Source organism: Arachis ipaensis, chromosome B10, assembly GCF_059453495.1.
Source record: "Arachis ipaensis isolate K30076 ecotype BB chromosome B10, ASM5945349v1, whole genome shotgun sequence".
Classification (NCBI taxonomy): Eukaryota; Viridiplantae; Streptophyta; class Magnoliopsida; order Fabales; family Fabaceae; genus Arachis; species Arachis ipaensis.
Window position 1 is genome coordinate 132,876,559 of NC_142435.1, and position 60,948 is coordinate 132,937,506.

Here is a 60,948-nt window from a genome sequence, read left to right on the forward strand (position 1 = left end):
AAGACGAAATCCATTCAACCAAGTGTTCCCGGTAGGAAGCACCAGTTATGTCGAAGGGAAAAGAAGATAATAACAGGATGAATTATACGTGAGGGAGTGCGTTAGCAAAACTCGGCGAGTCAACCTACTTTTTCCTTTAGTGACTTACACTGGGAGTCCATCTTAAATTTCTTCTTGAGTAATGAACTTATCAACTTCCCAATCCTATTTTCTTACTTGCGTGAATCTCGTTTCTCCCGAAAGGAGCTTGAGCTTGTCCTGGAATAATAGTGTGAATCCTTGAATCTTGGGAATTTCTGCAAGTGAAATTGCTCTATTTAGCGAACTTACATTCCGTTGACATAAGCTAAGATTTATTTAACTTGATGGACTTCATCCCCTCTCCATCAAGCTTGGACTTCAATCCTCTCTTTAGAGTGCACCTTAACTTCTCCTTGTGCATTTTTACTAATCTCCCAGGCTTGCTGCAACCACCACATAGAACATCCTTTTATCTCCTAAGGAATATCGTTCGAGTAGTTCAATCACTTTTGGGCTTAATATCTTTTAAAATCAACTTAAACTTGGTTTAACATCATGTACGAATCCTAAGCATAACCATCAGGATGTCGATTCCTTGAAAGAAAAGAGTGACTGTACCAAAATTCATGACATATGAACCTAATGGAATTATCCGAAAATCCTACACATGCACTATCCAAGGGCTTAGGAGATGAACGGATATGACATCATGACAGCGTGACAACGCCTTAATGGAAGGATTCTGAAAAATGGTTAAAGGATTTAATATACAATAGGAAATAGTAAGGTGACACGGTACGCTAATTACTTTAGTATTGAGATGACCCCGGAGGACTAGAGAGCCGAAACAACGGAAAGAGTAGATGAATTTGAGTTGAGACTCTAACTGTGCAGATCCAACTAAAGAGTTGTGCGGATAAGAGAAGAGAATACCTAAATCATTCAAGAAGGAGGTTACGCGTACTCAACAGTTACTTCAACAGAATGGGATTAGTAAGCAATTAAGATTAAGGAATTACACCCGAGGTGTTGGACCAATTGTAATAATAAGACGGATTATAATAATAAGGACGGAAGGACACACCTAAGAACTTGGACCCAACAGGAAGAACGACTACTACACCTATTTCAGATAATTGAACTTAAATTTTGGGTGCAAAATTTCTAATTAGGTGGGTAGGATGTAAACCCCATAAAATTAATAAGTAATTAGCCAATAAATTAATAGCTAAATAGAGAAATTAATAATATGTATTTTATAATTTAATAAAATAGAGCTAATTAAAATAATAATTTTGACACTAATTTCAAAGAATTTGACCCAAGATTGGGCCGAACAGGTCGAATCAGGTGAACTGGACCCGTATTGGGCACAAAGCCCAACGCACTCAGCCCAAACACACTTAAGGGAGCTCCCCTTCCTCCCTCATTTAGCATGCACGCTAGAAACAATTGGAAAAAAAAGGTAGAATACTCTCCATAACCAAACCCTCACTCAAATCTTTGATTCCACATAACTTTTGATCCAGAGCTCCGATCGCCGCATCGTTTGTGGCTACGCGTTTGTGGCATCGAGCTCTACAAAGCCTAGAACTTTATAAGGTGAGAAAACCCCATTCTCAGTTTCTAATTTCTCTTCTCAAATTCGAAAAATTTCATGGTTAGGGTGTTGATATTCTTAGTTAATTTGATGTTATAGGATCAAATTGACTTGAGAAATTAGTGGACTTTTGTGAAATTGAGGCACATACGAAGTAAGGATCTTCAACCCTAGTCAAACCCTTGATTATGTGAGTTTGGGTATTGAAATTTGGTATATGAATGTGGTAATGTGAATTAGGTGGTATATGTAAGAGAATTAGAGCGTATTTGTGGAAATTGGAAGCTTGGGTTGTTGAATTTTGGTGTTGGAGGCTTGTGAGCTAGCCTTGTGGGGTAGCCTTAATGGTTACATAGATTTTTTATAATCATGTTCAATAATGATTGTCCTTCAAATAATATTATGCACTATTGTAGTGAGAGATTTCATGTTTTGAGAAAACGTGATATTTGTTATGCACTAGGCGTATTTTATAAAAGGTCAAGCACATATGCTCAAGAGCTAAGGTGTTTAAGGTCAAAAGAGTTTTGATAAACACAAATGTACATTGAAAAATTATACACATGATCTTTTGGCTCTAGTGCAAGTGGGAGATTATTGAGATAATAGTATGCCCAAGATCCAATCTATCATGATTGACTCTCGTGCAAGTGGGAGATTGTTGGGAATAAGTAGTATGACCACAATCCAATCAATTATGTGTCAAATAATTTGGTATTGTTATTACATTAAAATGTTAATATAATAAGGTCCTTGATTAAATTTAGAGATTTATTATTGTGATAGTGATCATAATAATGAGAGATAAATCTTTTATAATTTAATCTAAATTATTCTTGGTCATAGGATTATTAAAAAGGACATTAATAATCCGGAAAGATTAATATATATATATATATATATATATATATATATATATATATATATATTGTTCTTCATTGGATGAAGATTAATAGATCTCATTTATTAAATTATATATATAGATGGTGCATATAGAGATATGACAATTGAACTGACTTATTCTGAGAATTCCTAATGGTTATAATTACCGCATATTTGTCAATAGGATATTCTCAAGATGAATATAGAAATAGAGTTTCCTTTGACCTGCGACTGTCATAGTAATTTACAATGTATTTATTATACTTTGATTCCGGACACCTAATACCATAGGGTGCTAATTGAATAGATGTTGGGTATAATTTAAATACTTGTAGAATTAATTATTAGTCAATAAGGAATCCATCAACTCTCGGTAAAGAGTTTGAGCTCTATGATTATAATGATTTAGATAAATAAAGCCTTGACCAAGGGGATTGAATGAATGAAGAAATGAGTTTTAAGTCATTCATAGTTCATTATAATAATGGTAACAAGTTAGAGTTTGAAAATTAAACCATACTTTAAGGGTTAACCAAGAACTGGAAAGATGGAAGGAATTATACTTTGTTCTTCTAAGATTCTTAGTAAAATTATATTACTTCATACTATCGGGTCGTTGAGGAGTATTGCTAGACGCCAACCTTGATTAGTAAATTTAGTATGACTAATTTACTATGCGCTTAGTATTGAACCTATGGGGTCACACAGTAACGAGTATTCTAATCTTTGCTATAGAATTATTTAATTATTATTTTGATTTGATCAAATAAATAATTATATTAATTCAAAATAGAATATTATTATATTCTTTGCTAGAACCAAGAATATAATAATAGTATGATAATTAAAATATTAAATGAGATTTGAGAATAATTAGTTATTCTATTTCTAAATTTGGAAGAGATCATAACTGATTCTGTTTCAAATTGAGTTATGATATGATTCATAAATTTGAAGGATTCATATTTAGAATTTCAAGATATGATTTAAATTTGAATTGAGATTCAAATTTAAAATCAGTAACAAATCTCATACTATATATATATGTATGCCAAGAGTACAGGAAAGGGAAGAGAATAAAACACAAGAGTTTTATTCCTTTACCTCTACAAACATAAACGTATGTGAGCCTAATTCTTGGAGAAGAATTTTATGGCGTGCAAAGAGTTGTAAGAGGTTTTTCAATTTAGATCAGATGTCCATTGGTCAAGGAGTTGACAGCAAAGGTTGATCTTGGTGTGGATACGCATAGCGCCTTCGTACCATCGAAGGAGAAAGTGATTTTCACTAGGGTACACAGGTATTTAGATCTGATCTATATATTATTATTGGAATAAAGTTTAAGCACAAAATAGATCTTTAGGATTACTTTCTTTTCTTCTGCTGCATGTTATGAACACATGGTAATCTTTCATCATCAATGTTTTTCCACCGACTTTTTTTGTCGTTACCATCGTGCATTGAGGCATTCAAGTATTGTAAGTTATTGGTCAGTATTGATGGAACCCATTTGTAAGGCAAATACGGGAGAACTTTGTTGGTTGCGATTGCTCAAGATGAGAATTCTAATATCATTCCCATTGCTTTTGTCCTAGTTGAGGGTGAAAATGCGGAGTCATGGTCGTTCTTCCTGTCTCATTTACGGTAATACGTGACTCCTCAACCTGGTATTCTCGTGATATCAGATAGGTACAACGGGATCAAGGCCGCCTTAGAGGCACCTGATGGAGGATGGGCTCCGTGAGCTGCTTATCGTGCATTCTGTATTAGGCATGTCGTTGCAAATTTCGTGTTGAGTTTCAAGGAAAAGGATGCAAGGATGTTTCTAGTCAACGCTGCTTATGTGAAAACTGAGGTCTAGTTTGACTATTGGTTTGACATCCTTCAGACCGAAGACCTGGCAATATGTGACTGGGCCAACAGGATGGAGTATAACAAATAGACTCAGCACCGAGACAAGGGTCGAAGATTCGGCCATATAACTACAAATATTTCCGAGTGTGTTAATTCGGTGCTAAAGGGTGTCAAGAACCTTCTAGTTTGTTCCTTGGTGAAGTCCACCCATGGAAGATTGGCGGAGCTCTTTGTTCGCAAGGAAAGAGAGGCTGAGACACAGTTGGGGACAAGTCAACAATTTGATCAGTCACTTGTGAAGGCAATGGAGGCAAATCTAAAGGCATCGAGATGTTTCATGGTGACACTATATGATATGGACAATTCGGAGTTTAATGTGGCCGAGACTACTCCAACAGGTAACTTCTCACTTGGTACTTACACAGTCTCGTTGAGAGATCGGACTTGCAATTGCGGGTACTTTCAGGTACTTCACTACCCATGTTACCATGCAGTCGCCTGTTGTGCATATTTTTGCCTGAGTTGGGAAACCTATGTCCACGAGGTATATTAGCTCAGCACGGTATTTCATGTATACCGAATGGAATTCAATCCTCCAATTCTAAAAGGCTTCTGGCCATTATACCATGGTCTAACAGTCATTCCTGATCCCAGTAAGAGACGTGCATCTGAAGGTCGTCCGAGGAGCACTAGAATTTGCACTAGTATGGATGAGGTCGATCCGAATAGACCTAAACAGTGTGGGCTATGCAGACAGCCTGGTCATACCCGGCGGAGTTGTCCACAGGGAGGACATGCCGGGGGTCTGGAGCGGCTAGTGGAATTTAGTGTTTTCTTTATTATGTTGCCTTTTTATGATATATTACGCTTTATTGTTCTTTAGCAATGTATGTGGCATTCAATCACTATCTTTTCCGTGTTTGTAGTTGTCTTTTTCGTCTTCATTAGCAATATTATTGCGTTTTCTTTTTCATCTTGGTGTTACCTTAACTTTTTTTTAAGAACATCTTTAATATATAGTTTCCAACCTCTTTCAAGTATTATATAAACATGATAACCTAATACTGAATACCACAACACAACGATAGAGACATAGCGTGATAAAATAATAATATATAACATAATAGATGTAACAACCCAGTTTTCAGGTACACAAGATCTTTTCTGAAGATACGGAGTTCTCCAGAAGATCAGTAAAGGAAACACCTCTGCTGTATCATCAAGTATCTCAATCCTAAATGTCATTATTTCATATTTAAGCTAGAACCTCTTTTGGGTCAAGCTCGACAACGCAATCGCGAAGAACCTTGTTTTTGAACCGTATCAGTTAGGAGTTTTGATTCTAGTTTTCATAAATAGTCTCTGTTTGACGAACCGGACTCGATTCATGAGAGAAGAGAGATAATAGTATATTATTATCATTATATTAGTATTAGAAGCTGCTTGAATGATATTATAAGGTTACCTGGTCTGTTTTAGTTAAAAACAAGAGATTGGTTTAACCGGGTTCACAATTTACTGGTGCAGCTTAGCACCAGCACTCTCTGATGACTTAAGCAATGCTAATGCATCATCATACATATTATACTCTCATATTAAATATGTTATTAGTGTCATTTATGCTAGTAGCTCATAAAATTATTTTTAGAGATGTTTTTACGAGTATTCCGATACATCTAGTTTTAGTAGTTATACATCTGAGATATTTTAATATTATTTTAATCTACCTCCAAGCCAACCAATCACAACTCTCCCTACACTCCTAAGACACTCCAAGGCTAGTCATTTACTCCCTTTGGCCAAAATTGAAAAGAGAGAAAAGAGAGAAAACTTCATGAACACTTAATCTTCAAAGCTTGATTTCTTCTGAACTAAAACTCAAATCAAAATTCCAATCCAACCAAAATGATCCTCTCTTCTTCCTCTACATAACCATATAACTTATCAAGGCTAGAAATAAGGGTAGATGGCTGTCCCTTTCCCGTTTGAATTCAGTTTTCAAGGAAGCATGCTTAAAACATGTGTTTTCTTAATGTTCTTCTTTAGATCTCTTGCTTAGCTTGACTTGTGAGCCAAGAATCTTCAATTCCCAGCATGTTTAAGGTGAGGAATCCCTTCCTAACATGTTGATTAAGGTTTGGTCAGTTGAGGTTTTATGGATTCAAAGTTGTTCTTGATGTGTTTAAGAAGGAAAAAGTGCAAAAAGAACACCTAAAAGCATAACCAGATTTGAGGCAGCAAATCAAGGTAGGGTTTGGTAAAATTAATCTTGATTAATTGTGTTTGAGTTGTGTGATTATGATATGATTTGGTTATGCTTGAAATTGATTGTTTATATGAATGATTCTTGTTGAAATTTTGGTGAAAATTTGATGAAATTTGATGATATTCAAGCTATGAATGCATGTTCTTGTGGATGCTGAAATTTTGAACCCTAGGACTCAAATTGGGGTTGAATTTGTGTTGAAATCCAGTAGGAAATAAGGGGCTTTGGTGGCTGCAATTTTATTTTGAATTATGGTAAAAAATCGGTTGCTAAAAAAATTGAAAAACAGGTAAAAACAGAGAAAGAATCTGAAAAATTTACGAAGAACACTTTGAGTGTGATGAAGAAAAATGAAGAATAGGCTTTTGATCCATAAAAGGGCAAGGAAGTAATTTTTTTGGTGTTTGGGGGGTTATTTTGTAATTTCTAAAAGTTAGGGTGGTTAAAGTAGAAATATTAAAAGTTACGGGTGGTAAAAAGTGAATTTTAAAGTTAAAAGTAAAAGGTAAGTTAATTTTCAAAAATTTATTGATAAAATAATAAATAATAATATTTAATTAAAAATAATATTTTAATAAAAATAATAAAATAATGCAAAAATGACAGTTTTTCGTAAAAGTTTTAAAAAGACAACTTTAATCTCAGAATCTCATAATTACCTTCATAAAATACTCAGGGAGTGGTAATAACATATTAGTGAGGCAAAGACAAAGGAAAGATAAAAAGTTAAAGAAGAAATAAAAATCGAAGAAAAAGTTTGTAAAATTTTAATGACAGAAAACAACAAAGATTAGTGAACGAACTAGGAGCAACGTAGTTAGTTCTTAAGTTGTGCCTAGGGGTAGGCATAATATGAAAAGTTAAACTATTTCAATATAGACTTAATGAACCTATACTTGGGACAGGCTAACTATTCATACCGAAATTTACCTAAGCTATAAATACATACGTTAAACAAAGAAAGCAGAGCAGAGTAAAGAGATACAAAGAAAAGAATAATATGATAAAGAGAATAGAGAACAAGCAGAGGGCCTGTTAAAAGGTCATTTGTTGTATTAAGGAAACTCCAGAGATATTTGTATACTCATCTGCTGCTTTTCTGTTGGCCCTAGAGGTCCTGTAGGCCCAAGTTCATCTACAGAGCATTATTATTCCTGTAGGCTGAAGTTCACCTACAGTGAATATTAATTGTGTATCTCAGGGTGTTACTCCTGTAGGCCGAAGTTCACCTACAAAGAGTTTTGATTCCTGTAAGCCGAAGTTCACTTACAGGGGCGCCATTTCTGTAAGCCGAAGTTCACTTATAGGGGTGCCATTTTTGTAGGCCGAAGTTCACCTACAGAAAGTTGTTGCCTTATGTTTAGACTATTCCTTAAGCCGAAGTTCACTTACAGGAGTGTTATTTCTGTAGGTCGAAGTTCACCTACAGAGAATAAGCCATATCTAGGACTAGTTCCTAGGTAATGTCGGGCTGCATGGTGTAAACCGACACGTGAGCTCATGGCCTGCATAGGACAGACATGCATCATACTTGGTTGCGCATTTCCTCTGTTATGATTGTTGTATGAATGTATACTTTCCTTGTTTGTATTCTATTCTCTGTGTCTGTGTTTTACTTTCTTGTATTCTTCTGTTTGTGATGTATTTTCTGTTTTCTCTATTTTCTCTATTTATCTGTCTTCTATTTACTGCTTCTCTATATTCTGTTATTCGTCTACCAAACAACATAGAATTAATGAACTTAACTAATAACCCCCAGCCTTACTAAGAACTCCCCAGTTCTTACCCCTTCTCTCCCTTCCCCCTTCAGATGGAATCATGGGTACCTTTCCATAGTTCGCTGACGACCATTCGTAAAGAGGATTCCGCTCTAGGTAGTCTTCTGAGTCTAGGGTGAATTCCATTCTCTGTTTGTATGTATATACTGTGAGACTAGCCAACGTCTGCACCCCATTTGTATGCGCACTTTAACCTAAATCCTGTGTATGAGACTCTTATTATGTGGCTACTTGATGGAGTACCAGTGAGACATCATATGGCAATGTGTGATAGTGCAGAGGAGGAGTAGTAGACGATCTTTCATCTTTTGATGACATCCGACCTGACTCGAGTTTTGAAGACATAGAATATACTTTCCCTCGTTGTAGTAGTCTAGAGGGACTAGGTGAGTATAGAGTCTAGGCTAGCCTGGGTGCCAGCTTAGGGACTTTTTGAACAGGTCAGGGCCTGGGATGTTGTATGTATATATATGTATATAGTTATTATCTAGCTATATATAGGGGTGTTCTAACTAAAGATCTTTACTCTAATAAAGGCTGGATAACTGAATATTGTTAACTTTTTGAGATGTATATAAGTGTGGTTGTTTATAACTGTTGTATCTGTTATTATTTGCGTATTAATTATGAATGATTCCATTTATTAGTTTAAACATTTTCAAAAAAAGTACCTCGCTAAATAACTACGCTCTTAACAACGAATCAGGCTCATATAATAAATAATAGATAATAATTAGGAAGACAAGTTGGTAACGCTCAATTTCCAGTATGATCTAGACATACTGAAAATTGGGTCGTTACAATAGTCATCCGAATAGTTAGAATAGATGTGACCCTGCATGTAAAGCAGCAGCGTGGGCGCCTAATCCTCTGTGCTTTCTAAGCGAGAGGTACCTCATCCTCGTCTCCGGTGGGTCCGGGTGGCCTAGATGACCTGCACGATCAGGGATGCCGCTGTAACTGCCGAGGGAGGAGTGCCTCCCAAGACAAATGTCTCGTCCAAAGGCATTGACAGAGGCTCCTTCAGGTCCACATCAAGGGTCGTCTAGTGTTCGGTGACCTACGTCCATGTCGGGCTGCCTCATCCTCCTGTATAAAGATGCTAATCTCCTCCAAGAAGCGGGATCCTCCGAAGTCACTATCAAGACCATCGTTGCCTAGCAAATCCGAAAGAAGCTCACCGGGATTTATGAATGTCTAACTCTATGCAGGGCCATATCACTGCTAGGCACTCCAACAAAATAATCATCGAACCCCCGTCACCTCCAAACCTTCCACTGTCCCCTAACCTTGAAGCACTACACTGAAACCCACCCTCACCCCTGCCACCTCCACAATCTCCACCTCCACCTCCATATGTACATCCACCATATCCACCTCCACCAACACCAGATCCACTTACTACACCACCTCCACCACCATCACTATCATCTCCACCTCCACCACCTCCAGCTCCACCCTCATCCTCGTCTCCAATGCTATTATCTCCACTGTCATCTCCACCACCTCCGCCGTTATCCCCGCCTCTCCTAATACGTCGTCCTCTACCACGAGTTCCTTCCCTCCCTCCCTCTCAACCACGACCCCTACCTCGTCGACGACCTTGACCCATACCCTCCATGGCATCAATCGCATCATCAAGCCATCTCCACTCTCGATCGCTAGCTTAAAGAATCTCCTCCCAAGCTCATGCCACCACTCCAAGTAGGCCTGTGATAGTCCTGGATTTGCCACCATATCAAATCATAAACCATGGTTGGCCCACCTAGTCCAATGTATGTGCCAGCTTTGTAACGTGTTTAGAAACCATCGGTCTCCACCTAGGCCATCCTTCGATATCAGAAAATCAATGTGGAGTGCAGGAAGTGGGCAATGTTGTACTCCACTAAGCTGTGGTAGCACCCTATCCACCTAATGCCACTCTATCAGAGCAAAGTAGATCAATGCCGTCACAGCCCTCTATAGTGCCGTATGTTGGGGCTCCAGGATCTCGGAATGAACGACCTGAACAACATCTGGTGCGCTATATGGCATCCAAGTAAACTGGTAAAGAGAAACGAATATCGGGGGTCAATTTACATCCAGTAAGTAGTTTTAAAAAACTCAACATTGAATGCTTGAAAGCTAAAACACTCACATCCCTTAGCTGGAGTAAATATATCCTGAGCCTCCACTACGCGACTATCGGCCCCTTCTCGCTCAATGTTGGCTGATAACCGGACTACCTGACACTCAATACATGTTATAAACAAACGCAATAATCTTTAATATAAAACCCAAAATATAACAACTGTAACCATTAAGTACCTCGCCGTCAACAGCCAATGAAAGGCGTCAAACCCATCGGGCTTGAAACCCGGGAACCACCAGAAGATCCATGACTAGAGGAGTTGAAATGAACCGGCCAACTTAACCACGTTCCTATTGGCCACATGGCACAAGCACCAGTATAACCACGATAGAGTTGCGGATCCCCAACTATATCTGCCCATGTCCTCTAATCTCGCTACGTACGATAGCCACCTAATATGCATGCATGTACTGGACTTGTCACCGAAGAGCTGCGTTGATAGTAGCATCATGATGTACGTTCTCGCGTACCTCTTAACTGTCTCCTTGTCTGCATCCTGGGGAAGGTCACTGATTGTCTTCTGCATCCGAGTGCATTTTATAGTGAACTTGTTGATACAGTCCACCGAAGACAACACACCTAACAACTCCACGAGCCAATCCCATGCAGGTCGGCCGTCGTCAATATACCGCTCGAAATCCATCAGACATCCACTGACATAGTCACCGTCAATGGAGAGGCCTAACTGGTACGCAACATCTTGTAGCATAATTGTGCACTCCTCGAATAGCATGTGGAAGGTATGGGTCTCAAGACGCCATCGCTCGATAAGTGCACTAACCAACGGCTCATCCAACCTAAACCAGTGGTTGTGGAGCCTCGCAAGATGGGCTAAGCCAGCCATTTGCAAGTACGACATGATCCTCTCATCTAGGAGCATATCATGCTGCCTCCACATGCTAGTGATTGGTGGGGCTGCATGACAATGAAAAAGTCCCCTAAGAACCATAACAATTTAGAAAACAAAAATAACTTAAAACAGATAATTCTAATAAAAATATACTTTGATGTAGCTGATATTGCAATGGTGAACATAAATAATCCAACATTTAAAAATTAAATTAAATTAAATTCAACCACGAACTTAAATTAAATTAAATTCTAACACAAAGTAGTTTATCTAATATGTAGGACGTAAAACTAAACCCTAAACTATAACTAAACTTGTTGTGCCTTGTTAATCTAACATTTAAGAATTAAATTTTTTTAAGTAAATTAATTAATATTAAATCCTTTCTAATCATCTACTACCTAGTCAATCTAACACTTGAAACCTAAATTAAATTACATTAAATTAAACTCCAACAAAATGTCTAACCTCGTTAAACTCCTAATATTTAAAACTTATAAGTTCTAATAAAACCTCTTATCACTACTCTAACTAACACCTAGTTATCCCTCATCCAACATGCATTTGTAATTTTAATATTCTAACAAACTACTGACCCTAAATCAATACTCTAACAATCTATTTGAAATTTAAAAATTCTAATAACGCGTCTAACCAAGTTCTAAGCGATTTAATATCACTAACTAGTCTTTATTTATTAAAGAAAATAAATTAAATTTCATTCACTGACCTCTTCATAGACGCTACCAGCAATATGGACAACTCTGTCTAACCGATATATTTAATTTGGGTTGTCTTCCATTTTCGCGGTTTGAATCTTATAGTATAGATCTTCTTAGTTCCTTTGGATTTTGCGGTTGGGGGGTGGGGTTGAGTTTGGTGAAATGTAATTTGAATTCTATATATAGGGATATCTATGATAAATCAAACCTATTAGGTAGTGTTTGTTTTGAGATATTGGGACAGAGACTGGGAGATTGAGACTTAGTATCATGTTTGATAGTTCAGAGAGTGGTACTAAAATTTCAGTATCTTTCCCAAAATTTCAGTATTTTAGTACTCCAAAAAGTGGAGACACATGAGACTGAAATTTTTAGGGACCGAGACTGAAACTTTAATAACATTTTAATATTTTATACCTAAAATACTCTCATTTCAATTAATTAATTTTAACTTTATCCTTTGTGCAAATTAAATTAGATCTTCATTCTTATTTCAATCTCTGTCTCTTAGCTTCAGTCTCTCAATCTTTGTCTTTCTTCCAAACGCTACCTTAGAGTCAATTTACTACTATAGCTTGTTACAGTCATAAATTGAATTTAACCTATATGATTTATTATGAATTTGTAATTTGAATTCACTCCATTTGATTCACTAGGAGTGGTAAAATCATTGCCTAAATTGAAGCTATTTGTATCAATTTACTAGGGGCATAAAACTATGGATAATATTTCGAATTTCATTCCTTGATAAATTGAATCTAATAGTTTCGATTTACATGAAACCATACTAATTTGAACTAACCTAATTCAATTTGGTACTAGAAGAGCTAATTCTTATTCAATGAATTCGATTTATATAAAAATGTGAATCAAGACTCTCATGTAATGTTATATGGTTGAGGGGATTTATGTAATATTGCTTAGGGTTTAGTTTCTTTACGTGCTTTGCCCTTAATTCGTTTACACTAAAAACAAGTTATGTAAAAGAACGAAAATTGATAAATATACTACAAAGTACCTATATCTGTAAATAAAATATTTAAATTATTTATTTAAAAAAATCAATTAAAAATATGTTAAAAATATATAAAATTAGAAAAATACTTTATTTATTTTATTGAATAAAATCTAACTCATCTTATATTTAAAGCATCAATAATTAAATAACTTTTTAATTATATCATATATGTTAAAAATTAATAATTTGTATATAACATATATTTAAATACAAAAAATATATTTAAAAATTAGTTTAATTTTAATACACTAACAATATAAAATATTTTATATAATCATTCAATTATATCTATTCTTTTTTAGATTTTTTTAAATAGTCAAAATAAAAAAGTTGTTATTTTTTAATATGATACTACCTGATTCGTTGCATGTATAAAAGAAACTCATGATATATCAAAATTATTTTTATATAATAATTGCTACTTTTTTTTTCTATGAAACTAATTTAACCAATAAAAAATGTACTTGTAAAAAAGTGAAAAAAACATACTAGTTCAAGTGGGATTTTTTTAAATAAATAAAATAAATATTTTATTTATTAAAATATATAATTTATAATATTTTTATCAAAATTCATCATATCTCTTATCTCATTTGCAATGTAAATAAAATAAGATTGTATGTATCTCGTTTACATTATAAACGAAAAAAGACACAATACGACGTAATCATATCATATTTGTACATGTGGTGTTACGTCGTATCACGTTTGTATATGTGGTATGTAATGATCTTTTCTCATTTACACTGAAAACGAAATAAGACTAAACGCGATCTATATATATAATTCATTTAATAATGTTCTTTGGATAGATTTTTCATCCATTTCTTCAACTTTCCTCTAACTTCTACCATCTTCTAATCATATTATCGACTTACTGAGTAAGCATGGCGTGCGCACATGATCCAAATCCAATGTTTGATAGCGACTAGGTACAGCTGATAAGGTCGGAATTGGATGAAGAGAGGACAGAAGATACCGAATTGATGGCTCGATCGGGCGTCTCTGGTACAAACTCTTCCTTCTTATCATCTTCCGCAACGTACTCCTCGTCAGAATCCTCACCATCAACGTCCTTGTCTTCCACTGGACTAGCAACATGTAGCGGTGGTGCGAGAGAAGGGTCATCTTGCACAAAATTCGGCTAGCCAAATCCACCGCCACCGACATCACCTACCTCCGCGGAAAGCTCCATCACTTATTCCGCCATGATTCTCCCATGGATGTCAAACACGAGGCGCACATGCTTGTCATCATGAAGCCAAAACAGATGAAACCGAAAAATTCCATTTCCCATCGGTTCTAGCAACCGATACCCCACCCTTTTCGATCTCTTTTCTCCCGCTACTATCAATATTACCTAATATCAGACTCTTCAACTCCGACAAAAAACTTACTTGTTGGGTACATAACAAAATGAGATTCTCACAATCAAATATCACACCAGTATCACTATTTCTCATATGGCCATTGGAATATATACTTACAATCACATATCTACTACTATTAGACATTTTGCCTTATTTTTCGGAAGAAAAACGGAAGAGAAGAAGTGAATATTTGTGGATAACACAAAAGGTTGCACATTATTTTATAGTTGCTGAAAATTTATCTGAACGTATCTTATTTATACTGTAAATGTCATATATATATTCACCGTAAACGAAATAAAAATACATGTATCTTATTTACGTCTACCCTATTGGACTTTATTTCGTTTACACAGTAAACAAGATAAAAGATATAATGAATTTTAATAAAAATGCTACAAATAATATATTTTGGTAAATAAAATACTTTTTATTTATTTAAAAAAATTTCAGTTCAAGTGTCAGTCATTTTTCACGTTTTTACATTGCAAAATAATAATGATAATAATAATAAAATAATTTAATAATCCAATACTGGTACGGCATGCGAACAAAGAAAGAAGACTTGAATTGCGGGGAAGGCGAAGGAGAGAGAAGAAGAAGAAAAAATAGACCCCCGAAAAAAGAAACAGTACTCATCTCGTCGTCGTCGTCGTCGGCGACCAGAATAACTCTTGAAACTTTCCGATCCCATTTTTTTCTCTCTCTATATTCCCTTCGCCACTCTAACATCCTTCACGATCACTTTCTCATCTTCAATTAATTCCGTTCGTGCATTCCGTAAATTATTAAGGTTCTTCAGGGTAACCAATTAAAGAAAACAAAAATGTCGCTGAATATGAAAACCCTAACCCAAGCGCTGGCGAAGACCGCGGCGGTCATAGAGAAAACGGTTCAGACGACGGTGCAGGAAGTCACTGGGCCCAAGGCCCTCCAGGACTATGAGCTTCTTGATCAGATCGGCTCCGCCGGGCCGGGCCTGGCATGGAGGCTATACTCTGGCCGGTCCAGGGACCCATCGCGGCAGCACCAGTACCCGGTCGTGTGCGTGTGGGTGCTCGACAAGCGGGCCCTCTCAGAGGCCCGAATGCGGGCCGGGCTTACCAAAGCAGCCGAGGATTCGTTCCTGGATTTGATCCGCAAAGACGCTGCGAAGCTCGTGCGGCTGCGGCACCCTGGCGTGGTCCACGTGGTCCAGGCACTTGATGAGAGCAAGAACGCCATGGCAATGGTCACCGAGCCTTTGTTTGCTTCGGTTGCTAATACGCTGGGAAATTTGGAAAATGTTCCCAATGTTCCTAAGGAGCTCCGGGGAATGGTAATTGAAATTGAATTGAACTGAATTGAATTGAATTGAATTTCATCGAATTTTCTCATTGTGTTATGTGATCTAGGCATCTAGCTTGATTTAGTGCATGTATTTCAACGAAATATTTATTTTAGGAATTAATCAAGCTGAATTAAGGTTAAACTATGTTAATGTACCAACTTGGTTGCTTGAAATGGTTGGGTGCTTATGCCCCTTAACCGTGTGTCTATGGGTTCAACTGCGAAAAAAAAAAAAAAAAAAAATCCCCGAAAGCCTTCTTGGGGACTGCCACGTGTTGAGCTAGATTAGTTGGGTTCTTGGTGATAGTGAACTAACCTGGTGGGCTTTGCCCAAAACATTATGTTAATGTAAACACCTAGATGTTAATTGCTGATTATGTCTTCATGTTCAATGTGTTATGTGATATAATGTTTGAATTTGCTAGTTTTTTATGAGAAAGCTTTTGCTTTGCAGGAAATGTCACTGTTGGAGGTGAAGCATGGTTTACTTCAGATGGCAGAAACGTTGGACTTTCTCCACAACCATGCTCATCTCGTTCATCGAGCTATATCACCTGAGGTAATAATTTTCTTTTTGGTGGTTTTCATCTTTTAGTGATCCTTTTTATGTTAGTTTGAAGGAGTTATTTCCTTCCCCATCTTCTGTTTTGTGGGCTGCTGCGAATAAATAATACCAGTGAGTGGCATCTAAGTAACTGCTAATATCATTTAATCTTAGTTTTCTGCTTTTCTCTCATTGGGATGTTTGCCGATGCATCATGCTGCACCCATCGCGGTTGATATGCATCTTTTCTACTTTGCCAGTTGACTTTTGTTTCACTAGTGTCATTATGTGTTCCTCGATCTTGAGGTTTATTGTCTATATTTGTTTATTGATCATAAAAAGATATACTTCGCAGAATATTCTTATTACTTTGAGTGGAGCATGGAAACTCAGTGGATTTGGTTTTGCAATTTCAGCTTCTCAGACACATGGTGACTCGGCTAATCTGCATGCCTTCCATTATGCTGTGAGTGGAATATACCCTAATACTGACATTAAGATTTAGATGCATATGTTGCCTATTTCTTTTAATTAATTGATTAGTGCATATGTTGGTTTCGTTGTGGTTTGCTCCTGTAAGCAGCTTTCTTTTTTTTGCTTCCAATTGGTTTGTATTTGTTTGATTTGTTTCAGTTTAATATTGCCAATTTTATTGCTTTCATAGAGCAACTCTTTTGCATATGGTGTTTGTTTTAATCTTCATATGGAGTTCTTTCCTTTCCTTTTCGGCTTTTCCCCCTTCCTCTGATCCACTACATATCTATACATCTCTGCTATCTATACATCTCTGCTTTATCTATAAAATTCTAGTAACATTATACACTTTCGTCTTGTGATGTTCTTTCTTTTATTATTGTTTTTTACTTTTTACCTGTGTTGATTGTATTTCTCACATAATTGTGTATCCGTCTGAATAAGTGACAGATATGCTTCTTGATGATGTTTTATTATCTAGCGTCTGTACTATGATTTTCAAAATGCCAAAAAAGCTATCATTTTCAGTTGTTTAACAAGAATTTATACTATTGTATCACATCTGTACTTGAGAGCTTAGTAATTTGGGTTAAATGACCTGTATCTTATTGCACTATGACTGCTTACAGGAATATGATGTTGAAGACTCTGTTTTACCACTTCAGCCATCACTTAATTACACGGCTCCTGAGTTGGTGAGGAGCACTGTGCCTTCTGCAGGCTGGTCTTCTGATATTTTCAGTTTTGGATGTGTTGCCTACCATTTAATTGCTCGCAAATCTTTGTTTGACTGCCACAACAATGTGAAGATGGTATTCATTAATCTTTTTATCTACCATTCTCTTAGACTTATGCTTATCCGTTGCTTTAGTTTGTCTCAGAAATTGTTTGAAGTAAATCAAAGGAGAGGGTCTAAAACTTGTGTACTTGTTTGCTGGTTAAAAATATATTGACATTGTCAGTTTTTTTTTTTAGAATTTTATTTTATTTTTTAAATGTATTAGTTGGCTGGAGTGGCCTGGCATCTATCCAACTGCCTTTTCATCAAGGACCCGTGCTGTAAATTTGATGTTGATGTGGTTGTTTGACAACAAAATTATACTTCTCTATTTTGTTTGGATGAAATTCTAGTCTCCAAAATGATGTAACAACTGTTGGGAATAGATTCTGGGTTAGAGCACTGACAGTCTGAATTGATATTTCTTCATGATTAAATTACAATTTATTTGGTTTTTTCGCATGTTACAATGAAAAAGGGCTTTCGGAAGAATCCTGAACTTAATGTAATCATTTATTGGAATAATAATCCTGAGCATAGTGCATATGTTGATATTAGCGTTGGAATTTCTTGGAGTTTGAACTGACGGAAGCATTTAGGTGACTAATAGAGTTGTATCTGAAACCAGGGGCTTGATATCTAGAAAAGAAAACTAAAGCAATATAACTTTGTTCCATCTTTCCCTTTTCCATTGATGGATTTTTCAAGCTCCTGTTACTCAGAATTAGATTGTTACATGTAGTGTAATAAGCTCGCAGCGTAAGTGCTGGTATCATATATTCTAGTTGACATCTATTATTGTGAATTGTGTTCTTAGCACAGATTAGTGTCTGAAGTTATTCTTAGGTGGTTAAGGGATTGAAGGATGCTTAGCTTAATGCACTCTTATATTATTTTGCTTGCTAGAAAATAATAAGAAACTTTGGTGTTTTACTTATGCAGTACACAAACACTTTGACTTACTTATCCAGTGATGCTTTCTCGTCTATCCCATCAGAACTGGTTCATGACCTGCAAAGGATGCTTTCTCCAAATGAGTCTTCGAGGCCAACAGCAATGGATTTTACAGGTAAAGCTGGCTTGGGGAATCAAAACATTTTATCCATTCTTTGAATGAAAAATAAGAGAGACATCGCAAAACCTTGAAAGGATTTTCTTGGGGGAGTTCCTTGCACTTGAATTTTCAATGGGTGTTAGTGTTCACTATCGTCATCATCATCATAATTATTATTTATGCCCCTCATATCAATTTTAGAGCTTCTTAATCTTAGCTCCTTCATAATGTTATTGTTATTTCTTTAAGATTTATTGTTATTATAATTGTGGATTATTGGGTTTTTGACATTTCTAGTGAGGATCGGCCAATAACTTTAGTCAGTTTTTTATGTTTTTGTTTTCAATAATTAAAGAAGAAATAGTATTGATAGGCGTGGAAGACCAGACATCCTCAAAGAACAAAAGGTTAAGATAGGAAGAAAAATGGAGCAGTGATTTCCATTCACTCATTTTTATTTTATTTGTCTGAGCTACATTAAGGGGATATTCTTTGTCTTTAATTTTTTAACTATCTGACATTTGAATTCTAATTTGTGAGCTGCGATATTATCCGTTTTTAATAATGGAAGTATAATTATGTTAATTCTGACTAATTTGCTTTTTTTGTGTTCATATTTGCATGTGCGTATATGGATATTACTGTACATTCTGGTAGGAACTTCCATTCCATGCTATGTTCCTACCCCTGTACTTCCTGCTATTCATAGGAGCTCGCTAGTCGCTCCTGACAACCTTGATGACATGCCACAAATGGCCTTTTAGAGTTTTTCTTTAGTAGTTATGCAGTGCAATTGCCCTGCCTTGTTTAATGGATCAATCTTGTTGACTTCTGTCTTTCCTTTTTCATTCTTCTTTTGGGATATCTTATCTTCTCCCGATTATTCTCCTCTATAAAAAGATTTCTTTCTGGTAGTTTGGTTTTGGTTTTGGTTTTGGTTGTATTGACAGGATATGTGCTCCTCATGTTGCAGGCTCTCCATTTTTTCGGACTGACACCAGATTGCGTGCTTTGCGGTTTCTCGATCACATGCTTGTAAGGGTTTTTAGTTCCGCTTGTTAGCATCATGGCATGCCAGTCAGTTGAAAAATCCCAATAATGTGCTTATCTTCCTTCAGGAAAGAGATAACATGCAGAAGTCAGAGTTCTTAAAAGCATTGTCAGACATGTGGAAAGATTTTGATTCCCGTGTATTGCGTTACAAGGTATGATGTTTGCTTTGTTATGTTAGGTAATTGGGTTTTGTTTTCATCTGGCAGTCAGTTTTATGTCAATTCCCTTTTTCCCTGTACATAAGTTTGATTTCAGAGGGTGTGTTTTGAATAGCTGAAAGAATTTTTAACTTCAAAACTTGCTTATTTGTACAATTGCCTTTTCCCTCAATTTTATTTATTAGTCTTTTATTGTTGTGTCAAATAAAATTTAGACACCTAAAATTCCATGCAGGTCCTTCCGCCACTTTGTGCTGAACTTCGGAATGTTGTGATACAGCCAATGATTCTACCAATGGTTCTGACCATTGCAGAGTCTCAGGTTAGTTCTCACTTTTTCTTTCATTGCTTAGTTAGAGTTGCCTAAAACACTCCTTATCATGGTGGTGAATGTAGAAAATTAGTCATACTTCTGAAGTGCTGATATTGGCTGCAATTATTATTTTATTTTATTTTATCTTCTGTTGTTTTTCTTGTCAATTGCCTATCAATGTCAACATTGTGTATACCTGTTAGCTTTGACATCGCTGTAGCTCCACTAGCCCATCCATTGTTCTTCTTGGTTCTTCTGGATCTCATTTCAACCACAATTGTAACATTTACAATGCTCCATACTTGACTTCTTTGTGCAAATTTAAAGGGCTTTACTTTATATCTTGACATTCAGGATATGGTTGGAGTTCATCTATTTGAGAGATGATAGAAATTTGTCTTAAGTGGTTTGTAATATTAACAATGGAGACTGAAATGATAAAAGTGGATAAAAAAGATAGGTGGATTAGAAGGCAGGAAGACTGCAAACTTGTGTTGAAAATTCAAAAAAAAAAAAAAAGACCCCACCCTAAGCAGTTTCCAAAAATTGTGTTTTTGATAGAGCCTAATGACATGGTTTGATCCATGTAGCTAGCCTTGACTAGTGAATTGTTTGTAATTTTGTACCCTTCTCTCTTGCTCTTCTATATATTTTAAGTGAGATCCTTTTCTAATTCTTGCTGTCGTAATATAGAAGTTTATGATTCCCTTGCTTGCCGTAATAGTTGTAATAATGAAATCTCTGATCTGCTTGAATAGATTATAAATACATATTTGTCTAAGCATTAGTACACAGTGATGTGGATATTTTAAGGGATTTTTTGTAAAAAAAAAAAAAAATGACAGTGAATAGATTCATCAAGATAGAAAGGAAACTAGTTGATATTTTAAGTTTTTGTTTAGGACAAGAATGATTTTGAGAACTCAACACTTCCAGCCCTTGTACCTGTCCTGAGTAGTGCTTCTGGTGAGACATTGTTACTCTTGGTGAAGCATTCCGAGCTTATAATAAACAAGGTAGTTATCTGTAAATTCTTTTTATTTATTGTAATGACTTAGGGATCCTGGCTTTATATATTCTGTTTGACCATTGCTTAATACATTTTTCATTTAGGCTAGTCAAGAGCATTTAATTTCACATGTTCTTCCAATGATTATTCGGGCCTATGATGATACCGATGCTCGTTTACAAGAGGAGGTCCTGAAAAAATCTGGATCTCTTTCCAAGCAACTTGATGCCCAGGTGAGTGCTGTATTCCTGTAGGAGTTTTTCTTATTGTTGAGAAATTTTAAAATAGCCAGATATTTTCTCTATATCATTTGAAGCTGTTTTATAAAGTTGATTATTGTGTGCCATGAAAATATTTTCTTCAATAGATTAAAAACTCTTGATTTTGGTAATTGAAACTTCAAAAGTTCTAGCCTGCATCTTGCATGTCCCTCGATGGGTCTGAAAGAATGGTAGGATGGTGGTTTGTGGAGAATTGCCAAAAATTATCATGGTGTTACTGTTATGGTGACTGGCATTGTGACCTATGGTCAGTATGGTGGAAGTATGGGGCGTGCGCACACACACACACACAAACATTGCGAGATAACTTCTCTATTACTAATGAAGGTGCTAAAACATAGAATAAATAACCTCTAGTAGCAGTTACTTTTGCCCATGTATACCCTTCCACTAACATTGAGAGAGAACTGTTGACACTACATTATACTGTATAGCCTTCTCATGAAACAATTAACACTACATTATACAATTAGCTTTGACGCTATATTTTAGTTATTTCTTTTTATGAGTATATTTACATTATTATTGTTTGCTAGTTGTGACACATTTGTAGCAATCGGAAACATGTGGAAAGACATTTGGTTAGTAAAATGAGTCTCTAATCAGTGGATAACCTTTGGTTTGGCTCTTTGTTGCTTTCCGTGACAAAAAATTAGATAAATATTATTCTGTATTAAAGCAGCAACACTTGTTATGTATCTGATATTCTTTTCTCTTTCAGCTAGTGCAACAAGTGATTTTGCCCCGTGTTCATGGGTTAGCACTTAGAACAACAATTGCAGCGGTATGTTAGGCTTTTCTTTTTTTAAAGTTAAAATTCCTAAAGTTGACATGGTTATTTTGGTGTCTTTTAGGTTGCGTTTGTTTCTGAGAACAGGATAAGATAAGACACTGAGAACAAGACACAAAGGGCAAGACACAAATTTAGTGTTCTTGTATTCTGTTTGGTGATAAACTAGAACAAATTATGAAAATCCAATTTATTCTCATTTTATTTCATTTAAAAAATTTGAGAAGAAAAATATAATAATAAAAAATATAATTATGAAAAATTAACAAGAATAATGAAAGAAAAAATGAAAAATAAGTTGTGTCCCTTGTTAGCGTCTTTATGTTTTTTCTATTAGGATGGACACAAAATATATATACTAATTCATTGCCTCTGGACACAATGTCTTTGTTCATATCTCATCTGTTAAACACGATTTTATGTCTCAGTGTCCCATTCCTGTAAACAAACGCAGCCTTAGTACTGTAATCTTGATTTTGCTAAATAATAAGGAGGTTATCACTTTTTACCATGGTAGTTACCTACTCAAATTGTGGTTATATGCAGTTTTGAAATTTAATGTCTTCTCTCACCTATTATACTTATTCTTTTGTTTGTTTGTTTTGTTTTGGTTTTTTCCCCTTCTCTCCGGTGTTTTTAATATTTCATAAGGAAATTTTTTCCCCATTAGTGATCCTATTCTCTTGTATATTTATGCTTATATATACTATATTTGTTGTATGTCTGATGTCTGTTTCACCCTTTATTAAACCTGTAATCTGTTAGTATTTCTGTTATGGCAGGTTAGAGTGAATGCTTTCCTTTGCCTAGGAGAAATGGTTAGCCGACTTGATAAACCTGCTGTCTTGGATGTCTTGCAAACTATTCAGCGGTGTACTGCTGTTGACCATTCTCCTCCAACCCTTATGTGTACCCTTGGGGTTGCAAATTCTATTTTTAAGCGGGTAATATTAATTAGTGGCCTGATATATGAATTGTATATGTTTTAGCATACTGATTCCTGCTACATTTGATGACATATGGGGTTGCAGCTAAATTTTGTTTGATTTGTTTTGTTCAGTTTGGTGTAGAATTTGTTGCGGAACATGTTCTTCCATTAATTGTGCCCCTCTTGACTGCACAACAACTGAACATCCAGCAGTTTGCCAAATATATGCTCTTTGTGAAGGATATGCTCCAGTAATTGTGTTTTCATACACACTTTCTATTAGTTGCTCTGTCTCTGTCTGTCTCTCTCTCTCTCATGATATTCCATTGACAATTTCTTTCTGAATTTGTTTTCATCATCATACAGGAAGATTGAAGAGAAGCGTGGAGTAGCTGTGACTGGTTCTGGTATCCCAGAGGTAAAAGCATCTCCTATGGTTAATGGACTTCAAAGTGAAGCACCAAGGATGAGTAGCAGCACTGTGGCTTCTTCAACCAAAAGTAGCTCCCGTTGGGATGAAGATTGGGGTTCCACAGCAAAGGGAACCACCGCAGCTGTCCAGAATTCTGTTAATGCATCTACTCAATCTGTGCTCAGCAACCCTATTGGCCATTTAACATCTTCACAAAATAATTTGCCATCATCTGCTGTTTCTAATCAACAGGCTATCAATTCGTGCCCTTCAGTAGATATAGAGTGGCCACCTCGTTCATCTTTTGACATTGCCCATCAAAATGGTGATGCTGAAAGGGGTGCAGTTGCAGGAGGAACCTCATCCACATCTAATAGCCTTGAAGATATTGATCCTTTTGCTAATTGGCCTCCACGTCCTAGTGGCTCAACAGGTGGATCTGGAATTTCCAACAATGGTACTTTTGGAACCCCAATGAATAAGATGACAAGCACTTCAAGCAATGTGGGTCTCCAAATGAGCAACAATCAGCCACTTAATTCCCGAAGTTCTGCAGGCCCTGTCAGTTTGAACATCGGGAACAGTATTTCATCCACTGGTAGCCTGAATGGTGGTTTTGAACCTCAGAATTCTATTGGGTTCCAAAAACAGAGTCAACAGTTGCCTGCATCAACTGTTTCATATAACAAGTCAACGGATCTAGGATCAATCTTTGCTTCCAACAAGAATGAGCAAAGTGCACTTAGACTTGCACCACCCCCTTCAACCACAGTGGGTAGAGGAAGAGGCCGTGGAAGGGGGCCTGCTTCAACCAGTAGGCCCTCTCAGACCAGGTCACATTCTGAGCAGCCACCTCTTATGGATTTGTTGGGGTAGCTTGCTTCTATTATTGTCGTCGTATCAGGGTTGTGAGTTGCTGCTGAGATTGTATTATTATGTCATGTCCTTATGCTGAATGCTCTGAGATATCGTGAAGGGAAAGATTGCAGAAAATCATGCCACGTGCTTAGGAATGACAACACTTTGTAAAGGTTTCGTTGTATGTTGCTTAGTTAAAGTGACCGTTTAAAAATTTGGATTAATATTTTTTTTTAAATATTTTTTTGTTCTTATATATCATACTTCATTCTAAGGTCATCAGGCAAAGTGTATTCAGAGAAGTCCTGGTTACTTAGACTGTGTTGAGAACAATAAAAAGCAGTCAGTTTTTCCTTAAACAATATTGATCCGTATTTCAATAGGGATAGATCGGCATTAGGCATAATGGAAACTGTTTGCGGGTTGAAGGGACTGTGAAGTGAAAAAAATGGCGTCAAAGTTCTGTTTTATCTTTTTTATTTGAATTATTGTAATTGAATGCTCATGGCAGCATTGTTTTGTCCAGCTTTTGTAGAAGTTGATTTCATTGGATTGAAGGATCAACGTGTGAAATTTTCAGTGGCACTCTTTTTTGTTGTTTGGGGGGGGGGGGGGGGTGGTTGGAAATTGACCTCTTATTTTGGCTGTACATGAGTGATAGTGAAATTTGACCACCTCTTTTTATTTGTGTATATTTTTTATTTTTTGAATATTTGTATTAAAAAACTTTAAAAGTGATCGATAAAAACAATAAAAGATTTATTTTTTATATTATAAAAGGATATAAAAAATACAGACAAGAAGTGGTATAAATATATTTTTCTTATAATTATTGATTTCTATCCATGACCACAAGAGTATTTAAGTAATTTTATTGATTCAATCTCTATATTTATTTTAAATTAAATAAGATATTAAAATATAATTTAGTCTTTCTCTCTTAGTTTTTATACACTTTACATCAACTATAATACTGAGACTTTCTGTTCTGAGGGTTATCTGAAACGGGGTTGCTTTTGGGTCTGAATGTGAGGTTCATATCCATACTCTTTGTAAGACAGCGTCCGACTTTCACTGGTGTTGAGGTGCTGCCGTCCGAGTTCCTCGTGAGAAGGTGGGAGGTGGTACTTGTGAGGAGGTGGAAGGTGGTACTTGTAAGGGGACTCCGATGCTTAAATTAGCAAAGGTTTAAGTAGGTTTTTTGTAGATTGGGGTTTGAATATACCTAAGGGTGTCAGTGTATTTATAGTAGAATAGATAACAATCTTTTAGAGTAGTTGCACCTTTGAGGGTGGATAACTGTTCTCTTTTGTTAGAGAATTTGTTAAGATCTCCTTTCTAGATGAATATGAGATATCTTAGGAGTCAGTTACTTATTTGGATAAGTAGGGCCAAACTCTTATCGTTGTGTCCAACCTCTATAAGGTCAGTCCTAGAGTGTGATCTGGACTCTTGCTATCTAGAATGGACTTTTAATCATTTTGGAACTAGCTCTCATAATAGACTAGTGTATGAGTAGTGCCCCTACTCGAGGTCGAGCATAAAGTTGGGCTCGAACAATTAGATGACCAAGTTGAAATGTTGAGCTTGGATAAGTCATTTAGTAGTTTGAGTTCTGAAGCCAATAAGGTCGGTTGACTCGACGTAATTTGAATGTTGTAACGTTTCGTACAACTCGTTCAGTTCGAGTTATTTTAAGGATGCGTGACTTGTTTTAATACAAATCACCATTCTAAAATTTGTTTTCATTTTGTACAACTTGTTTTATACTGAGTTGTTTTGAAGGCTGTAGATTTGTAGCACGAATTTGTTTTTGGTACAAATCGCTTATTTTGAGACATGATTATTTCTTGATCGGATTTCATGCAATTCGTTTAGTTCGGATTTTTAGGACTTCACAACTTGTTTTAAGTACAACTTGTTTACTTTGAGTCATTTTAAAATATCAGATCATCTTTATAGCCATCGAACTTCGTTGCTTTATCCATTGTGCCCCTGCTCGAGGTCGAGCTTTATGAAGTCCGATTCGAGCAATCAACCGGATAGGATTATCGAATGAAGCCTTTCAATGATTTGTTCAACTCGTTCATTCCGAGTTTTTTTATAGATGACTTGTTTTTATACAAGTCTTTTTTTGAAGCACAACTCGTTATATATCAAGTTGTTTTGCGCGATTTGTTTTAATACAAATCGCTTAGATCATATGTTTATTTTTTACTCGATTTCGTTCAACTCATGAGTTTGAGTTGTTTTAAATCCCCAAGCCGTATTATAACCACTGGGCACCAATTTGAACCTCATTGCTTTATCCGAGCGACCATTAAAAAGGTCGGCTTGTGATTTTCGTGCTTTGTCGAGAATAAATTGGCGGCTTAGTTGAAGGGATTATATGTTTATTCCCTCTCCTTTCTAGTTTTTGCAAGGTTGTCATCCTTGTGTATGATACAACTCGTTTTTACCCGAGCTATTTTAATTGGAAGATACGTTTCGATTTTGTTTGAAACGCTCCTACCATCCTTCCATTCCTTTCCAACTCGTTTCTGTATGAGTCGTTTGGTTAAAGGATTGTTTTTCTTGTCATTTTGGCTTTTATCCTTTTGATTTTTCGCAACTCATTTTATATCGAGTTGTTTCAATTTTGCTTTAGTGATTTTGATATAAATCACTTTTAAAGTTTTTCTTTCAGGTTGATACTTGATACAAATTCGTTGAAAATATGGTTACCTGGAACAACTCATTTAAATTGAGTTGTCCTCGTGTTATTGTGGATGCTGGAACAAGTTTTCTTTGGGCAACTTGTGAAGTTGTCCCAATTTATACGACTAAGTCGTTTATTTTGAAACTTGTAGAGATGAGCTCGTGGGCTTGGAATATTGTACGACTTATTTGTTACTCGTGCAAGTTGAGTTGTTAAATCGTATTTATGTTTCGAGGGGCGTATTTAATTAACTTACTTTTGTGACTTATTCTAAGCACAACTCTTTCAACCCTTTTGGCCCGACCTTTTTTCGATGTGTTTTTTTCCAATTCATGTAACTTACACCAATTTGGACCTCGTCGCTATCTTGCCAACCAATCAGGTTGGAAAATAATTTTTGTGTTTTGTCGAGCTTAAATTGGTGCGTTTTAATTGTAGAAAATCAATTTTTATAAGAAATTGTAGTATCTCCTTATGTTGGAGGCGTGTCGCGACCTGAGCAATTCGCCACCCTTGAGGTCGGACATTTTGTAGTAGCCTTTTCCTAAGACCTCAAGGTCCTTTCCAGTTTGCTGTCAGCTTTTCTTCGCCCGATCTCTGTAACCCAATATTATTTCTTATCAGGATGAGGTCTTTTGTGACGAATCTTGTCGTACCTCATATCCATCCTTTGAATGTTACCAATTTTGTTGTAGAATTTCTCAAAGCCTCTTCTCTTATCTGAGTTTACTCTCAAATTTCTAGAAGGAGGTCGAGTTCTTCTTTTGTGCTTTGACTTCATTGCAGAATGTTGCCCTTAGTTTTTCTTTATTTATGTCGATGAGAATCATGGCTTCTTTGACATATGCATGTCAAAAGGAAGATTTTTCAGTGTTAGTTTGAGTCATTCCATATGTTTATAGCATTTGTGTGAGCTTTGAAAAGACGGTCAGTAGTAGTCAGCTCGTAACACATTTTTGCTGGTGACCTGCCAAATTTCATTGTGGGTTTTATCTAGAACTTCTTGTATTCAAAGTTAGGACACACTTTGATAAAGAAATTGATATCCCTTTTTTATAGAGAATATTGCAAACTAAGGTGTAGTGCTAAGCTTCTTTCATTAATCTCCTTGCCTCCCTTTACTCTTTGAGGAAGGATGTCGAACTAGATATATTCAACACTTGGAGTCGTCCATCCCTAGATTGTGAGGATATCCGTCTTGTTGACTTCTTTTGATATTGAATGTAACTGTAGTGTTTTTTGGATCAGGATTTTATTATCGTCCCAGGCTTTATACTAGCTACTAGCTAGCTTGGAGAGGACATCAGCTCGGCCATTCTGCTCTCGGGTTATATGCCTGACCTTTCCTTTTTCATTCTCGAGGATGATCCCTGTCCCACTACCAGCTTTGTTTGATGGTCTGTCTTCATATAGGTTCCAAGTCGTGGAGCTCCCATTTCACTCCCCAGTATATTCTGCAAGGAAGTCGGCCAAGTATTGCGACTTTATGGTTGTCTGAGCTTCATACTTTAAGCCGAACTCGGACATCTCCACATCCCACTGTAGCATCTATCATGCAATATTCACTTTTTTTCTGGAGGATATGCTTCATGAGTTGATTAGTTCAGGCTCTGATGGTGTGAGCTTGAAATTGGGGATCACAATCTCCGAGATGCCAGGACCAAAGCATATGCAACTTGCTCAATTTTCTTATAATTGAGCTCAGCTCCTTGTAGTACCTTATTGGTGAAGTAGGTGAGATTTTGTCTAGCGTCGTCTTCTTTGAAGAATGCAGAGACTACTGCTTTGTCAGCCACAGCTAAATATAGAACGAGCTCTTCAGTCGGGTAAGAATTGGAGGCTGAGACAAGAATTTTACAAATTCTTGGAAGACTTGTTCACATTCTTGGGTCCATGTGAAGTCGTGCCTCTTTCATAGTAGAACAAAGCTAGAGCTATAAGTCTACCATTTAATTATTGAACCTCCTCTCGAGCAGGTCGGGTTAGCTTCAATGCTCCCTTTGAGTGAGAATGAACCCCAAGAATTTTCTTGCTTTTATGCGAAGGTGCACTTTGTGGGATTTAGTCTCATTCCATGCTGCTTTATTGTTTGGAATACTTCTGTCAACTTGGATAACAAGTCGTCTTTACTCTTTCCCGATGAGACTTTAATTGTTCTGGCTTCTGCAAGTCCTCTTGTGCTAACATGCACAAGCCGATTCAGAGTGCTTATAGACTTTAGTGATCTTTCTCTGTCTTTGCACTCCTAACTTCTTTTGTGGTCCAGCGTTATTGTAACAATGTATCTATCCAACTGGCTTTCTCTAGCTAGTTTTGCAATCACATTTTTCAAATCATAGCACTCATTTGTAGTGTGGTCTTAAATTCAATGGTACTTGTAGTAATCTATCCAACGTCCTTTATTATTGCTTTGGATCGGTAGAGGAGGAAGTATCTTTTCCGTGGCATATTTTTCTGTATATACTCACTAGAAAATTATGTAATAAAATATAAGAGTGATAAATATTACTTCGGGACCTGTGCCTCTTTTGGTAATGACTTTGATGCCTTTTGCATAGAAGTGACTATACTACAAGGAAGACTTACATTTATGTTGTCTCCAATTTCACTGTACTTAGTTGTATGATTGTATTTTCTGTGCCAGTAAATTTGTCAAACAAAGTCCTTTTACATGACTTTTTGTAGATTCTACCGTTAAGACTTTAATCAGACCAGTTGTTTCTTCTGTTGGAGTAGTAGGGGTCTTATTTACCCCTTTCCTTCTCACATATTTTCTCTTACCAATTGAATTTCCTTTTAATTGAACATTCTTTTCTTACGTTGGCTTTTGAGTTTGTTTTGGTTTGCTTTCTACAATGACTATAGGACGGTGTTTTCTTCTCCTTTGTTTTGATTATGGTGTGCTTTCTTCCTGGATGACATCCATCTTTATTGGTGTGCAAACAGCATCAAATTCTACAATTGGATTATTTTTTTCATATTCATTGGCAGTGATACAATTTGTGAGCAACCAACAAAAGATGTGCCCTGAGGATTTTCGATGTTGTTCACTACTTTGATTTGATTGGGAGTCTTAAAGTACAAATCAATGATGTGATTCGAATTATCGACGATGTAGAATTTTCCACTCTCATCCAATCTCATATTAGCGTTGCAACCTTCTTAACCATTTCTGAAGCTGAACCAGATTGTTCTTCTAGCAGAACTGTACCGTCTCCACCAGTATAGCGAGGCCGCTAGCACAGGGCCCTGACACGAGCTTCGTGTCGTCGATTACCACCAGAAACTTGCCAGAGGCGGCTTCCACCATCTTTTCATAGAGAAGAGCGTCTTTGCGGCCTCTTACAAGGTGGAGGTTGGGGTCGACTTCGTCAATGCTGTCGATGGCAAAGATCGAGGTGGGGATTATTGTTGCAGAGAGGGAGAGGGATGGGATTTCAAAGGAGTGTTCCTGCTCCTTGGTGTGCTTGGAGGTGGGGACGCTGATGCAGAATTTTGCAAAACCATAACTCGGCAAGTTCACCGAATCGTATCAAGTAATACCACGGTGAGTGGATTATCATTCCCACGAGGATTAAAAGACTAAGATACAATGATTGACTAATTCTAATTAGTCAAACTGAAACAGAGGAGTGAAGGAATTAAACGTGAAAACAAAGGCAAATAAAATAGCAAACAGTGAATGAAAACAATGATTATGAGAGTGTTAAGGTTTCAAAGATATTCACTCCTTGGAAAAACAATCCTTATGTTCATTTATTTGAGGCATGCAGAGATCAATCACGATAAATCATAGATAGTCAAATTCCAATTCCTTGGCAATTCAAAGCACAAATCTGATATAGTTTCAAATAAGATTCAAGAGTAGTCCTTAGGTTGAATTATATGTCACTTATCCAAGCTAGTCCAAAACAATTGAAACTTATTCAAACTAGAGCAATTTAAAATCATAAAGTGTCGCACACTCTTTGAAACACTATTCCTAATTAAATCAAAAAGTCACGAGAAAGAGTTTTCAAGATAATTCCAATATTACTTCTTCAAAACAATATTTAGAATCCAAAATGGAGTTAGAATATTTCCCAACAATTTCAAATCTTTAGGGATGAAGAACGAAAACTCAAACAAGAAATAAATCAAATCATAAACCTCAAATAAAGTAAAACACTTAGATTAATAATCCATAAAAAGATAAACAAAGCTCCTAACCTTAACAAAGGAGATTAATTGCTTATGGTGGGATGAAAATAAAATTCTAAAGTATGGTGTGTAGTCCATGCTGTCCCCTATTCGTGGAAAAAGTCCTTATTTAAAACCTAAAATTCAAATTCAAACTAAATCAAAATAGAATCAAATCAAATCCTAATCAAATCTTTTCTAATGACTCTTAATTAACTAGTGATCTTCCTTGTAACTGAAATTCAGAACTTGATGTGTTGCTAAGTTGCTTTATTAAAATCATGAGCTTGCACTTAAGTCTTGGGCTTGAGAATTGACTTTTAGCCTTCTTGATGCGCACTTTCCAAGGGTTGGTGTTGCACTTAAAGATGTGGGTCAAGTGAGGGACGTCCCACGCCCCTAAATATTAGAGGCTTGGCATGCAAGTGGGCATGGGTTATGTCCCACTTCTTCGAGGACTTGGAGGCTTAGCGTGTCCCTGGCGTGTGCAACGTCCCACGTGCTCGAGGACTTGGAGGTTGAGGCTGATGGAGCTTGGCCCAACGTGGGACGTGGGAATGCCACTTGCGACGTCTTTGCAAGCATGCAGGATGGGGTTGCTGGCCTTTGGCCTAACGTGTGACGTGAGGAAGGCCACGTGCGACGTCTTCGTACGGAGAGGGAGATGGGGCTGGTGGCCTTTGGCCCAACGTGGTATGTGGGTCTTCAACGTGGGATGTGGAGCTTCATACATGGAGGTGGCATGGGCAACGTCCCACGTTGGTGAAGGATGAAGGCTTGTGCGTGAGGCACATTAGACGTCTTCGTGCCTAGAAGCTTGGGTGTGGACTAGGCGTGACCCATGTCCTACGTTAGTGAAGAGAGTAAAGAATGGGGTGGGGGACATCCCGTGTTAGTGATGAAGAGAGAGTGGAGGTGGTGAGACAAGTGTGGCAAGGCATACATGGGTGTGGAGGGATGTGGCACACCATGCTTGTATGGAGTTTGGAGTGTTACATGGTGTGTAGGAGCGTGTTTGGAGGTATTTTGGACGTGTTTTGTGCGTGGCAGAAATGGCTAGGCATGTGGGAAAGTCCTATGCCTTCATGGAACACTTCTAAGGGGTGTTTTGCTGCATGAAGGGCGTGTAGAGGGTGTGGCTCACGTCCCATGCTGGGGTTTTTTGTGCTGAATTTTCGAGCTCAAAGATGAGGGTCGTTCGCGGCCCAAACTGAACGTCCACTATAGACAATTATATATTGTTGGAAAACTCTAAAAGTTATCTTTCTAACACCGCTAAAACCTTTTTAATGGGACCTTTGTAGCTCAAATTATGCTCACTCGAGTATGAAGAGGTCAGAATGACAATATCCACAAATTCTTTATGTATTTGTCTTCAATTCTTGGTTCCTTGGGTGGTTGCTTCCTTTTGCATGGTACCTTCCTTGGTTCTCCCAGAGGCTTATTTGGTTGTTCTTCTCCTCCTTTATTCTCGCTTAAAATATTTTAATAACTTCTTAAACATATCAAAGCACAAAACAACTCCAAGAAACATTGATTAAAACACAAAATCTCAATTAAAATAAGGAAATTATTATATTTATTCAAAAAAAAAAAAGAATAAAGAAAGTAACTAAAGATGCTCATGCATCAGATACTGACGATATTGGAGAGTTGACCGGTGGAGAGGAGTTGTTCGAGCTTGACGAGGCAGCGGTAGATTCAGAAAGACAAGCGGATTGGGATTTTGATTGTTTGTGACAAGGTTTGATGGCAGGGAACTCACGAGTTATGGCACTTTGTCGTTTCCTCCTCTTTTCTTTGATGATGGCGAATTTGCGATTTCCAATCCACCATGGTTGGTGTTGTCATCATCATATTGAGAAGGTGCATTGGGAGTTGGTATGTTAGCAGAGACTGCAGGAGCATCATCCTTGCCTCTGCCGTTTGGTATATTTAATCCAATTTAACAGAGTTTTTGGTATCCATAGAAACTGTATTCCAACCTATATTTATATGGTATTTTTGTCACCTATAATAAACCTGATGGATTGTATTTAAATTGGCTGATGTTGCATTCTCTTGCATGGATATAAATTAGGAAAAAGCGTTTCATTGTTTTTACCAACAATATTTTTCATTTTTCCTTCATTACTGACTCAATATGGGATATTTTATTTATTTATTTTTTCCTATGCATTTGGAACATGCAACTGCTCTATTATCCTGAGTGGGTATCTGTGGTTGACAATGCTGCCTAGTGTGTAGATCGACACTGGAAGTAGGAATCCTTAGAGTGGAGGCGTACACGTGTAAGTGGAAATTTGGTACCCAAGATCAGAAAAGGTTGTGTCAGCGTCGGAAGCCCTGTAGATGTGACTTGTGGACCGGGAGTCAGGGGAGGTCCAAAACTTTATCATGATTCTTCCCAAGGTTGTAATGTCGGCACAACCGTGGATTCCGAGTTTGAGAAGAAAACCAAGTTCTACGTCATGACTCATCCTATTACATGAGAAGCAATAGTTTGCCATGAAGAGTAGAGGAGTAGGTGAAAGAGAGAGTGGAATCTTTGATTTTGTTACCACCATAGAAAGGTCGAATTGACGTAAAATCCTTGGGAGTTATTCACACATCTTTATTGCAAAAGAATCATTGTATGTCAGCGGTGCACATTTTGATACTTGTTTATCAAAAAATGCCTTGTTTTCCTGTGGAATTTAGTTCTTCATAACAAATTTGGATTAATCAAGCTGTTTGAACTGGATGCATAGAGAAAGCCAGCGCACATTTTGTTGAGGGTAATTGTGTCGTTGATTATAATATGCTTGCATCCTGTTCTTTTCGAGTGGTTGTCTTACTATCTTGTTGATCATCCGTCATTATCAAGAGTTGAGCTTCAAGTCTCCAGCAATAGCGCCAATGTTCTGAGACTTAACTGAAATAGGGTTGCTTTTGGGTCTGAACATGAGGTCCAGACTCCTTGTAGGGTAGCGTCCGACTCCGAATTCCGCATGAGGAGGTGGAAGATGGTACTTGTAAGGGACTTCGATTCTTAAGTTAGTAAGGGTTTAAGCAGATTTTTTGTAGATTGGGGTCTGAATATAGCTGAGAGTGTCAGTGTATTTATAGTAGAATAGATAACCAACTTTTAGAGTAGTTCCACCCTTGAGGGTGGATAACCGTTTCTTTTTGTTAGGGAAGTTGTTGAGATCTCTCTTTTAGATGAATAGGAGATGTCTTAGGAATCAGTTACTTATTTGGATAAGTAGGGCCATAGTCTTATCGCTGTGTCCGACCTCTATAAAGTCCGGTAAGTCCTAAAGTATAGTTTGGACTCTTGCTATGTAGAATGGGCTTTTAGTCATTTTGAGTCTAACTCTCATAATAGGCCCGTGTATGAATAGTCTCCTAGTCTCTCTCAATTTCAATCTCCCATCCAAACGCAACCTAGTGATCTTCATCTAATGTAAGTGTAACATTGGACAATGAGATCATATTTTTTGTTTATCTTTATTAGTAGTGAAATAATATACACTAATATGTTGAGTAAAGTATTATTTTTGTCCCCAACATTTGGGATAAATCCTATTTGTGTCCCTAACGTTTAAATCATCCTATTTGTATCCCTAACGTTTGTAAAAGTGATTCAATGTTATCCTGTCGTCAATTACACATCATGAGCGCTTTAGTTTGAGTTTTAAAAATCTCTTCTTAAAGTTAGAATACAAATGTCTGGGATAGAATCGATGATCTACTCCGAAAAATAGCTCATCAAATGTTGAAACTAATTCCTACAACATTTACATAATTCACTTTTCTAAGGATATAATTGAATCTAAACACAAATAATTGGTATAATATTAAAATCGAACACATCCAAGTGAGACCTGATTGAGAATGAATACATCTAAGTGAAAATAATTAAAAATTATAATCTGATTTGTTAGTATAATTGATAGTAGGATAACATTGAATCACTTTTATAAACGTTAAGGATACAAATAGGACGATTTAAACGTTAGGGACACAAATAGGACTTACCCCAAACGTTAGAGACAAAAACGATACTTTACGCCTAATATGTTTAATAATTTATTTTATTTTTTATTAAATATGTATAATAATAAATTTAAAATTAGTTAATATAATAAATATTTTATTTTTTTTGATAAATGATTTTAGATTCATGTCTTAAAGTCTAAAATAATATCAGATATAGTAATAATTTTTTTTTACTAGAATGATATTCGATAAAAAATACTATTTGTATATTAAAATCAATCGTTAAAATTAGTTATTATATATTTGCTTACAAAATATATGTATAATTTAACTTATTTTTAATGTATATTTTATATTTTAATATATATTTTATATTAATAACTAATTTTACCATAAAATCTAACATAATTGTATTCAAATATATATATATATGGACCCAACAATAATAATATCAATTTTATTAAACATTTTTGTTTATACATTTTTCCGTCAATATCATTATACAACAAGTTAAACGCCGGAAAAAAAAGTAAAGATAATCTTTTCCATATATTAAGAAAATTAATCATGGTCAATAAGGGATCAATTATTGAAGAAACTTAATTAATTTGGGTTGACGAAGTATTTAAATAAGTATTAAGAATTTGAGTTTTGTTTTTTTATGTCAAAATATGTTGATCAATAAAATTTTTTTGAATAGAGCTCTAATTTGCGATAAATTAATCTTTGATCTGTCGGACAAAAATATCATAGAGAAAGAAAGTAACTTGACCAAATAATATATATAAAAAAATATTATATACACACAAAAATTAGTTACTATGTATATGTATAAATATATGCATTAATTTATTTTTAATATTTATATTTTATTTGAATAAAATATTATTTTAGTTCCTAACATTTAGGTCAAATATTAATTTAGTCTTTAATATTTTAAATGTCATATTTTTGTCCTAAAAAATTTTAAACAATTTTAATGTTGTCCCACTATTAAATTTACACAAATAATTAATGAAGTGAGTGATAAAACATTATTATTAAGTTATATCTTTTTTTTATATTATAAAAATATAACCAAAACTTTCTTGTAACACTTCTTCTTTTCGATCTTTTTCTTGTTATAAAAAATCACAAATTTTATCAATCAATTATCAACGCTCTAGAATCAAAGAAAAAGTTAGTGATCATTGATATGTCGATTTTACTTACAAAATGGAATCAAACGTTATTAGCTCTTAAATATGTTAACTGTTTGTGTCAAATTTAATAGTGAAACAACATTAAACTTGTTTAAAATTTTTGAGACTAAAATAGGACTTTGAACATTTTTGAAACTAAAATAAGACGTTTAAAATGTTAGAGACTAAATTACTACTTAGTCCAAATGTTAGGGGACCAAAATAATATTTTATCTTTTTATTTTAATATGTATATAAATAAATGATTTGGTGGCTATTGTTTATGTATTAATTTTGATGCACTATGTAAAATATTTTATACAGTCGTATAATCATAATTATTCTCTTGATAATCATTCACGCAATCAATATAAAATGTAGTTATTTTTACTAATATAGCGTTACGTGATTAGATGCACATATAAAATTGATACAAGCCCCGTGGAAAAAATTGAGAAATGCCATATGCCAATTGGTCCAATTACAAGAGCAACAACTAAGAAAATAAAAGAAGGTTTTGCAAACATGGCTAAATAATTTGTTCAGAAAATGCATCAAGAATTGGACAAGACAATGATTAATGATTATCACAAGTCAAATGTCTTACTATTTACAAGATGCATTAAACACTCTCGTTAGTCAAGATGAATTAAAAAGACATCACTTTTTTAGAATTTACTTTATGTTTATTTTATTTTGTTGTTTTGTTTGTTTTAAGCCCAGTTATGATTTAGCCCTTTTTTTTATTCTAATGAACTTATGAGTTAGGGTTCTAAACATAAGAAATATAAAAACCCTCTAAAATTTGGTAATTTCTTTGAGTTTCTTTGAAAAACTTGGGTGCGAACAGGTAATGTAGAGTGATTCCCTTAACTATTGCATCAGAAAATCAAATTGAGGTAGAGGAGTCCCTTTCTTTGATTTTCCATCTTATCCTAAGTTACGTTCCGTATCATTTGGTATCAGATTTCAAGTATTAGATTAATTTTCATTAGTCTACATTTACCCTTCTTGTGTTCTAAATAAATAAATAAAAAAAAAACCAAAAACGTCTCCTTGGTTTGTTTTCTATGCCTCCATTTTGTGTCTTTGATTAAAAAAAAAATTCCAGCCACGCATAACAAATTTATCCTTACGTCTTGTTCTTTTTTTTGTTGATTGGCTTTTCATCTCTTTTTATTTATTATTATTTTTTTTATTCTTTTTTTTTTAATTCCTTTTCCTAATATTATTTCCTATCCTTGCTACTTCTATGTTCATCATTATTCTTTTCGTCCTTCCCTTGTCATTCATTTTCTTATTAGTTTATTATCTTTTTTCTTATTATTAGTACTTTTTTCTTTTGCCAACATATCTTGAGTATCAAAAAAAAAAAAGGAAGAGTACGCACTTTGAAGTCTACAAAGTAACACTTAAGCAAAGTAAAAAAAAAAAACACACAAAAAAGGCGTTGTGTTCTTATCCAAAAAAAATCTCAAAAAAATTATTAAATAAGTTATTATTATTCTTCTTCTTCTTATTATTTTTATTTTTTTATTATTTTTATCTTTTTGTCTTCTGTATTTTTGTCCCTTTTTTTTCATTTTTTTTTCTTTTCATCCTTTCCTCTTATTGTTGTGTCGGTTTTTCTCTATCTTTTATTTTTATTTGATTTATAAAGTACAACAGTCAAAGAGATTCAAGAGTGGTAAAAGGTAAGAATGGTAAGTTCAATAGAGAGTAAAAGCCAATTTTGAGAATAAATACGAGTGTCCATCCTTGAGTGAAACATGTAAAAAAGTGATTGTAAGGTCCTTTCTATAATATTTTTGTTACAGGTTTATTGTTATGACAGCTCATTCCGAAGATACTTTAGTTGACATGGAGTTGATGCAAAAGGCCATTCAACACTTAACTAATTGCTTGACTGAGTTGGAAACATGGAGGCAAGAGGTGACACAGACACTGTCCAAGAAGACTAAACAAGGACCTTTCTAGAATTGGCGTCAGAATCATGTACCTTCTGATGATGACTCTGATGGGGTTATAACACCTCGACATAAAAGTCAAGATAGCAATATCAATGCCATCAAGATGCAAATACCACTATTAAAAGGGAGAAATGTTCCTAAAGTTTATTTGGAGTGGGAACGTAAGGTAGAAAGAATTTTTGCTTGTTATAATTACTCTGAGGCAAAGAATGTTCGTTTGGTAGTAGTTGCATTCTCTGACTATGCCTTGTTTTGGTGGGATGAACTAGTTAAGACAAGATAGCGGAATGATGATCACCCTATAAAGTCTTGGGATCTCATGAAGCGCCTCATGAAGAAAAGATTTGTGCCTTCGTACTACTACAGGAAAGTACATCAGAAATTACATCGGCTGACTCAAGGCTCCAAGTCCATTGAAGACTACCATAAGGAAATGGAGATACTTATTATCACTGCCAACATAGAAGAGTACACTGAGGTTACTATGGCACAATTTGTAGGTGGTTTGAATAGAGAGATTGTTGATGTCGTGGAGTTACATCATTATGTGAAGATGGAGGATTTAGTCAGTATGGCAATGAAGGTGGAGAGACAACAACAAATAAGAGCACCAAGAGGATTGTCTCATGCTAATCCAAAGTGGGAGTCTCATAGTGCTGACATAACAAAGACTAGGGGTGCTGAACCTAATGCCTTGTTTGATGCAACAAAGAAGAAAGGTAATTCTAACTCTTCTTCTGCTACTTCTAGGCATCAAGATATTAAATGCTTCAAATGTCATGGTATAGGTCATGATGCTAGTGATTGCCCAAACAGAAGATTGATGGTTATAGAGGAGATGATATTGTCTCTGATTCTGATCATGGTGATGATTCTAATCATAATAGTATGCCACCTTTGGAGAATTGTTCTGATGGTGATATTGAGTATGCAGTCCATGGTGAATCTCTTGTTGTCAGATGTACTTTGAATTTACAAGTGAAAGAAGATAGTTTAGAGCAACACCAAAATCTTTTTCACACTAGATGCTTGGTGGGTGAAAAGGTGTGTAGTCTGATTATTGATGGCGGGAGTTGAACTAATGTGGCTAGTACACTTATAGTGGAAAAATTGGGTTTGACATGTGTTTGACATCCTAAACCATATACATTGCAGTGGTTGAATGACAGTGGAGAGATCTAGGTTGACAAGCAGGTGACAATTGCATTCTCTGTTGAAAAGTATGTTGATGAGGCATTGTGTGATGTAGTGCCAATGCAAGCTTGTCATTTATTATTGGGAAGACCTTGACAGTTCGACCGTCGAGCATTTCATGATGGTCACATGAATCGGTTCTCCTTTGATTTTAATGGTCGTAAGATCACTCTTACTCTTTTATCACCTAAGGAGGTTTACCTTGACCAGTTGAAACTTCAACAGGATACCAAGGGAAAAATGGGATGTGAGATCACAGAAAAATCTAAGAGAAAAAAGGCTATGAGAGAAAAGAATATAGCAAAAGGCCCAAAGATGAGTGAAAAGAAAGAAAATAGTACATGTCATGAGAATAGTTCAAATACAGAGAAAATTAAGAGAGTTGAGAGTAACTTGTGTTTCTTTGCCAAAGAGAGAGATTTAAAGCGTGCTTTAATAGGCAAGAAAGCTTTGTTTATGGTTCGATTTAGGGATACTTTATTCTCTGACTCTGACCGTAATCCAAATTTGCCAAATAGCTTTGTCTCTTTGTTGCAGGAATCTGCAGATGTTTTTTCTACTAACGTGCCACGTGGTTTGCCTCCTTTACGAGGGATTGAGCACCAAATTGATTTTATTCCTAGTGCTAGCATTCCTAATAGACCAGCCTATCAGAGTAACCCTGAAGAGACAAAGGAGCTTCAAAGGCAAGTGGAGGAGTTATTAGCCAAATGTCACATCAGGGAGAGTATGAGTCCATGTGCTGTACCAGTTTTGTTGGTTCCAAAGAAGGATGATACTTGGCGGATGCATGTGGATTGTCGTGCAGCCAATAAGATTCAGTAAAGTATCGTTATCCTATCCCTAGGTTAGATGACATGCTTGATGAGTTATATGGTGCATGTATATTCACTAAAATCGATTTGAAAAGTGGGTATCATCAATTTAGAATGAAACTAGGAGATGAATGAAAGACTGCATTTAAAACAAAAGATGGGTTATATGAGTGGTTAGTAATACCTTTTGGGCTAACTAATGCACCTAGTACTTTTATGCATCTAATGAATCATGTTTTGTGAGAATTTTTTGGTAAATTTGTTGTTGTTTATTTCAATGATATTCTCATTTATAACACTTGTTTGGATGACCACTTGTCACATGTTTCAGCTGTTTTGGAAGTGTTTCGAAAAGAAAAATTATATGCCAATCTTCAAAAGTGCACTTTTTGTATTGATCGAGTTATATTTCTTAGTTTTGTTGTGAGTGCGAGCGGAATTGGGTTGATGAGGAAAAGGTAAAGGCTATTCGTGAATGGCCCACGCCTCAGAATGCTTCTGAGGTAAGAAGTTTTCATCGGTTAGTTGGGTGTTATAGGAGATTCGTAAAAAAAATTTCTACCATTGTTGCGCCTCTCACAGAGGTTATCAAAAAAGATGTTGGATTTAAATGGGAAAAAAAATAAGAAATTGCATTTCATACCCTAAAAGATTGTTTGTGTTCTGCTGCTATTCTTGTTTTACCTAACTTTGATAAAACCTTTGAGATTAAATGTGATGCTTCTGGAATTAGTATATGTGCTGTTTTGATGCAGGAAAAACGAGTCATTGCCTTCTTCAGTGAAAAGTTGAATTTAGCTCAGCGTAAATATTCAACATATGACAAAAAATTATATGTTTTCGTTCGGGCTTTGGAGGTTTGGCAACACTACCCCTTACCTAAGGAGTTTGTGATTCACACGGATCATGAATCTTTGAAGCACTTAAAAGGATAAGGTAAGATTGATAAAAAGACATGCTAAATGGGTGGAATTCATTGAAACATTTCCATATGTGATTGCCTTTAAACAAGGTAAAGAGAATGTCGTTGTTGATGCTTTATCTCGGAGGTATGCTTTGATTACTACACTTACTTCTAAGTTATTAGGATTTGAGTTTTTAAAGAAGTTGTATGCAACTGATTCTGATTTTTTTGCTATTTATGTCTCTTGTGAACATAGTACATTTAACAAATTTTATAGACATGAAGGTTTTCTATTTCGTGGTAATAGACTTTATGTGCCTGCTTGTTCTATGAGGGACTTACTTGTTCTGGAATCACATGATGGAGGTTTGATGGGTCATTTTGGTGTACATAAGACATTGAATGTGTTATCTGAACATTTTTATTGGCCACACATGCGTAGAGATGTTGAAAAATTTTGTGCTAAGTGTATTGCATATAAACAGGCTAAATCTAAGTCTTTACCACATGGTTTGTATACCCCCTTTACCTGTGCCTATGCATTCATGAATTGATATTTTTATGGATTTTGTTCTTGGTTTGCCTCGAGCTAAAAAAGGTAGAAATAGTATTTTTGTTGTGGTAGACAGATTTAGTAAAATGGCTCATTTTATTGCATGCCACAAAATTATTATACTCTACTACTTGTCGTCCTCAGACTGGTGGTCAAATTGAAGTAGTAAATAGAACATTAGGGACCTTATTATATGTTGTTGTTGGTAAAAATTTGAAAACTTGGGAAGATTGTTTACCTTTTATTGAGTTTGTTTATAATAGAACCATTCATTCTTTTACTGGTTTTTCTCCTTTTGAACTTGTCTATGGTTTTAATCCTTTAACTTTTTTGGACTTATTACCTTTGCTTTTGAGTGATCTTGTTAGCTTGGATGTAAAAGGTAAAGCTAAAAAGGTTAAAGCAATGCACTCAAAAACACGTGAGTTGCTTGAAAAGAAAAATAAGTTGACAGCTCAACGAGTGAATAAAGGTCGAAGATAACTTGTCTTTTAACTAGGTGACTAGGTATGGGTTCATTTGAGAAAGGAGAGGTTTTCTACTCAAAGAAAATCCAAGTTAGACCCTAGGGGTGATGGTTCATTTTAGGTGCTCGAAAGGATCAATAACAATGCTTACAAGATTGACTTTCCAGGTAAGTATAATGTATCAGCTACTTTTAATGTCTCTAACCTATCTCCTTTTGATTTGATGCAGATTCAAGGATGAATCCTTTTCAGGAGGAAGGGAATGATACGAGCCCTATGGGACAAATTGAGAACGATATATGCCAATTGGTCCAATTACAAGAGTAACAACTAAGAAAATAAAAGAAAATTTTGCAAACATGGCTAAATCATTTGTTTATGAGATGCATCAAGAATTGGGTAAGACAATGATTAATGATTATCAAAAGTCAAACGTTTTACTATTTACAAGATGCATTGAAGACTCTCATTAGTCAAGATGAATTAAGAAAACTGTTGTGATAAGAACGAGCAACGTGGATGCCCATTCCCATGTAAAACTCACATTTTCAAAGAAGGAATGACATTAAATGCATGTTGAAATTAAGCTCCCAATATATGTATAAATAGAGGCCTTTGCGTCTGAGAGAAATACAAGCACACAATTACAAATATTTCCATTTCTCTCTCTCTCTCTCTTTACAGTAATAAAACAAATGCAATTCTCTCTCTCTTTACTTTTAATACTTCTTTCTATCTTTACATATATATACATATTACAACATATAATATTAATGTATATATATAAATTATTATTGAGCTAATTATATTAATGCTAGAGTCTTCTATTTACATATTTTATTTTATATTTACATCTTCCTTATTTATTTAGTTGTTTTACAACACGTTATCAGCACGAGACTCTGATCAAATTTTTAGGAAGACTCAGGTAACAAATTTTCATTATGTCGAAACTCTCTCATCTTGAATTTCATGCTCTTGATATATCTGGAAACAATTATTTATCATGAATATAAGATGCTGAAATCCATCTTGATTCAATGGATCTTGAAGATACCATTAAGGCTAAAAAATAATGCATCCCAGAAGGATAAAGCCAAAGCCATGATTTTTCTTCGTCGTCATGTTGACGTATGATTGAAAAATGAATATCCCACATTAAAAGATCCTGCAAATTGTGGAAAGACCTTGAAGAAAGGTACAATCATCAAAAGACGGTGATACCTCTTCAAGCCCGATATGTTAGAGAAAACTTTATCGACCTTCCATGCCTCGAATGTGCTCCTGTAGTAGCAATCGAGAAAAATAATTTAAAAAATATTTTGAGCTAATTTCTTGCTTTCTTGTTGCTGAACGCAACAATGAGTTGCTCTTAAGAAATCATGAAGCGCGCCCAGATGGCGCCGCCCCATTTCCTGAAGCAAATGCGACAAATTATAACCCCAGAAGAGGTAAATAGCAAGATTTTGATAACAAGGAAAAATATAGAAGGAAAAGAAATTATGCTCACAAGAAAAGACCTCACCAGAAGTGGGATAAAGAAAGAAACAATGGGCAAAGTAAATCAATTGAGGCTAAATGCTTCCGTTGTGGTGGAAATGGCCATTGGTCACGTACCTGTCGTACACCAAGGCACCTAGTTGATCTTTATCAAGTATCCTTGAAAAAGGATGACAAAGGAAAGGAAACAAATTTTGTTTCAAATTATGAAAATTCCACCATTCATTATGATGTATCTAATTTCTTTGAGGATCCTGAAGGAAATATTGGCTATTTGATCAATGATGGAATAGTTTGATATATGTATGTGTTTGTTAAGTATTTATGTGATTAATTTTACTGTGCATGTACTTCTACTTATTTTATTATCATTTGTTTTTATTTTTTTGAAGAAAAATGGCAAGGACATATTCTGAAGATATTTGCCTTGCGGATAGTGCGAGTTCACACACTATTCTTAAAAGTAATATATATTTTACCCATCTTGTGCCAAAAGATGAATATGTTAATACTATTATTGGCTCGGGCAATGTGATAGAAGGCTCCGGAAGAGCTATAATTTTGTTTCCTGGAGGAACAAAATTTATAATAAATAATGCACTATTATCTACCAAGTCTCGAAGAAACTTGTTGAGCTTTAAAGATATTCGCCGAAATGGATATCATATTGAGACTATGAATGAGGAAAATCATGAGTATTTATGTATCACAACTCATGATTTAAATAAAAAGGTTATACTAGAAAAGTTACCCTCACTTTCATCTGGATTGTATTATACCAAGATTAGTGCAATTGAATCACATGCCATTGTAAACCAGAAGTTTACTAGCCCAAATGAATTCATAACTTGGCATGATAGATTGGGTCATTCGGGAACAACCATGATGAGGAGAATTATTGAAAACTCTCATGGACATTCACTAAAGAACCAGAAGATTCTTAAATCTAGTGAATTTTGTTGTGCTGCATGTTCTCAAGGGAAGTTAATTTTAAAGCCATCACCAGTAAAGATTGGATTTGAGTCCCCTGAATTTCTAGAAAGGATTCAAGGTGATATATGTGGACCTATTCATCCACCATGTGGATCTTTTAGATATTTTATGGTCCTGATAGACGCATCTTCGAGATGGTCACATGTGTGCTTATTATCTTCTCGCAACCTGGCGTTTGCGAGATTACTGGCTCAAATTATTCGATTAAAAGCACAATTTCCAGAAAATCCAATCAAATCAATTCGCCTTGATAATGCTGGTGAATTTACTTCCCAAGCTTTTGATGCTTATTGTATGGCTAATGGAATAAGTGTTGACCATCCAGTAGCTTATGTTCACACACAAAATGGGTTAGCAGAATCACTTATTAAGTGCCTCCAATTAATTGCTAGACCCTTGCTTATGAGAACAAATCTCCCAACCTCGGTTTGGGGGCATGCAGTTTTACATGCCGCAGCACTTATTCGTTTGAGGCCAACGAGTTACCATCAGTTCTCTCCTATGCAATTAGCTTTTGGTCAGCAACCAAATGTTTCCCATTTAAGAATATTTGAGTGTGCGATATATGTTCCCATTGCACCACCTAATCGCACCAAAATGGGACCCCAAAGAAAATTGGGGATATATGTTGGATATGATTCTCCCTCTATAGTGAGGTATCTTGAGATACAAACGGGAGATGTGTTTAAAGCCCGGTTTGCGGATTGTCATTTTGATGAATCAAAATTTCCAACATTAGGGGAGAGAATAAGCTTCCTGAAAAGGAACTTAATTGGAATGCATCATCATTGATGCATTTAGATCCTCGATCAGGGCAATGTGAACTAGAAGTTCAAAAGATTATACATTTGCAAAGAATAGCAAATGAATTGCCTGATGCATTTTCCGATACAAAGTGGATAACCAAATCTTATATACCAGCGAAAAATGCCCCAATTCAAATTGATATCCCAGTAGGACAAGTAGCCGCTGAAGAAAATTCACGCCAGAAGCGTGGCAGGGCGGAAAATGTCCCAATTCGAATTGATGTCCCAGTAGGACAAATAGCCACTGAAGCAAATACACGCCAGAAGCGTGGCAGGCCTGTCGGTTCCAAAGATAAAAATCCTCGAAAGAGAAAAGAGGTAAATACTATTCCTGTTGAAAAAGACATTGTAGAGACACCTGTAGTTGTCCAAAATTCTAATATAGTTTTAACGCCAGAAGACGTTCAGGTACCTGAAAATTGTGAAAATGATGAGATCTCGATAAATTATGTCTTTACAGGAGAGAAATGGGACCGAAATAAGACAATTGTCAATAAAATATTTGCATTTAACGTGGCATTAAATATCATGCATGAAAGTAAGGATCTTGAGCCAAGGTCAGTCGAAGAATGTCGACTAAGGAATGATTGTCCAAAATGGAAAGAAGTCATGAAGGCTGAGTTAGACTCACTTGCAAAACGTGAAGTCTTTGGACCTGTAGTCCGTACACCTGCAGATGTAAAACCTGTTGGATACAAATGGGTATTTGTGAGAAAATGAAATGAGAAAAATGAAGTTGTGCGCTATAAAGCCCGACTTGTGGCACAAGATTTCTCACAAAGGCCTGGTATAGATTATGAAGAAACGTATTCCCCTGTAGTGGATGCGATAACATTGTGTTATTTGGTCAGTTTATCTGCATATCATAAACTGCATATGCATTTAATAGATGTGGTAACAGCCTATTTATACGGCTCATTAGATCGGGATATCTATATGAAAGTCCTTGAAGGACTAAAGATATCTAAACCATCCAATGAATATTCGCAAGGGTTATACTCAGTCAAATTGCAAAGATCTTTATATGGTCTAAAGCAATCTGGACGAATGTGGTATAATCGTCTTACTGAGTATCTGGCAAAAAACGGATTCAAGAATGATGATATATGCCCATGTGTTTTCATAAAGAAAACTACATCTGGGTTCATTATAATTGCTATGTACGTTGATGATTTAAATATCATTGGGACTCCTGAAGAGATTCCAACAATTATAAAAACTCTAAAAGAAGAGTTTGAGATGAAAGATCTTGGAAAGACTAAGTTTTGTCTCGGCCTGCAGATCGAGCATATAAAAAGTGGGATATTTATTCATCAAATAACATACACAGAAAAGATCTTGAAAAGATTTTATATGGATAAGTCACGTCCCTTGAGTACCCCAATGATCGTAAGATCTTTGGATGTGGAGAAGGATCAATTCCGTCCTAAAGAAGGAAATGAAGATATCCTTGGTCCTGAAGTACCATATCTTAATGCCATTGGAGCGCTAATGTATCTTGCTAATAATACACGACCTGATATATCATTTGCTGTGAATTTACTAGCAAGATATAGTTCCTCTCCAACCAGAAGACATTGGAGTGGAATCAAGCAAATCCTTCGATATCTTCATGGAACGGTTGATATGGGATTGTTTTATCCCTATGGATCCAAGTCACAACTAGTTGGCTATGCAGATGCCGGATACTTGTCTGATTCACATAAAGGGAGATCTCAAACAGGATACTTGTTCACATATGGTGGAACAGTTATATCATGGAGGTCCACGAAACAGACGATTGCTGCAACATCCTCTAATCATGCCGAAATACTAGCAATTCATGAAGCAAGTCGCGAGTGTTTTTGGTTGAAGAGTTTGATCCAATATATTCTGTCATCATGTGGACTGATTGATCATAAGATAGCTCCAACTGTCCTGTTTGAAGATAATACAGCATGCATTGCTCAACTTAAAGGCAGATACATCAAAGGCGATAGAACAAAGCATATTTCTCCCAAATTCTTTTTCACTCATGATCTTCAAAATCAGGGGACTATTGACGTCCAACAGATTCGATCAAGTGACAATCTGGCAAATTTATTTACAAAGTCACTCCCAAAATCCTCATTTGAAAGATTGGTACATGAGATTGGGATGCGCCGATTTCGAGACATTAACTGATGTCGGCAAGAAGGAGAGACTGCACTCTTTTTTCCTTGGTCAGGTTTTTTCCCATTGGGTTTTTCTTGACAAGGTTTTTAATGAGGCAGTCCCCATCACAAAGGATATTGTACTCTTTTTCCTTCACTAAGATTTTTCCTACAGGGTTTTTCTTTAGTAAGGTTTTAATGAGGCAATAATCCTAAATGGGCATCCAAGAGGGAGTGTTGTGATAAGAACGAGCAACGTGGATGCCCATTCCCATGTAAAACTCACATTTTCAAAGAAGGAATGACATTAAATGCATGTTGAAATTAAGCTCCCAATATATGTATAAATAGGGACCTTTGCGTCTAAGAGAAATACAAGCACACAATTACAAATATTTCCATTTCTCTCTCTCTCTCTCTTTACAGTAATAAAACAAATGCAATTCTCTCTCTCTTTACTTTTAATACTTCTTTCTATCTTTACATATATATACATATTATAACATATAATATTAATGTATATATATAAATTATTATTGAGCTAATTATATTAATGCTAGAGTTTTCTATTTACATATTTTATTTTATATTTACATCTTCCTTATTTATTTAGTTGTTTTACAACAAAACATCATTTTCTTAAAATTTATTTTATATTTATCTTATTTTGTTGTTTTGTTTGTTTTAAACCCAGTTATGATTTGGCCTATTTTTTTTATTCTAGTAAACTTATGAGTTAGGATTCTAAACTTAAGAGGTATAAAAATCTTCTAAAATCTTGTAGCCACTTTTTTTCTTAATTTTGATGAATGAAAATTTCTTTGAATTTCTTTAAAAATTTTGGTTAAGGTAGAGTGATTCCCTTAGTTGTTGCATCAGAAAATCAAATTGAGATAGAGGAGTCTATTTCTTTAATTTTCCATCTTATCCTCAATTACGTTTTGTATAAAAAATGGTCTTACATAGATAATACATTAAAATTAAATTTATTTTATATTATTTATTTATCATTTACGTTATCTATTTTATAAAATATTTAACAATAAAAAATTTCCTCAAAAACTTCTATCATTTTTTCATCCAAAGTCAAAGTTGCATTTGCTTTGGCTTGTGATGAATATTCAACACGGCATACTAATGACTATGATGAGCTACCTATAAGAGGGGGAGAAGAGGGAGAAAGGAAAAGGGAAAGGGAGGGGGAAGGGGGGGGGGGGTTTGGCATGATCCGAATTGCCATGTTCATCCTGAACCCAGTGCATTTAAAAAACAAAATATGATAAATAAATAAGGGGGGAGGGGGGGGAAGAGAAAGAGGGAAAGAGGGAGAGGGGGGGGTTGGCATTAGGGGTGTTCATGGCCCGGCCCGACCCGAAGACCCGGCCCGGTCCCGAACTTTTTAGGGGCTAATTTAGTGTGATTTCATCGGGTTTAGGGTCGGGTAAGGGTCTAAAAAATAGACCCGGTCATTATTTCGGGTCGGGTCCGGGTCATAGCTCGGGTCACCCGAATTCGGCCCGGTGGCCCGGTCATCATACACAATTAATATTTTGTGTTATTAGTGATGGATGATGACTATTCTTATGTGAAATTTAAGTATTGTAAACCTTAATATTTTGTGTTATTAGTCATTATAAGACTATAAGTTAATGTTTTATGTTTAAAATGCATAAGACTTTAAACTAATTCATAATATTGTGTTATTTGTATTGATTTAAATATTTGGTGTTATTAGACAATATTAGTATTGATTGTGGTTATGTTTTAATTTTAGAAAATGGTTGGTTCTTGTTATAATTTTTTAAGTGAATTTTACTATGTGACTTGTGAAATAATGATTGGACATTAGGTGATTTTTACATGTTGAAGACCCGGTTTTCACCCGATTTTTACCCGATTTTCACCCGGCCCGAAGATGCATAGGTTTCATCGGGTCTAGGGTCGGGTTATGGTCATGAAATTAGGCCCGGTCTATATTTCGGGCCGGATCTGGGTCAGGCCAAACCTGGTGTGACCCGGCCCATGAACACCCCTAATTGGCATGATCCGAATTGCCATGTTCATCCTGAACCCAGTGCATTTAAAAAACAAAATATGATAAATAAAAAAGATAAAATTATCAAGAATATTATAACGCAAATTCAAAAGGAAATAAATTAATATTTTCCTAACTTTGAAAAAAAGTTTATCTTGCGAACCGTTCAATCACTCCCATTAAAGAGAAATAAAACTAACCCGAATTATAGGCAGTTGCCAGGCTGGTCACATATTCTGTGAGATTTAGATTTCAACTTCTTTATTCATTTCCCGTCTTTGTCAGTACTCACTACTACCCACCCCAAAACGGCAGTCATGTGCTGCCGTTTTACCTTCCCCATCACTCCTTAACCGTCACCAGCACCACTAACAACCAACCTCACTTCAGCTTCTCTTCTTTACTCAGCTCCCTCAGTCAATGCACAATATTATGCTCAAACGACGACGTCGTTTCACCAAGCACCACCATCACCACCACCACTACCGCCAACGAAAATGACCAAAAAGCCCTTCCTCTTCATCCCCGTCCGCTACCTCATCGTCTTCCTCACATTCATCTGCACCTCCGTCTGCTACATCGAGCGCGTTGGCTTCTCCATCGCCTACACCGTCGCCGCCGACGCCGCCGCCGTCACACAATCCTCCAAAGGCTCCATCCTCTCCACCTTTTACTACGGCTATGCCTGCTCCCAGGTCCCCGGCGGCTACGCCGCACAGAAGATCGGCGGCCGCCGCGTCCTCCTCCTATCCTTCCTCCTCTGGTCCCTCACCTGCTTCCTCGTCCCCTTAGATCCAAACCGCGTAACCGTTCTCGTCGTCGCACGGTTACTCGTCGGCGTCGCGCAAGGGTTTATATTCCCTTCAATCCACACCGTTCTTGCGCAGTGGGTCCCACCTCATGAGAGATCCAGATCCGTTTCTCTAACTACCTCAGGCATGTACCTTGGTGCAGCTTTAGGTATGCTACTCCTCCCGAGCCTCGTTAAATTCAAGGGTCCGCAATCTGTTTTCGTTGCCGAAGCTGCTCTCGGCGCGGTTTGGTCTTTGCTTTGGTTTAAATACTCGTCCGATCCTAAAGCCACCGCTTCCGGTGCCGGCGAACAGCTGCTTCCGACGAACAAGAAAATTGACGCGCGAAAACCTGCGCCGAAGACCGTTACGATCCCTTGGGTGAAAATCATGACGAATTTGCCTGTTTGGGCTATTGTTGTTAACAATTTCACATTTCATTATGCTTTGTATGTGTTGATGAATTGGCTTCCTACTTACTTCGAATTAGGGCTTCAGCTTAGCCTCCATGATATGGGTTCATCAAAGATGATGCCTTATTTGAACATGTTCTTGTTCTCCAATATCGGAGGCGTTGTCGCGGATTATCTGATTACTAGGAGGATTATGTCAGTTACCAGGACAAGGAAATTCTTGAATACTATGGGGTTTGTGGTGGCGTCGCTCGCATTGGCTGTGATTCCGAGTTTTAGAACTTCTGGTGGTGCTGTGTTCTGTTCCTCCGTGGCGCTTGGGTTCTTGGCGTTGGGGAGGGCGGGGTTTGCTGTGAACCATATGGATATTGCACCAAGGTATGCTGGCATTGTGATGGGAGTTTCCAACACTGCTGGCACGCTGGCTGGCATTGTTGGAGTTGACTTGACTGGCAAGCTTCTCGAGGCTGCGAAGGTTGCAGATGCTGATCTGTCAAGTCCTGAGAGCTGGAAGGCTGTCTTCTTCATTCCTGGTTTGTTGTGCGTGTTTAGTTCCTTGATATTTTTGCTGTTCTCAACAGGGGAGAGGATTTTTGATTGAGGTTTTAGGCCTGGACTGAATCGTTGTTACTTTGATTATCATTATGATAATGATGAGGAGAAGGAGGATTGAATGGCTTATATGCTTTATTATTTGTTTGCGGGGATTTTATTTTCATTATATCACCGCATTGTATCATTCATTATTTGGAAAAAAAAAAGGGGGGGGGGGGGGGATCTTGTACCAAAACTTAGTAGCATTAACTCTTAAACACAGTGTTGATCATAGCTTTCAGATATTGGATTTTTTTATATTGTCTCTCCAGAGTTGTACCATTGCTACTTAGTAAAGGCTATAGCTTAGATCAGAATGTATCTGGAAAATAATGATTTTTATGTGTTACGTTAAGCAAACTTGGATGAAACTCGTCTCCTAGTAAGGATTATTATGCATATTTTATTCCACGTCTGGACACAGATTTTGTTGTTGGATGGCTTTTTTAATCTCTAGGTTTTATTGAATAGAATTACTCACACCCACTCACTAAATTTGCTCATTGATTAATTATCAATTTACCATATATTAAGATTACTGGTAAGATATTAGCAGAGCATACATTTGACAGTCCAGGGGTTGGACTTGGAAGAGTAATCGGCATTTCAAGAGCTGTCAACCAAGGTGAAAATTGGAAAAAGGAAATAAGAAATTGTTGCTGAATGTGGCTATAAAGCGTGTTGTGTACCAAGAAGGAAGCAATGGAAGGAGGACTGGGATGTGTAATTTGAATGAGGCTGCTACTTTGGGCAGAGATGATGCTCTTAAAGACTGGGCATAGAAGAATGGCATTCCTTCCGCACAGAGACCTTTAAGGCTTTAACTGTGGTTTTCCTTAAAATGAGGTAGGATTTCTAGCACTATTATATGCTTATGTTGCTCGGTAGGTTAGCATAATAATACAACCACCCTGGAAGAGAAGTAAGCTTGTAAATTTACAGTTTCATTTCAAACTCTTTTCACTGAATTGCCGCTAGAATTGAGTTATTTTGTGGAACAAGCTAAGGATTCCCACTAACAATCACCAAGGAAAAACAAAAGTATATTCTCTATGATTGACTCTACTCTTGGGTCTGTGACAATGGTCATGTATGTATTTCCTTGTAGTAAATGTTTGTTGATGCTTGTGGTGGTGATAATGAGCTCATGGAGATGTTGACATATAGCATGCTGTAATAAGATGATGGCGACTTCAACATCAATGCATTTGTTGATGCTAGTGTACTGACTGCAATAATCTCGTGGAAGGTGAGGATAATTAGATTTAGAACGATGACGACTTCTTTCATTCCCCAATTAAAATGATGATGATTGTATACAGTGTGGTTGTCAATTGTTTGTGCTATTTAGTAATGCACCTTAGTAATTAATATGACCTTCCATCATTTGCAGTTTTCTGTTAGCTCAATCTCATTTAGTTAGAAGATGATACACATGACACTTTATGGTTTGTTGTGTTTTCTCACCCCTCACATAGGTCAGTGTGATAAGTGATAACCATAAAGGAGGTTGATGTGACATCTAAATTTTAGAAAGTAAGCGTGTCAAGTGTCATATAATATCTAAATTTCATGGAAATTAATGAATCTTTTTATAAATAGAAGTGTCTGCGTAGGCTAATCATAGTTTAGTGTAATCAAAAGTTTCATCCTTCACCCGTTTTTCCTCTATAAAACACGCATTTCCCATATTTTGCGATGTTCACACTAAACCCAAAGCAGTAGTTTACATGCTTTTTTTTTTAAACAAGGACCTCAACACAATGTGGTGGAGCATAAAGACCAATCAAAAAAGAAACTAAAAACACAAACAGAACCATATTGATACCTTAACCCATAGTAATATCCCGCATGCCATCAACAACTATAGGGTCAACACCATATCACTCTTGGTAGTTTTTTACCAACTTGTTGATAACTTCCCATACACGGAGTCTTTTCTCTTGAATACCCTCTTATTCCTTTCTATCCAAACATTCTAAATGACAGCAAAAAAACAAATCAACCATCTCATCCGCTCTTCCTTTCATGCGCTTCTGTTCAATTTACAAAGTGTTGTTTAAGAGTACCTGGGATAGTCTATGAACTATCAAAAGCAAACACCCAAGCACATCACACCTGCCAAGTAAACTCATAGCCAAGAACAAATGAAAAGATTCTCAACATCTGTTTTACATAATACACAAACATTATTATTCTGTTCAATAACACCTAATCTACCCAATCTTTCTTTTGTATTAACTCTGCCAACCCAGACAAACCAAGCAAATAACTCAATTCTTGGTGGAATGACTCAATGACACCTCTCCAAATAGAGCTAATAGAACTATAGCTTGTTATATCCCCTAGAGGTGTTTATGCCTGCAAAATCTGTACAAAAGAATTAGTAGTATAAACGTTTTTTTTTTTTTATCAAATTTTCATACAATTCGATTCTCTCTCTCTCTACTGTTAACTTAACTGATTGTAAGACCCCATGAAATTGGTTAACTAGTTCTAGCTCCATTGGAACAGCTCCTTCCTCCATTAAAAATTCCATATCCAAGGTGAAGGAGAATATTTAAAAGCCTGAATGTACTGGCTGTTCCCACATGTACTGGCTGTTCTCCTTTTCAGCCTGAATGTATAAAGTTTCCTGTAATACATGCTAATGATTTTTGTTACTATCATTGAAGTCGTGACACTTGTTAGGTTCAAAATCTTGCATGAAGCTACAAATATATTACGGAAAACTAGCATATTTCGATTGTATACTAAAAGCAGCAATTATGCCTTTCAGTTTGTGCCATTGCAAAATTTGCTTGACACATATGGTGAAGACATTAGTCTGCACTCTGCACTCACATATGCATTTTTCACACTCACTCTTATTTAAATGTTCTTTTAAAAAGAAAAGCATCAGCTATATTGATTTATGGTTACTCTCCATCCTATTTTGCGGCCCAACCACCAGGTGATCCGCGACCGAGTTAACCACCCTGCAGTTCCTCCTAATCTCACCAGGCTGGCCGGACTGCAAGTCACCCATCTTCAGCATCCCTTCGACAAAATCTCTAAAGAACTCATCTTGACCCTTGCTATACAATTTCACAAACTTTTTCGTCAAGGGGAAAGTGAAGAGTGTTTCATCGGAGTTGAGGAACCCCCTCCCAGCAACCAAGTCCTTGAAATATTGATTATCGAACAACCTTGGTGTTGAATCAAGTTCCACAGTCGTGTTCTGATCGACATCAAGGGGGCATCGCTTGTATAGTTCTTCCCTGAATATGGGGTTGATGGCAGGATCAGGCTTTCCAGTTCCCGATTGATTGTAGAGCCGAAACATGATTGAAAAACATCGACCTTCGCCGATGGAGTGTGATCCTGAGAGTGCCACAAGGTCCTTGACAGAGAGGTTGAATCTGTGAAAAAGGTCAATGAGAGTGGTTGCGTTGGCTCTTGGGCTTGGCATGATGTTGTCTGCATCTTCTTGACTTGCAGTCAGGCTGTCCAATCTTCCCAACCTCACCTCCCAGTCGGGTCCTCCGGTCTGCAACAGATGTTAAGAAAATAAATAAAATGAGAAGAAGAATAAAACCTAAGAATGATATATGATCTCAAGTCTTAACAATGAATCTAATAATGTCTTCATTCAATAATATTTTGTTGCTTACAAAATTTAGTACAATCATCACTCAATATATTTACATAGAATTGAACCAAAAGGCTATCCAGCTACTGAGCTACCTTTCTATAAATACCATGAGCGTATAATGAAATAATAAAGAAATCTATCTAACTTTATATTATTTAACGAAATATTCTTTGATTCATTTAATAAATCTAAACGTAAATATAGCTTATTTTCTCAGTTATATTTTATACATGAACTTAGTTAGTTGAAGCTTTTGTTCTGTAATTTGACAATGAAGGTTACTCTTACAATAAATAAAGTGTACCTCAAGTCCTGAAATGAGTGTCACTTATCTAAATAACTAAATAGAGTAAAGTATTAAATTGGTCCTTTAAGTTTGGATCTAATCCTGTTTTGATCCATAAAGTTTAAAGTGTTCTATTTAAATTAAAAAAATTTCATTTAGCTTCAATGTAATCCTACTGTGAAGTCGACCTTAATGTCTTTTTGTGAATAAAAGGTACAAACTCCAGAGACACAGAATCAGCAACGGATGCATCACCACGAGTCACTGGTCTTGGTTCAAGCACATAGAAAATACTTCGAGAACTCGCTTTCCGTGGGGAAGTTCGCTGGTGGCAACGAGAACAAAGTCATCGTCACCTCTACCGCAAGAAACTCCCCTCAACAACCGAAAAGTTTGGTTATATAAATTTTCCATATCTGAAAACTGAGTTTCGTTAATTATTTAACGTTAACTTTACGGCATGACTACATTGAAACTAAATAAAATTTTTTTGGATTTAAATAAAACACTTTAAACTTTAAAGACCAAAACAGGATTAGGCTCAAATAGTACTTTACCCTAACTAAATATTATCTTCGTCATATTCTAAAGTGGGACAATTACTTTTCCCTTATTTTGGCGTGTTATGAACAATTTTACATTCATGACATGCAATAATGGATAAAAAGACAACTATTAAAAATAATTTATTCCGTATATTGATGCGTGCACATAGCCAAAGGAGGAAAGAGAAGACCTAAACAACTTCATACAGGAAAAGTCACTTAAGTGTAAGGAAAAGGATTTTCCAACCTCAATAATACTGTCGGAATAGTATTTAAAAATAAATATTATGTATACAACAAATACTCTTATATAAAATACAATTGTTATTAATTAATTATGTATTCAAATTATTTTTTAATTAACAAACAAAAAGAATACGTGTAAGTTGTTAAAAAATTACTGGTGCGACAATAATATCCAATACAAAGAGTGTATGACTGTATTTGTCGTGGTCAATATAATTTTCAGTATGAAAATGCAAAACCAGAAAAGCACTGACCTAAGATAAACAAGAATACAAAAACTGTTAATTTTTTAAACAGAACATAACCATATTCAGGTGATCTAGCATTCTTAATTTCTTATCAATATGATCCAAGTCAAATCAATATTCTAATTGTATAAGCTTAGCAAGTTTCCTTGTCAGAAGAAATCATAGTAGCCACATAGGAGGAAGAATAGCTCCTCTACTTGACTATATTCGAAACTTTCCATTGGTGTGTGCGTGTGTATAAGCTTTGCAATGGAAAAGAAAAGGAAAAACTTGAAAGATAGAGATGCATACTAACCAGTGCTACAGCATCTCTTGATGCCATGATTATGATATCAGCGCAAGAAACAACACCAGGACATGCCTTCTCAAGAGCCTCCTTGATTTCATCAACAACTTCATAGGATCTAAGTGAATTAATATTTGACAGGGACAGTTTCTCCCCTAGCATGGTTGGTGTATCATCAAGCAACATGGAGCCATCACACCCCTTCACAATTTCAATTCCTCAAATCAGAAAATGCAAATAAATAAATATCAATCTGGGGTATTTAATCAACACTATTTTTGAATTGATATTAGTTGTAACACACATTGACAAAACAATCATGGAACTGGAAGCGCATGACAGAGGCAACACTTCTCGGCTCCCTCATGAGGGCCCTCTTCATGACATCTCGGACTATAAATTCAGCTTCTGGACATGTCTCTGAGTAATATCCTGGTCGAAGATTCAACGAGGACACCAAGGCTATGTGCACAAGTATTATGAGAAACACAAGCATGGTCATCAGTTGGCTTGTAGGCATGTCAAAAATGCTGAAGATGAAGCCCTTTTGAACTGTATTTCAAGTAGAGATCATAGTAGGTCAGTGTATTTGGGTATGGTAACTTTCACTTGAAATGTATAAATAAAAAAATGAAAAAGAAAATAACAACAAACAACAACTATGCAGAGTAAAATTCTAAAATTAAAAATTTTACAGCCAGAATAGAGGATACAATCACATCAGAATTGGAATGTCAATGAACCCAACCAGAACTTAAAGTTAGAATTGTGCAACTCATTTGAACATGACACCTCAGCTTGATGAAGTGCAAAGGGTAGACTCGGTAGAGTAGTCTAAGAGAATTTCAGTACGAAAGTGACAACCATGTAAGGCCAATCAAGTTCAGGAAAGAGACAAAAATAAAAATAAAATTTGATTGATGACCGGATCTTATTGACTTTGTCCCTACCCAACTTTCAAACAAAATTACTCATACAATCAAGGAGCTGAGTGGACCAAAGCATATAGTGATGTCTTAATTTGAGGAAACCAGAATATTTCTTTATACACACATAAGATCAGTATTCATTCTTGCAATCTTGATTTGTTATCTTGTACAGCTCAGTAGCTAATAGTGTATCCAGAAGCAGAGTTCATCAAACAGACCTATTTACTTAACTCAGCAACACTACAAGCTTAACAAGTAACAAGCAGAGAGCTGAATAATAAGGAAAAAAAAATGCAGAGAACAAAGGCTTCATCATCCATCTGATGGAGCATGATTGGGAGGTTTAAAAACTCATCAGACCAGTGTAAAAAGCAAGAACAACAGATATGCTGATATAGTGATATATGAGCAATTCCCAATCCCCTTTCATATGTCAAGTTTACCAAACATTCGCATAATCAGTAATCACCCTATAAAGGACAATCTCCAAGGCTCTACAAGTCTTTTTTTTTTTTCCTTAAAAAAAATTAAGGACTTTAAAGGTTAGAGAAAAAAATTTGTTTGCTTTATTTTGAATTTAAAGGGTTAAACAATTTTTTAGGAGAGAAAAAAAAAAGCTTCCCAAAACAAATAGACATCACTAGTGAATAGTGAGGGAAGCAATATTGCCATTTGCCACTCTCAAGTTTGATATTGCCTTCCTTTCCAAATCATCCTTCAAAAGTTAAAAACCGTAAAGACAATTACAAAAAGGCATGTACTCTTGAACTAAAAATTAGATGAATTACGAAAAGTCTTCCCTGTTTTCAATCACAAAAAATACCGAGTCTTTATCTGACATTATATATATATATATATATATGAAAAGTCGTATATGAAAAAAAAATCATTCTCCTTCATTTTTACACCACACCGAGTTCATCATCAATAATATTCACTTTGATGTCAAAGTAACACTTCTATATAAACAAAAGCAGTAATAATATCTACTATTTTTATATTTTTATTTTTGAGTCACAAATTAAAATAATAAAAAAATTACCGTCTTTCCTCTCTTGCAAAAAAAAAAAAAAAAAAAAAAAAAAAAACCTTTGTTATCTTCCGTCGCAAGTTGATAATTGACAATTGTTAAATAATATAATTTGACATTGTTGACTAAATTTATCGATTATCAGCTATCACTTCAAGTATGATTATTGAAAAAAAAAAAAAAAACACTCCCTCCAAAACAGAGTGTGATCTTGGAGAAGAACTGAAGCCAAAGGATCAGAAAGGTTTATTCGATACACAAGTTTCAATAACAAACAACTAAAAAGCTACTGTTCCACTGCTATGAAAACGGTAAAGCAGAGAGACGCTGCAACAGCATAGCATGAATTGAAAAATGTTGTCAAAGAACTGGCGCAGATTTAAGGCGCGTTAAAAATTAAACGCAACAAAAAAACGAAAACGATTCAATAATCAAAAGATAAAGCAGAAAATTATACCTAGAGTGCTATTGAGGCGAAGGCTTAACCAAATTCTGATTCAACGAAGGAGCACCACCTTGTGAAGGAGAAAGGGCGTGTCTAACGGAGTTTCGATGTTTCGAAATTTCAGTCAAAAAGAAGCACTAAGATTCTTTTTTTTTTTAATCTTTTCTTGTATATAATAAAAATAGTGAAGACCAATGCAAAGCAAGTTAGCTTGGTAAAGTGGTGATGATGGTGGTGCTGTGTGTTAAAATTGGAACCATGTGGCGCCGAGTTAATGGTTCTGTTTTTCCGCAACTTTTCGCACTGGTGTCAGCAACTTGCAGAGGAAGGTGGCTACGTTTTCTTGTTTTTCAGTCTAAGCGAATGTTAAAGTTACTCAAATTTTTATAAATTTACTTTTCAATATACAATAAAATTTAATCATCAATTAGTAATTATATATAAAAATATATTTTTTATTTTTTATTATATTTCTATAAACAAATGTATTTAATTAAAAATATGTAAATTAATATATAAATATAAACAAATATAGTAAATAATTTTTGTAATATTATTGTGCTTTTTGTTTAGTGTCAGAAAGCGACAAGTCCAGAAGTCCATGGTACAGGCAATTGGCGAATGAGTGAGATGGAAAAGACGAAAGTGTCCTTGGTTTTTGTCGCGTTGTGCGAGGCCGGAGACTGGAGAGTGCGACTGTACGAGGCGACATCTTTCCTTGAAGGCAGACAGATGGATATGGTCATGCTTGCTTTTACTTTTTTGTTAACCAATGTTTAACACTCCACCCTTGACTTGAATTAGGGTGTCCGCGGATCGGATCGGATATGTCCGAAAATTCGATTCAATCTGCATAATTTTTATCGGATCGGATCAGATATGATATTGTTTTTTTTAGTATAGGATTTGATTCGATCCGATTCGCAAATGTGCGGATCAGATCGGATCGGATATCGGATATATTTGCATAATTAAACTTTCTCTTTTTAATCATATTTCTATGTAAGCAAATTCGATAAAAATATTTCTTTCATACTTTTAAACTTATTTATTTCTAAAATATTTTTAATCAAACTCTCTCTAAATAACAAAAATAAAATAATACAATATATGAATAATAATTACTGACTAAAACATATAAACAAGTGAATATAATACCAAACATATATATATTTATTTATTTTTAATTATTATAGTGCAGATCTGCGAATCCACGTATCCGATCCGCAAAGGGTGCGGATCGGATTGGATCCGATCCGATCAATTTGCGAATCGGATCGTATCCGTAATTTTCGGATCGGATGCGAATATTTACCGCGAATTTGTGGATACGATCCGATTCATGAACACTCCTAACTTAAATCATGTAGGGATTAAATATTTCGGTATTTTTTACTAATTTTTTTTAATAAATGGGACAGTTGATTTGAAAATTGAAACTTAAGAACTTTTTCAGGTTTAAAATCAGGATTAAATCCCGGGCAGTTAACTAAAGAATATTAAATTCTTTTTTTAGGTAAAATTAATTTACAGATATTAGAAATTGGATATTACATTAATCATACATATATGATGTATTTTTATTTTTATACATGTTTTACATATTTTTCATAAAAAGTA

At 35.8% G+C, this 60,948-nt stretch overlaps 3 protein-coding genes, 1 long non-coding RNA gene and 2 pseudogenes across 5 annotated transcripts; 4 read left to right on the forward strand and 2 right to left on the reverse strand.

The window, feature by feature from the left end:
* Positions 1-15,018: 15,018 nt before the first annotated feature.
* Positions 15,019-24,832, forward strand: LOC107622654 (SCY1-like protein 2 A). The gene is made up of 14 exons (XM_016324634.3): positions 15,019-15,810; positions 16,276-16,380; positions 16,721-16,831; positions 17,469-17,651; positions 18,560-18,686; positions 19,645-19,706; positions 19,790-19,876; positions 20,118-20,204; positions 21,098-21,211; positions 21,309-21,437; positions 22,207-22,269; positions 23,058-23,219; positions 23,336-23,454; positions 23,570-24,832. Exons 1-14 carry the CDS (start codon positions 15,319-15,321, stop codon positions 24,489-24,491), a joined length of 2,763 nt encoding a protein of 920 aa, XP_016180120.1. The 5' UTR covers positions 15,019-15,318; the 3' UTR covers positions 24,492-24,832.
* A 5,294-nt stretch (positions 24,833-30,126) lies between these two features.
* Positions 30,127-33,830, reverse strand: LOC148581768 (putative ribose-5-phosphate isomerase 3, chloroplastic; annotated as a pseudogene).
* Positions 33,831-38,801: 4,971 nt separating this feature from the next.
* LOC148581769 (uncharacterized) lies at positions 38,802-42,742 on the forward strand (annotated as a pseudogene).
* A 7,326-nt stretch (positions 42,743-50,068) lies between these two features.
* On the forward strand, positions 50,069-52,102 carry PHT4;6 (phosphate transporter 4;6). Its single transcript, XM_016325969.3, has one exon. The coding sequence runs from the start codon at positions 50,379-50,381 to the stop codon at positions 51,684-51,686; it is 1,308 nt and encodes a 435-aa protein (XP_016181455.1). The 5' UTR covers positions 50,069-50,378; the 3' UTR covers positions 51,687-52,102.
* Positions 52,103-52,390: 288 nt separating this feature from the next.
* Positions 52,391-53,064, forward strand: LOC110267765 (uncharacterized). Its single transcript, XR_002355673.2, has 2 exons — positions 52,391-52,525; positions 52,788-53,064. It is a non-coding gene; the product is annotated as an uncharacterized LOC110267765 (long non-coding RNA).
* Positions 53,065-54,401: 1,337 nt separating this feature from the next.
* Positions 54,402-59,693, reverse strand: LOC107623541 (Peroxidase superfamily protein). 2 transcript variants are annotated; one of them, XM_016325861.3, is made up of 4 exons: positions 59,341-59,693; positions 57,229-57,476; positions 56,934-57,125; positions 54,402-55,208 (listed from the first exon to the last, which is right to left on the reverse strand). In XM_016325861.3, the coding sequence occupies exons 2-4, from the start codon at positions 57,442-57,444 to the stop codon at positions 54,582-54,584; spliced, it is 1,035 nt and encodes a 344-aa protein (XP_016181347.1). In that variant the 5' UTR covers positions 57,445-57,476; positions 59,341-59,693; the 3' UTR covers positions 54,402-54,581. The 2 variants fall into 2 exon arrangements, with proteins under 2 accessions (XP_016181347.1, XP_016181348.1); XM_016325862.3 differs by lacking the exon at positions 59,341-59,693 and adding an exon at positions 57,620-57,841.
* Positions 59,694-60,948: the final 1,255 nt, after the last annotated feature.

What these genes read in the sequence shown, in the direction of transcription:
- LOC107623541 (XM_016325861.3), bottom strand. Translation starts at nt 57,444, where the DNA reads ATGCCTACAAGCCAACTGATGACCATGCTTGTGTTTCTCATAATACTT. An exon ending in TCCATGATTGTTTTGTCAAT is followed by an intron (nt 57,126 to 57,228) that starts GTGTGTTACAAC and finishes GAAATTGTGAAG; the next exon opens with GGGTGTGATGGCTCCATGTT. An exon ending in CAAGAGATGCTGTAGCACTG is followed by an intron (nt 55,209 to 56,933) that starts GTTAGTATGCAT and finishes CATCTGTTGCAG; the next exon opens with ACCGGAGGACCCGACTGGGA.
- LOC107622654 (XM_016324634.3), top strand. Translation starts at nt 15,319, where the DNA reads ATGTCGCTGAATATGAAAACCCTAACCCAAGCGCTGGCGAAGACCGCG. An exon ending in TGCATGCCTTCCATTATGCT is followed by an intron (nt 16,832 to 17,468) that starts GTGAGTGGAATA and finishes GACTGCTTACAG; the next exon opens with GAATATGATGTTGAAGACTC. An exon ending in CAAATTCTATTTTTAAGCGG is followed by an intron (nt 23,220 to 23,335) that starts GTAATATTAATT and finishes TGTTTTGTTCAG; the next exon opens with TTTGGTGTAGAATTTGTTGC.